We start from the raw sequence: 72,089 nt of genomic DNA, 5'->3' as shown, positions 1-72,089 counted from the left end.
CTGGAAAGACTGTCATTTCTCTATTGTACATTTTGGCCACCTCTATTACAGATTGACAGTTTAAGCACTGGCTTAGATCTCGGCTCTCTATCTTGTTCCACTGATCTACGTATCTAGGTTTATTGAGTACCATACTGTTTTTGATTGGTATGGCTTTGTAGTATATCTTTAACATCCGGCTTAGTGGTGATGACCCTCTCTAATTTTTATCTGTCTGGGGAACTCCCTCTCTCCTTCAACTCTGTATGATAATCTTGCTGTGCAGTATACTTTGTGATAGGTTTTTCCCTTCAGCGCTTTCACATATCATGCCATTGCCTTCTGACTTGCACAGTTTCTTCTGAAAAATTGGCTGACGGTCTTATGGATTTTTTTTTAACCAAGTCCATTTTTTATTTTTTCATTAAAGACAAGTATTGTTTGACTCTGATACTTTTCAAGGAGATTCACAGAAAGGACTCTGACAAGTACAGAGTTATGATGACCTTCCAATCATACCACTACACTGAGTGAGAATTTACAGAACTCTAATAGCGAGACTAATGGCTTTATACAACTACGAACAAAAGAGCAAGATCAGGATGAATTAATTACATGGAACTAAATATATTCATGAGGATAATCATAATTTTTTATAACTTCCTCTTTGAAACATTTGCTGGTTTGTAATGTTTTGTTTTTCCAGATTTAAGGAAACTCTTCCTCTTTTAAGCTGTCTATGACTTAGAGTAATTTGGAAAATTATATCTTTGTGAACAAAAATGAAACAGTTGCCTTCTCCCCTTTCCTAGTTCCTCCAGAACTCAGAAACTCTTAGAGTAGTCATATTTCCATGGCAATGTAGTAATTTGTGTGAGCTCAATAAAAATGTGTTCTGTAGCAGGACACACTTGGAAACTTTGGTTATATTACCAAGGCTTTGACTGGAATGTTCTCTTTGAGAACAATGTGCTTAGAATATTATATGATCAAACAGTTTTAAAGAATTAAGGTGGATGTTATGAAGCCAGTCAATCCCCTTTGGAAAATTGCTCTGGCTCCTTGGTCACTTGGTTCCTGAAATCCTTGCCAGGTGAGTGAGGAAGGTCACTTCCTGGTAGTATCAGTTACCTCAGGATATTTTGGGGACCTTAAGAAGAGAATCATCCCAAATCTATAGATATTTAGCAAAGTCTAGTGGCAAGTCCTTAACTTGGATTTCTAGCTTCGAGAGGCTTTTAAAAGTCTAGGAATGTGTGGGAGGCTCCGTCTGTTAAGCGTCTGCTCAGGTTATGATCCCTGAGTCCTGGATCCAGCCCTGCATGGGGCGCTCTGCTTGGTGGGGGGCCTGCTTCTCCCTCTGCCTCTGCCACTCCCCCTGCTTGTGCATTGCTTGGCTTGCTGTCTCTCTGTCAAACAAATAAATAAAATCTTAAAAAAAAAAAACCAGCAAACTTTTAAAAAGCCTATATGGTTAACCACTATTCTTGCTGCAGTTACCTAAATAATCAGGCCAAGTATAAGGAGACTAGATTAGATTTTGCAAACAAATTAGTCTCAGATTATACCTGTGATAGAAATAGGGTTGACTAGAGAAAGAAAAAAATGGCTTCAATGGGAAAATACAGTGCACCTGCGTGGATATTAGATTTGAGACCTATTGTTATTAAGATTTTCTTATTTACCCACAAGCCCAGAGCCCAAATTCTTCTAGCTTCCTCAAATACCTGGCTACATGTTTCCAAAGCAACATTTCCAGCCCCCCACCCAACCTTCTGATTTGGAATTAATAGGAACAATGATGACTTTTCCCCCCTACAAACTAAAGCTGGACAGCTTTATATGAACTAAAGAGAAATCACCACAGCAGCTCATGTATGGACAATTTTTGTGCCTTTTGCTATGTGAGCCCCTCAGGAGGATCACCAGAGACGTCCAAACTGCAAACCAGGAGAATCTCTCCAGTTGTCACGGCCTCGCCTTACTCCCATCTGAAGATGCTTCCAGCCAACTTCTAGAAATCTTACTGACTGGGTTCCCTCAGGACCGGGGAAGACTTACAGTCTGCTCCAACCATTAAGCATTGTTTCTCTTTTGTTTTCACAGGAATGCCTCTTTTTAAATAACTAATTGCTGGCACCATATTGGCCTAACTGGGAGTCCACTTGCATCACGACATCCTGATGAGACAAAACCCTTTAACTGAACTCCCTATTCTCAGGATGAAGAGACTGGGTTCCGTGGGATATGGAGCATTTGGCCAACTCATCTTCTGAACTGTAAAAATTCTTGAAAGTTTTCAAAGTGAGAATAAAGTATATCAGATTATGCCATTCCAGAATTTGCTTCCAGACCCCTATTCCTTTTCTTAGCTTAGGAGGATAAACCCATGTATTGCAAGTGAAATTGGCAGGGCAAAAACACCTCTTGCTCAGCTCAGGGGTAATCAAATGCAACTTTGGCCAGAGGGCCCAAGGATTTAGTTGGGCAGCTCTTGCTTTTTAGATCGCATTCTGCAATAGGTTTAAGAATCCAAGGGAAGTTCCTAATGATGGCCTCATTTGCACTTACTCCCAGCCAGGGGCGTATGTATCTGCCAAAGGAAGCAGATTTTGAATGTCAAATGCCTCCTGGTAATTTCTGTTTGACTCTGTAGCTTGGGACTAGGAAGTGATAGCCATCAGCGCTAGTAAAACTTCAGGGTCTGTAGACTACACAGATGGTTTTATTCTGGTCGCCCTTGGCTTATGCCCCTCTGTACAGAGCCTTGGTGAAACTTTCTCTGGGTTTGGGATTGTTAACTAGCGACAAAGGAAGGGACCTCCGAGGTTAGGGAACCTAACACAGTAGAGAGAGGGCTGAGTTTGTTCCAGAGAAACTTGGGGGTCGGAGATCGGGGAGTTGTTTGTGACAGGCAGGCCTATAGGATCAGCTGCACGGTGGCAAATCTAACGATATTTGAAGATGCAATTACCTCCCCTTGCAAATGGCCTGAGGTGTGTTAAATGGCATTATTTTTCCAGGCCAGAGCAAGGCCAAAGGTACACAAAAGAATCATAAAGATCTTCGTGGTGTTAGAATTTGGCAAAGGGTGGTCAGAAAGTGAAAGAGAAATGGAAAGAAACATTTTGATCTCGTATCATGAGAGGAGGCGTTCTTCTTCCGTGTCTCTAGCTCATGTAATTTTTGAGGTCTGCATCTGCACAGGACTAGATGCGGGAGAACCCTCCTTCCCCTGTGAAATATGCAGCCGAGGTTTAACACATGGCGATCTGGTAGCGTTGTCGGTGGTCAAGAATACCTGGGAGGGTCCTTTCCATGAATCTCACTTCTGCCAAAACAGCAGACTTAAGCAATAACTACCTGTAAATGACGAGTTTAAGAATGTCTATGGAGAAAGACCTGAGGAGAGTTCGTTATAATGAAATTAACAAGGAAACTTGGTTATTTCTGTGACATTTGAGATAATGACTGGAATTATGGCCAATAACATTATACCAGGACATCTCTGATTTTTAGGAATCTCGTGCAATTTTTACAACTCTTATGTTAATAACATTAATATGCATCCATGCAAATACCACCTGAAGGGTTTACAGTCAACTGTTTGACAGTGCTTCTCATGTAACTGCGCTGACCAAACAAACCTAATGTTTGAATTTCTCTCTTAGAAGGTGAAGTACAAATCCTGGGATTTTCCAGGGATGCTCTGGGAAATCTCCAAGTTACTGTGAGGTCAAAAGGACTGAATTTAGAATTTAACTTTGGGAAGCTGTCAACATGACAAAAGGTTTGCACATTTGACTAACAGAGTCACAGACCAGTGTAAAATAATAATTATCTATTTAATTCAAGTGACAAAAGAATACTTGAAAGGAAAATAAAGAAGGTTACGTATTCATGAACAAAACTTGGTTTTTAATATTGTAAGGACTGGGTTTTCTTCAGTAATAAAAGACCTGATAAAGATAACAGGAAGCATTGTAAATTATTTTGATAAGATATAAAATCATTGCTTCCCAAGTAGATTATCCAAAAGGTTAAAAAGAAAACCTTTTCACAATATGTCATCGAGAGTAGACCAATGGTCCAAGGAAATTTGGTGTTATTAACAGAATAAAATAAATTCTAATTTTGCTGTGTAGTTTTGATATTAAAACTCATTAAAAGGGTACCTGGGTGGCTCACGCAGCTGGTTAAGCATCTGACTCTTGATTTCATCTTGGGTCATGATCTCAGGGTGGTGGAACTGAGCCTCGTGTTGGGCTCTGTGCTCAGCCAGAGTCTGTTTGGAACTCTCTCCCTTTCTTTCTCTCCCTTCCATTGCTTGAGAGCATGCTCTCTCTAAAATAAATAAATAAATATATTTTAAAAACCTCATTTAAAAAAACTTTCAGTCCATTCCAATCTTAGCCAGCTTGACCACACATAACATTCCTTTCCCAAGATTCTTTTTCCACAACACTTACACAATTTTTTTTTTTTCAGATCCATTCTTAATTTGTCTTACTTTTTTTCCTTTTTCTAATTCTGGAACAATTAATAATGTTACTTGCCTTACCTACTTTTCATACACAGTTGTTCCTGTCACTCTTATTATTTCCAAGTAGTTTTTGCTACATCTATTGATTAACATTCTTAACCCTTAGAGTTATAAATTCCTCATGAAAACTGAGAAATAAGCAGCCATAGACGGTCTGTCACACTAGCATTTGGTGGACTGGCAAATTTATGCATTTTATAATTTCTAGAAATATATTTTTCCTCAGAGTAAATTTTTTAATGTGGCACCAAACATGTTTATTAACAGAACTAAATATCTTTAGTTCAGCAAAAGGAAGTCAAAGTGGAAAAATCTATGTTTCAGTATTTTATTATGTTTGGAAATAATCTAGATTGTAATGAATACTTGTCACTTAAATTATCTCCTTATAACTGTAAGCTTTCAAGTTACTAAAAAGATTTGGAAACTATTTTTAAGTAGACATAGCATAAAACAATTGTTGAACAGTTCATCTATAAACGTTTATCTTATTTCTATGGATTTACTTGTTCTTAGCAATTATGTTTACACTACAATAAGTTTCATGAGACATTCAACAGCTAATCATGATGTTATTTTTCTTGCTGATAAATTCTGTTAATAGAGGTAACATGAGCTAAGTTAACCTTAAGTAAACCTAGGTAGAATTTGTATGTCTGCATTGTATTTAATGCTGATAATTACATATCATATCATAAAGATATGACTGTTTTAATTAAACTGACAAATTTAAACTAGCTTTTATCTATTGAAGACTATTCTAGATCACATGACTTGAAAAATATTTGGGTAGTTTCTATATTCCTGAGAGTATATTTAATTTAAACCAATCAAAGTGTTATTCACAAATTAATTTTGGCAGTATCATCCAGATGTTAAAAAAAGTCACACACACATATATATAACATAAATACATACCTATGTATGTAGGTATACATACATATACCTATGTATGTAGGTATACATACATATACCTATGTATGTGTAACAGACATACATAAATGTACAGAAAGATACAAACATAGATCTTACAGCTTTGTTTTAAAATTTTAGCCATGAGACAGGTGTGATAATGTAAAACTCACTAGTTTATTTTTAAAAAGTTGGATCCAAATTATGTTTCTGGCAGGTGGAATAAGTTCAGGTTAATTGCCCCGACAGCTTAAACTTTTCACTATTTGTGTTGAAGATTTTTAAGATTTTTTATTTGCTTCGTTTCCAAAAAGCCTTTCTTTTCATTTTCTTTTTTTCCTTCTGATAAAAATTACTTCTCTGAAGTCTTCATTTCAAAGAGTTGGCCCTCATTTCTGAGAGAAAACAGGGTAGAATATTTATACCTCAAAGGCTCATAAAAAAGAGTGAGAGTTCCTCCAAGAAGGACTTTTGTTTCCTAAGACCAGAATTTTTACAATATCTACACGCCTTTTGAGGTAAATAGGGGAGGTTTGCAGACTGGTAAAAAGGATAGGTAGGCTTTTTCTGTTCTGTAAAGACTCAACTTTTAAGACAAGTTGTACAAGTTGTCCTCAATTTTTAGGACAGTTATTTTTAATTCCTCAAAGAATTGGGTTGCAAACTGAATGATAAGAGGGAAACCAAAAGATTCCTATGTTCTAGATTTAGAACTGTTTGTCTTGGGAATGTTTTAGTAAGTCTTCCCACAAAGGTTTCAGAATAATTTTCTTTCCTTCTGGGGACATAGTTTCATCTTAGCTGGGGGAGAAGGTCTTTTAAAGAGTTCCTCTCAGGTTCTATCAGCTGCCAATGTGACCAAGTTTTGACCACAAAGCTACTTAAGAGAAATCTTTTTGAATATCTTGCCAGGTTTCTGCAAGGATAAACAGTAAATATTCCTGGCAATATTAAACAACTTCATAGACAAAAGACATATCCCCAAAGAGGGTACAAAATATACTACTCTTCTAAGACCAAAAAATAACCAAAAAACAGACAGATAATTCCTCCGAGAGCTGCAACAGTTGGTAGGACCCTAGTAGCAAAAGGAATACAGCCCCCATCTCTGTCCAGCCATATCTAGCTGGAAGTGGGGTGTGACTCACATATCCGTCCAGCCATAGTTATGGGGGCCTCAACCGGATTGTTGGCAGCCAAGTTCTCAGGACACAAAATGAGATAAGCAAGAAGTCAATAGCTTTCTCTGAAAGAGAAAATATATACAATCAGTGGGTACCAAAAAGCAAATTCATAACTCACAACTCAAGATTCTTGATATTTGTACAAATGTTTTCTACCTGTAAATCTGCATTTGGAAAAGAAGATATTACGTGAAATGTTACCTTTTTCTCTCAATCAGGCACCACAGGTAGAGATCTGGGAAAGGTGCTTTTGATAAGAATTACCCTTTGGGGGCACCTCTGTGGCTTGGTTGGTTAGGTATCCGCCTATGGCTCAGGTCATGATCCCAAGGTTCTGGGATTGACCCCCACATTGGCTCCCTGCTCAGTGGGGAATCTGCTGCTCCCTCTCCCTCTGGATCTCCCCCTGTTTCTTCTCTCCCTCTCTCTTTCTCTCTCAAATAAATAAAATCTTAAAAAAAAATTATCCTTTGACAGCTTCTGCCAGTTTTCTCAGGATCCCATCTGCAGGATCTGGAGGGAGTAGGGTGTCCCAGCAGGTCTCAATCTGGTCACCAGAAACTTAGAAGAGGAAAAATAATTTTCTCTCTTACCCTTTATGGTGAGTGCTTCCCTGAGATTTCTCTTTTCCTAGGGTACCTTCTAAATCCCCTTTATGTAAGTTGAAATTTCTCTGCTGTGGCAATTGCAATTTGAAATATTTTTTTGAGAAGGTTGACCTGTTTGTTAATCCTTAAAACCATATTTTATTTACCTAAGGCCTCACACTAGACCTAGTCCAGAGTAAGTTATAAGCTGTCCAGCCCCGACCCAGTTCGGTTTCTAAGTCAGAGCCAGCCCGACTCTGGCCAGATTCCGGAGCCAGTCTGGGGACAGAAATGCTCAAATAAAATCTGAAAGCTTACAACAAAAACCTGAAGAGCCAGGATGAGGAAAGGACTTCCCTATAACCTTCGGAGGCTAGAAGCCATAAGTTCAAGGGGTTTGCCCGGTTGCTCATTTCTCGTGAGGGCTGTCAGGAGTCTCATTCAGTTCCCTCTTCTGATACTAAAACTTTAACTCAGTTAAAGGTAAACTGAGGCTTATTAAATATGTGAATTTATTTGAACAAAAATTAATTTGAATCTGGCAGGAAGAGCTGTAGAACATGAAAAACTTTGATAAACAGAACAGAATGGGAACAGGAAGTTACTACAGAATGGGAACGGGAAGTTACTATACTAGGCAAATTTCAGGAATGGCAAAGGTCGACTAGGCAGATTACCTAAGTGCTGAGAGTATCAATTGAATCATTTAAGATTCCATTTTGGGGAGAGCTGAAACTTTAAGTCTTGGTTTTGTGACATGGGGCCTAGCATAAACGACTCCATTTTGGGTCTGTTGTCTGCTGTCTTTCGTTATTGTTAGGGTTGGTTTTGTTTTTTAGAGAGACAGAGAGGGAGGGAGGGAAAACATGAGGGAGAGAGAGGAGAGAGTAGAGGAGGGAAGAGGGAGAGAATCTCAAGCAGGCTCCACACCCAGCCCAGCACAGAGCCTCACATGGGATTTGATCCCGCAGCCCTGAGAGGAAATCAGCACCTGAGCTGAAATCAAGAGTCGGACACTAGCCAACCTATCCACCCAGGTGCCTTTTTGTTGTTGTTGTTGTTATTTAAAAAGAACCTTATTGCTATGTAATTTTTTCGATTCCCAAATCAATGTCTCACCCAGACTCTACTCCTAAACCTGAGCTCTGCTTATGCACATTTCTTCAGAATCTCTCCACTTAGAAATCCTCACCCTCCCCGGCAGAGGCACATTAGCTCATACTACTGTGGGAGCTTATTGTGCTCATCTTCTCCCAACCCCTTGTGCCATGACATCATCTTGAAAGTGGCCATGATGGGGAGATCTACAGGACAGGAGTCACCAAATGCTGCGAATCGGTTCTTCTCCTACCCCTTACTCCTCAGAGAAGGCTTATCCATACACCACTGGTCACAGAAATCTCAAGTCAACTTGTCCAAACAAACTTGTTCAACTAACCCTTACTTACCTCAGTTAGGAAGTTAAGGAAGTTGACTAGTAAAGAAGACAAGAAGTACCTGGCCATAGTTTGACTAGCACTAGCCCAAACCCCTATGTCTTCACAAATTTACTGTTTGTCTAAAAGATGTCAAAGCTTCCTGTGCTGGTTACTTCTTTGGGTGTTGATTCTCTTGTGAAGCCTCCCATCTTATAGTAAAAATTCAGTGAAATTATATGCTGATCTGTTACTCTGTCTAATTTTCACACCAAACCAGTGACCCAAAGAGGGCTGAGGAAAACTTTTTTCCTCCTTGACACCTAAAAAGCACAATGTGTTTTCCCAGCCTCCATTGTGTTTGGGTGTGGCCATGGGACTGAGTTGTCTGAAGTGGAATGAAGACAAAGGGGGCGTGTCCATCCCCTGGCCTTTCCCGTAAGGCCATGATATGGCTCCTCCATGCTCTCTTTTCTCTTCCTACCTGAGGGAAGCAGCCTGGCTTTGACCATGAGGACGATGACAATATCCTACAGGGGTATTCTTAAAACTTCTATGTAACATGGGCCCCTTTGGTAGTGTAATGAGGCCCTTAGACTTCTTCTGAAGATAACGTTTTTAAATACATAATATGTATAGAATTATAACAAAAATTAATTCTGTTGAAGTACAGTTATAGACATTTTAAACAATCTAATTTATTATATAGTTGTATAGCAAGTCTTTACTAAAACACCAAATGTTTAGTAACCAAATCTAATATTTTATAATCATTTTAAAATGACGTTAAGTGTGAGTGATATTTCCAGATTCTGTAATAACAGAGTTGTGATATGAAAATATCTGTGATTTCAGTTGGTGGGCCATAAGTACTGTTAGTGCTACTATGATTTGTTGTCATTATTTAAAATTAAAGAGATTACCAAATTTCATTCAGAAGCTAGTGAACGTAAAGATATAATTTGTTTTCCTATTAGAGTTTACAGACTTCCTAAATTCTGTCGATAGGACCATTTGGGTACCCATTGGCCTTAGGTTAAGACCACTGGTAATGAATGATAGAGCTTTTGTGATAGCTACCTGGCTCCCAGATGATCTCAAGGAGCAGAACCTGCCTGAACAATTATATGAGAGAGAAACAAACCCCTATCCTGTTTGAGTTATCATATTTTGGGAGGTTTTTTTCCCTCTAGCATTTCAGCCTGCCTACCTCTATTATTATTTTTAATAATAATTTTTAATTTATTTTTATTTATTTTATTTCATTTATTTTAATTTTAATTGAATAATCATTTTTAATAATATAAAATTATTAAATTTTCAATTTACAGTCTTTTTCCCCATCATTACTATTGCTATCTGGTACAGTGATTGCTGAGGTATTGCTTAGGAATCGTAATAGCTATTTTTTGTCACTTTGAGGTATAACTTGTATGTAATATGTTCGTTCATTCTAAGTGAACAGTTTTATGAGCATTAGCAAATGTATACACTGGTATATAAGTCAGAGAAAGACAAATACCATGATTTCACTCATATGTGGAATTTAAGTAACAAAACAGATGAACATAGGGGAAGGGAAGGAAAAAATAAAATAAGATGAAAATAGAGGTAAACCATAAGAGCTGCTGAACTCTAGGAATCCAACGGAGGGTTGCAGAAGGGGAGGTGGATGGGGGATGGGGTAACTGGGTGATGGGCATTCAGGAGGGCACTTGTTGAAATGAGCACTGGGTATTATATGCAACTGATGAATCACTAAATTCTACCTCTAAAACTAATAAAAAAAATGACTCAATATGCAAAATTTTACCATTACCCCCCAAATTCCATTGTGCTATTTCCCAGTCAATTCCATTCCCTCACGGCTCCCACCTACTGTACTTAGCTATTCTTACAGTGGGTTTTTTTTTTTTTTTTTTTCAGTACACATCCAGAACAAAGATAATTCGAAGTGGCCATACTGGACAGCTCTGGCTTATTCCTATTGCTAATTTCAAATTTCTCCATATTTGGTTCAACGTATAATGTTTGATGTATTATCTAGTTGCTGTTTTTAATGCTTTCTATTAGATTAAGGATAATCTCCTCTCTGAAGAAGGAGAAAGGTCACAATTTGCAGATAACAAGATTTTATATACAGAAAACACTAAAGACTCCACCAAAAAACTATAAGAACTAGGTAAAGTTTCAGGTTACAAAACTAAATACAGAAATCTGTTAAATTTTCCTACACTAATAATAAAGTAACCAAAAAAGAAACTGAAACAATCCTATTTACAAATGCATCAAAAAGAATAAAACACTTAAGGATAAATTTAGACAAGGAGGTGAAAGACCTGTATTCTGAAGACCATAAGCCACTCATGAAAGAAATTGAAGATGACACAACCAAAGGGAAGGATATACCATGTTCATAGATTGCAAAGGTTAATATCATTAAAATGTCCATATTACATGAAGCATTTTATAGATTCAGTGCAATTCCTACCAATACCAATAGTACTCTTCACTGAACTAGAATAATCCTAAATTTATCTGGAACCGCAGAAACCCTGAATCGTCAAAGCAATCTTGAGAAAGAAGAACAAAGCTTGAGGTATCATAACCCCAGTTTCAAACACTTCTACAAGGGTATAGTAATCAAAACTGTATGCAACTGACACAAAAACATATGCACAGATCAATGGACCAAAGAGCCCAGAAATGAACCTACTTTTATATGGTCAAGTCATGACAAAGGAGGCAAGAATTTACAATGAGAAAAGGACAGCTCTTCGTAGCTGGACGGAATGACACTGGACCACTTTTTCACAAAAATAAACTCAAAATGGTTTAAAGACTGTCTGGACCCATAAAACACCTCATAGAAAACACAGTCAGTTATCTCTTGGACATTGGCCTTAGCAACACTTTTCTAGATATGTCTCCCAGGCAAGGGAAACAAAAGCAAAAATAAACTATTGGGATTACACCAAAATACAAAACTTTTGAACATTGAAAGAAACCATCAAGAAAACAAAAGTGGAGAAGCTTTTGATCTTGATGAAGTCCCAAAAGTTCATTTTCGCTTTTGTTTCCTTGGCCTTTGGAGACATATCTTTTTTTTTTTTTTTCCATTTTATTTATTTTTTCAGCGTAACAGTATTCATTCTTTTTGCACAACACCCAGTGCTCCATGCAAAACGTGCCCTCCCCATTACCCACCACCTGTTCCCCCAACCTCCCAGCCCTGACCCTTCAAAACCCTCAGGTTGTTTGGCTGATATCGAAGAGGTTACTGCCTACGTTCTCCTCTAGGATTCTGATGGATTCCTGTCTCACGTTGAGGTCTTTTATCCATTTCGAGTTTATCTTTGTGTACGGTGTAAGAGAATGGTCGAGTTTCATTCTTCTACATATCGCTGTCCAGTTTTCCCAGCACCATTTATTGAAGAGACTTTCTTTTTTCCATTATATATTTTTTCCTGTTTTGTCGAAGATTATTTGACCATAGAGTTGAGGGTCCATATCTGGGCTCTCCACTCTGTTCCACTGGTCTATGTGTCTGTTTTTATGCCAGTACCACGCTGTCTTGGTGATCACAGCTTTGTAGTAAAGCTTGAAATCGAGTAACGTGATGCCGCCAGTTTTGTTTTTGTTTTTCAACATTTCCTTAGCAATTCGGGGTCTCTTCTGATTCCATACAAATTTTAGGATTATTTGCTCCAGCTCTTTGAAAAATACCGGTGGAATTTTGATCGGAATGGCATTAAAAGTATAGATTGCTCTAGGCAGTATAGGCATTTTAACAATGTTTATTCTTTCAATCCAAGAGCATGGAACGGTCTTCCATCTTTTTGTGTCTTCTTCAATTTCTTTCATGAGTGTTCTGTAGTTCCTCGAGTACAGGTCCTTTGCCTCTTTGGTTAGGTTTATTCCCAGGTATCTTATGGTTCTTGGTGCTATAGTAAATGGAATCGATTATCTAATTTCCCTTTCTGTATTTTCATTGTTAGTGTATAAGAAAGCCACTGATTTCTGTACATTGACTTTGTATCCTGCCACGTCACTGAATTGCTGTATGAGTTCTAGTAGTTTGGGGGTGGAGTCTTTGGGGTTTTCCATATAAAGAATCATGTCATCTGCGAAGAGAGAGAGTTTGACTTCAACAAAACAAAAAGGCAACCCACGGAATGAGAAAAGATATTTGCAAATGACAGTACAGACAAAAGGTTGATATCCAGGATCTATAAAGAACTTCTCAAACTCAACACACACAAAACAGATAATCATATCAAAAAATGGGCAGAAGATATGAACAGACACTTCTCCAACGAAGACATACAAATGGCTATCAGACACATGAAAAAATGTTCATCATCACTAGCCATCAAGGAGATTCAAATTAAAACCACATTGAGATACCACCTGACCCCAGTTAGAATGGCCAAAATTAGCAAGACAGGAAACAACGTGTGTTGGAGAGGATGTGGAGAAAGGGGAACCCTCTTACACTGTTGGTGGGATTGCAAGTTAGTGCAGCCACTTTGGAGACAGTGTGGAGACTCCTGAAGAAATTAAGAATAGAGCTTCCCTATGACCCTGCAATTGCACTGCTGGGTATTTACCCCAAAGATACAGATGTAGTGAAAAGAAGGGCCATCTGTACCCCAATTTTTATTGCAGCAATGGCCACGGTCGCCAAACTGTGGAAAGAACCAAGATGCCCTTCAACGGACAAATGGATAAGGAAGATGTGGTCCATATACACAATGGAGTATTATGCCTCCCTCAGAAAGGATGAATACCCAACTTTTGTAGCAACATGAACAGGACTGGAAGAGATTATGCTGAGTGAAATAAGCAGAGAGAGTCAAGTATCATATGGTCTCACTCATTTGTGGAGCATAACAAAGAACACGGAGGACATGGGGAGATGGAGAGGAGAGGGAGTTGAGGGAAACTGGAAGGGGAGATGAACCATGAGAGACTATGGACTCTGAAAAACAACCAGAGGGTTATGAAGGGGCGGTGGGAGGGGGTGGGGTGGGGTGGGAGGTTGAGGAACCAGGTGGTGGGTAATAGGGAGGGCACGTACTGCATGGAGCACTGGGTGTGGTGCAAAAACAATGAACACTGTTATGCTGAAAATAAACAAATAAACAAACAAAAAAAAAAGAGAACAAAAGTGGCAGCCTACTGGATATGAGAAAATATTTGCAAATGATAGTATCTAACAAGGAGTTAATGTACAAAACATATAAAGAACTCATACAATACCAAAACACCTCTAATAATCTGATTAAAAATGGACAGAGGATCTGAATAGACTTTTTCTCCAAAGAAGACATACAGATGGCCAACAGACATAAAAAGAGATGCTTGACATCCCTAATTATTAACAAAATGCAAATGAAAGCCACAATGAGATATTGCCTTACACCTGTCAGAATTACCGGCATCAACAAGAAATACCAAGTGTTGGTAAGGACGTAGAGAAAAGGGAAATCTCTTACACTGTTGTAGGGGATGTAAATCGATGCAGTCACTCTACAAAACACTATGATGATTACTCAAAAATTAAAAATAAAAATTACTATATGATTTAATAATTCTGCCTTGAATTGAACTTGAATCGAATGAAGACACTAATTGAAAAAAGTTTAAGCACACTACATTTATTGTAACATCATTTACAATAGCCAAAATATGGAAGCAACCAAGGCATCCATTGAAAGATGAATGGATAAAGAAGATGTGGTGTGTGTGTGCGCACGTGTGCGTGCACATGCATACACACACAGAAATATTATTTGACTATAAAAAAGAATGAGATCTTACCATTCGTGACAATATGGATAGACCTAGAGGGCATTGCCTTAAGTGAAACAAGCCACACAGAAAAAGACAAATACCATGTATTTGCACTTATATATGGAATCTAAAAAACAAAGGAAATGAACAAACAAAAGAAACAAAATTATAAATACAGAGGAGAAACTGGTGGTCACCAGAAGGAAGTAATATATGGGGGGTGTGTGTATGTGTATGTGTGTGTGTGTGTGTGTGTGTGTGTGTGTGTGTGTGAGAAATAGATGAATGGGTTTATGAAGTCCAAACTTCCAGTTATAAAATGAACAGGTCCCAAGGATGTTGAGTAGAGCAGAGGGACTATCAATAATGTAATAACTTTGTACGGTGACAGACGGTTACCTATTCTTATAGTGGGGGCATTGTGTAATGTACATGATTATTGAAGTGCTATGTTGTACATGTGAAACTAATATAACATTATATGTCCTGTATACTTCAATTAAAAAAGGAAGCTATCTTGTAAGAAACAGTTTGCTAAGTGTTCAATGGAAGTTGATTTAGTGGAAATCGAATTGTCACAGGCTTTTTTCCTATTGATGTGGTTATATGATGTCTCTCCTTCACTTTAAATGTTTCTAAAGCGAGGGCATCTTACCTTGCTCACTTAAACCCAACTGGGTCATAATATATACTGCATTTTTATACATAAGTCTGCCGTACGCTTGCTGAGTGTACCGGTGGGTGAGTATAATAAAGGTTGAAAGCAATATGATAGGTTTTTTCTTTCTTTCTGAAATTGTGTATACCTGTGTCCTAGGTCCAAGCAATCCAGTCTGAGTACATCAGAAGACTTTTCCGTCAGGTCCATAAAAAAAAAAAAATCACTTGTAAAATTTTATTTCAGTTTCCTGTATATCTATTTGTGTCACTGTAGGGAATTAGATGGACTATACTGTGCATTGCTATGGAATGGCTAAGACATATGCAGTGGACTGTAATGTGGGCCACTATGCAGAGGTCAGAAGCAACTTAGGACATTCACATACAACATGGAGGGTTGCTTAACACACTAGTAAGTGAAGAAAGAAATAGTATTTATCACAAGATTTTCTATGTAAATTAAAAGCATGCACATAAAACACAGTACAAGCATACTCACATATTCAAAGACAAAAATCAAAAATATCTTCCTGCTTTTTGATGTTATATGACACAGCCTACTTCCCACCGGGGATGCCTTGCCCTGTACCAATCCAAACTTGATAGGCAGTCAGTCCCTGGTTGAGGACCCAGCTCTACAGAAATCTTTCCAGCATAGTTCTAGACCACATTGATCTCTCCCACATTCCAAATTCCTGTGACATATTTATACATTTTCTACCCTGTCAATGCCTTACATGAAACAAGGCAAAAAAATATGATGAGTTGTGAGCAGGTGTTTTTGGCATCTTTCTCCAACTGGATGTTAGGTGGAGTGACTGTCTATATGCTTGTTCCCCATGGAGTCATTGGTTATTAGAAAAATATCTTATTTTCAGGGTGCCTGGGTGGCTCAGTGGGTTAGAGCCTCTGCCTTGGGCTCAGATCATGATCCTGGGGTCTTGGGATTGAGCCCCGCATCGGGCTCTCTGCTCGGTGGGGAGCCTCCTTCCCTCTCTTTCTCTGCCTGTCTCTCTGCCTACTTGTGATCTCTGTCTGCCAAATAAATTTTTTAAAAAATCTTAAAAAAAATCTTATTTTTATGCCATGTCAGGACAACTAACCTGTTCTTGTCACAAAGACAGGCTCTTGCAATCATTTTTGTTTACTACATTTTTCTTCTGAACTTTCCCCTTTTCTCTTCCTTGAAAAAAGATTTTGGCATGGACACAGTCTTTCTAATTCCTTTTGCTTTGCTTTTTCCTTTCCCCTACTCACCACAGGCAAGATTAGAGATAATGAAGTCTTTATAGTTTTGCTTAATCACCTGTTTCAATGACTTCTTCATCTGGACAGGTGGAAAAGCACCTGTGTTCTCAACTGTCTTTTGTAGTTGTACAAAACTTATTTTTTCTTGTCTCTGAAGACGTTTATTTTCATCAATCTGTATCCACTGTCACCTGGTTTATGACTAACCTCGGGCGTAAATTTGAATAGGCAATAGAGACTAGTGCGTTGGATGTTGACAGAAGGCTACCGGCTCTGCTAACTGGGTGGGTCCCAGAGAATCAGCCGGAAAATCTTTGAGATTCCTGTATCTCTTCCTATATTTTACCAGAAATCATTGGGACAGAAATTTCTTAGTTTTAAGACATGGCAGTCCTTGTGGTCATAGTGTAAAAATACCCCAGTGGCTCTACTGTGTGGAGAGCCGTTGCTCTGAAAACGTGGGGTCTGAAGAGAACCCCACTTAGGACACATTGTTGGTGAACACCAGGCGGGGAAATGGTGGGTGGTTGAGATATTTCTACCGGTTTGAAAAAGATATAAAACAGGAAGGACTATCTGCTCTGTACAATAGGGGAAGGGGGTATGAATCCCATCTCTGCTGAAGGGGCTTCAGGCCCTTCTCACCTAACCCCTTCGGTTTTGGTTTGGTTATGTGACTATTCCTCTAGCTCTGAAACAGAACGCCAACTTCATCTGTCTCTTTATGCCTAAACTCTGCGCCAATTCCTAAGATTTGGTTTTGAAGATCCCAACTGACTTCTATTCAGCCAACTTTCAGCTGCAAAGCCTCTCGAACTGCCTGAACTGAAAGACAAGTTATTTACTTATTTCTAAATTGTCATCTACCATGACTTTGGAAAACAAACAATAAAAATCTGCATAATTGTCATGGTAATTGAAACTGTCTAGACTGTTTCAAATGCTTCCTCTCAATTTCTGTATGTATCTTGATGAGGACCAGTAACAGCAGTCAGTGGGCTGGCGTGTGGACTGTATGTATATTTCTGTGGACCGTACTTTGAGAATCGCTGCTGTAAAGGAAAGGCTGTGCAAGAAATGAGGTGGTAGAAATACACCATAGGTCAGGAGGTTACAGTAGAAAAATCTTCACAAGGGAGCATGAGAAGCCAGGACAGAGTTTATCTGAGCATTCTAATACTCTGATATTCTCTTTGCATGTTACAGGTCTTTGGCATCAAGGCAAAGCAACACTTACTATATTTATAATTTGGGCATGTGCATGATAATGAAGAACTAAACCATTAAATATACAATGTACTTGATACATTAATTCACTCATTTGTTCACCCAGCATTTGTTTTATACCCGTAATGTTTTAGGTGCTAGTGATTCAAACATGAATAATAAAACATTATCCTTGATCTTCAGACGTTCATAATCTGGTTGTCCCAAGGTTGTAATCTTTATGGTACTAACAGACTTTTTCCTAGACCATCTCATCCTACCCAGGGGTTTATTTGCCTTCCCAGGCACTGTATTCCTACACCTAAACATTCCCCGAGGACAGCGTATCCTTCTGGTGACTCACCTTTCGGGTGTCAGATCCAGAATGGAGACGTGCCACTCTTGGTTCTTGATCCAGGAATATGGTCTAAGTAGAAGAAGCGGTTATAGAAGAGAAAGATTAATTGGTCATTATGCTCCCCTAAGAGTTGCTTTGTGCTAAAATTGCTATTACACCGTCTCTTTTGTTTGTATTCACTATTTTCCCATTCTTCCGCCTTCCACCTTTTTGTGTCATTATGTTTCAGATGTATCTTTTGAACAGCTTAAAAAGGGATTTAAATTTTTTAAAAGATATTTTATTTATTTATTTGACAGAGAGAGATCACAAGTAGGCAGAGAGAGGGTGGGGAAGCTGGCTCCCTGCTGAGCAGAGAGCCCGATGTGGGACTCCATCCCAAGACCCCGAGATCGTGACCTGAGCCCAAGGCAGAGGCTTAACCCACTGAGCCACCCAGGTGCCCGGGATTTAAATTTTTTAAATTCTAATCTACAAATCACTGATATTTAACATTAAGGAGACTCGATCCCAGGACTCTGGGATTGTGATCTGAGCCAAAGCCAAACGCTTAACCCACTGAGCCACCCAGGTGCCCCACTCATTTCCTTTTTTAAAAAATGTGTTTCCTTTGTTACATTTTTTCCTTTTCTGGTTTAAAATTAGATATTTCTTTATAAGCTGTTCTTAATTAAAAAAAAAAAACCAGTAAGCTTACATTTCTACTTTAACAGGTCATCTAGAATTTACTAGAATGTAAGGTTTTCCTATTGCTACACTGTTATCACTCCAATCAGTATTAGTTTGCTGGAGCTACCATAGCAAAATACTACAGACTGAGTGGTATAAACAACAGAAATATATTTTCTCACAGTTCCGGAGGCTGTAAATCCAAGACCAAAACGTTGGCAAGTGTGGCTTCTTCTCTGGCCCCTCTCCTTGGCTTGCAAATGATCTCCTCCTTGCTGTGTCCTCACATGTTCTCCTGTGTTCATGTGCCTCCCTGGTGTCTCTTCCTTTTCCTATGAGGACGGCAGTTCTATTGGGTTAGGACCCTACACAGAAGGCCTCATCTTAACTTAATAACCTCTTTTTTTTTTTTTTAAGATTTTTATTTATTTACTTGACAGAGAGAGAGAGGGATCACAAGTAGGCAGAGAGGCAGACAGAGAGAGAGGCTGGGAAGCAGGCTCCCCTGCTGAGCAGGGAGCCAGATGTGGGGCTCGATCCCAGGACGCTGAGATCATGACCTGAGCCAAAGGCAGAGGCCTAACCACGGAGCCACCCAGGCGCCCCGGCTTAATAACCTCTTTAAAACCTCATTTCTAAATATGGTTGTATACTGAAGTACTAGGGGTTGGGACTTCCACATAAGGATTCGGGTGGAACACAATTCCTTCTATTACCCACATTAGTATCGTCTGGAATCTCAGTGATTTATAGGTTCACATCCTGGCTCTACCACTTCCTAGCTCTGTGACAAATGGCAAGCTATTCAACTTTTCTGTGCCTCAGCATTATCAGTTTCCAGGTATATAGCTCACAGGGTTGTGAGGAAAATTAAATGAATATATGTATCATATTTAGAACTGTGCTTCTGTGCGTGTGTGTGTGTGTGTATGTGTGTGCAAGTGTGCGTTTTAAGATTTTATTTGAAAAAGATAAAAGAAAAGCAGAGGGAGAGGGAGAAGCAGACTCCCTGCTGAGCAGGATGCCTGATGCAGGACTCAATCCCTGTACCCCAGGACCATGACTTGAGCCAAAGGCAGACGCTTAGCCGACTGGGCCACCCAGGCATCCTAGAACCGTGTTTTGCTTTCAGTGTAATTCCAAGGTCAGCAATTATCAACTACAACCATTACCACCTGTACTACTAATCTTTATGCTTTAGAGTTAAGTTTGACATATTACGTATTAGCTCACATTTAGAGCAATATTGTTGTGTTCCTGGTTTCCTCAACAACATTTCTAAAATCTACTACTATCTTACTAAATTGATTTCTCATCTTGTTGTGAAATCTTTAGTGTTTTCAGAAAGGGCCCGCAGAAAACTGAACAGGTTTTTGTTTTGCCTCCACAAACAGTTAAGTTTATGCGATATAGGATCATAAGATGAAAAATATTTGTCTCACAGCTTTGAAGACACTGTTCTAGTTTCTTCTTGCATCTAATGTGGCCGATGAAATATCAGATATCAATGTTAATATCCTTCTGGAAGTTTTAAAAATATTCTCTTCATCCTTGGTCTTATGAAATTTATGCAAATCTTTTTATCTTGCTTGGCACTTTTAATGGCTCATGACCCTTTAAATCTGAGAACTCATATCTACTAACTTCCACAATTTTGATCTCATTTTTTTCTTTTATTCTATATTCTGGATGAATTCTTGAGTTAATATTTCATCTTACCGGGTGTATTGCTCTCGTTTTGATTTTTAGTGTGTCCTTCAGGTTTTTCCTTTATTTCATCTAACACGCATTTCATTTACCGAACGTCTAACTAACTCTAAGTACGGCTGCTGTATCTTCTCACGTCATTCCAGAAATTAGATTTTAGGTCCTATGTAACTTAATGTTTCCTTGACATGCAAATTTCTTCTCATTGTTGTGCTTGAAGCTTTCTCTTTCTAGTATTCACTTTTTTCAAATGGTAAGTTTTGGCTATGGACTCATCTTTGGATTTGAAATTCACTACTGGCCTACTTATAGAGACTTACCTTACTTTATTGCGCTTTGCAGATACGGCATTTTGTTTTGTTTTACAAATTGATGGCTTGGAGCAACCCTGCATCAAGCAATCTATTGGTGCCATTTTTTTTTCAATAGCATTTGCACCCATCTTGTGTCCCTGTCACATTTTGATAATTCTTGCTGTATTTCAAACTTTTTCGTTATCATATTTGTTACAGTAATCCACGATCAGTGATTATGATTCATGGGAAAATTAGCAATAAATTATTTTTACATTAAAGTATGCACATTAGTTTTTAGACATAATTCTATTGCATACCTAGGAGACTACAATCTTCTCAGGGCTCTCTCCTGATTCTGGCACATGAAACTTTTGTGGCCATCCAGACCTGAATGCATCTTGGACTGGAGTTTTCAAGTTTAATCTCATCCTTTCTAATATCAGTCTTTGGATTTTCTCACATTCTCTGTTTTGTTAAAGGAAATTCTTCTTCCTTTCTGTTATGGTAATGAAGTTTTATAAATCTCCTTTCAGACATTTCTGTGAACTTATAAGTCTATAATGTGTGCTAAGTCCACCATTTTGAATAAAATCCAAAACTTTTCTTATTTACCGTCATTTCCTACTTTCTACTGTTACCATCTTGTTATTCCTTTATACCGCGAGTCACTGGTTTATCTTTTATCACTAGATACTGATAAACAAAAGTTTCCCATAGATTGGCTTTAGAATTGGACAAGTTGTTCCCTGTCTACTCAATAGGCAGAATTTAGTCATCTATAAAGTGGGATATTAACAGTACGAATTTCTTAGGGTTTGTGAGGATTAACTGTAAAAACACATGCAGACACTTGGTAGTGCCTTTAATCTGTTTCTTTTAGTATTTGTTTCAGGAGAAATATGTGAAATAAAACCGTTCAGTCTCCATACAAACTCTTTATGTCTACCTTTACTTATTTCAGGAAGATTCACAGCCAAAGACAGAAGTACTATCATGTAAACCATTGCCCATCACGGTGTCCAGAAAAAAAATTTTTTTGGTATCAATCACAGATTCTAGGACTGTTGAATTCACTAATGTTCTATGGTTTGTAACGACTTTTACAACGGCATCTGCAATCTCTATTCTTTACTCTCCAGAGGCAAGTTGACCTTACAGAAACACATTATCCAGGCCTCTTCCAGTTCTAGTTTCCAACTCATGCTGGGAGTTTCCATGACAGCCGAAGGAACGGGAGAAAGGAAACTGAATGACTCATCTAGGGGGTAAAATAAGGTAAGCCAACTCTCTAAGCCTCCAGGGTCTAATATCCCCTTTCCTTGGATCCACTCTCACACTGATCCTTTGCACACTGTAGTCCCAAGAAGTTTAGGACATACATGGTCTTCAGGGTTCAAGATGTCTCATTGAGAGATCCAGAATTTATAGGTCACAGAAAAAAAAAAAAAAACACCACACAGAACAATCCCAAAAGACTCCACTAGGAGCAACCACTTATGCACGGGGGAGAGTGCGTTCATGGATGAGGAAGACCCAGAGATGGAGAACCACACGGTTGACAGGTCCAGTAGCATGATAAGCATGGTAAGTACGGGTCTCTAGGAAAAGAGGGCCTCTGTTACTGGAAGGGGGAGAATTGGTCAGGGCAGAAACAACAGATGTTTTAATACAGAAGGGAATACAGGGGTGCCTGGGTGGCTCAGTTGGGTTAAAGCCTCTGCCTTCGGCTCAGGTCATGTTCCCAGGGTCCTGGGATCAAGCCCTGCATCGGGCTCTCTGCTCAGCGGGGAGCCTGCTTCCCTGCCTGCTTGTGATCTCTGTCTGTCAAATAAATAAATAAATAAAATCTTAAAAAAAAAAAAAAGAAGAGAATACAGTTGAAGGCAGGTAAGAGAGGGAGTCATATATCCTGTCATGAATCCTTTATCTCTAGGGAAGCTTTATCCGAAAGTTTGCTTTATCCCCATGAGTCATATAAGTTACTTATTTAGTCACTCATTCATGTACTTAGTCCCAGTGCCTGCAGCTGCAGACTTGGAAACAACTGGGAATCCATGGATGGTCTCTCAGCTCTGAAGGTCTGGGATTGTTTATAAGTGATAAAGGCAGGGGCGCCTGGGTGGCTCATATCTGCAAAGCAACTGCTTTCAGCTCAGGTGGTGATCCCAGAGTCCTGGGATTGAGTCCCACATTGGGCTCCCTGCTCGGTGGGGAGTCTCCTTCTCCCTCTGCCCCTTACCCTACTCTCGTGCTTTCTCTCCTGCCTTCACCCTCAAATAAATAAATAAAATCTTAAAAAAAGAAGTGATATTCCTGCCACTGTGAAATATGTAATTTCGTTTCTGTGTTACCTAGGTTGTCAGACACATACAGAATTCTTTTTTCTTTAAAGATTTTATTTATTTATCTTACGGAGAGCGTGAGGGAGCACGAGCGTGAGCGGGATGGAGCAGGCAGAGGCAGAGGGAGAAGCAGACTCCTTGCTGAGCACGGAGCCCAATGTAGGACTCAATCCCAGGACCCTGGGATCATGACTGAGCTGAAGGCAGACGCTTAACCGACTGAGCCACCCGGGCACCCCTAGAATTATTTCTGATACAATTTAACATTACAGCCATGTGAGAATTGTGCCGTCAGTGCTCAGGAGAGGGAGTGGTTGAGTATGGCTTTACAGATCTGGGACTTGGAGGACAGTTCTCTTTAATTAGAGAATGCTAGGAAGAGTTTTCTTCCCATTAAAAAGGAACAGCTTGGACAATAGACTTAAAGCAGGAATATAAAGTCAGTAGATCCTTACCTGGTTCTGGAAGTGGGAAACCCATCAAAGGGACACTTTCACAGCCTAATTTAGTATGAAATATAGACGTTTAGGCTATGCAGGCTGACCCCCTGGTTTCACTTCCAAGTTATTTCTATACAAGTTTCTATACAAGTTATTTCTATACAAGCCCTTTCCAGGAGCCGCTTGGATCAGTATCATTGTTCGTGTTCCAAAAGAGCAAATCTTTCCTGGCAACACGAAGATACAACTATTAACATATGTCCATACTCTCTGTTCTCTTTTAAAGACTCTGTCATCAATAGGTAATAATGAAACTACAGTCTTTGTCCCTAAATTTTTTTATTTCTGAAGTCACAACATGGAAATATTTTGATACACATCTCATGGGCTTTTGCAGACTTGGTGAATGTTGGAGTCTTTCCGTAATCATCATGGATATGTTCTCCTGAGAGAGAACACGTCCTTACTACAGGCCATTGCCATTCTACACATACATAGCTCTGTAATTCCAAATGGGTGACAGTAGCCACTCTTACATCCAGTTTTCTCCCTGGCCAATGTAAGAAGAGTCTCTTGTTCAACACATACAGATTGAACCAATATATTCTGGGCATTTTGTAGATGTTGTGGGCGAAACACCTAGTGGGCAACATGAGACCCTCACAGTTAGGGAGCTTAGACTCCAGCATTAAGTAGAGCAGGTCAAGATCACAGGTAAAACCAACTTAATGAGATCATCTTGGATAGCGACACTTAGTCACGTGAAAAGGGAGCACAATAAAGTAATTAACTAACAGAGAGATGGAGGGACCCACATCTAGATTGTGTGGTCAGGTCTTAGGAGACACTTGCCCTGAGGCTGTAGAATCCATGGACAGATACTATCTAAGGTCGTATTTAGGTCGGTAACATGGAAACTAAATTACATATTTCACAGTGGCAGGGAATATCACTTCTTTTTAAAAGATTTTATTTATTTATTTGAGGGAGAGGGCAGGAGAGAAAGCACGAGAGTAGGTTAAGGGGCAGAGGGAGAAGGAGACTCCCCACTGAGCAGGGAGCCCAATGTGGGACTCGATCCCAGCACTCTGGGACCACTATCTAAGGGTATGACATAATCCGGTTTGCAGTTTCCAAAGATCAGTCTGGCTGCTGTGTAGGGAATGCTTTGCAGACGTTTCAAGATTATAAGCAGAAACACCCATTTGTTTCCTATCTGCAGGAGAGAGGTGCTGCAGCCTGAACCAGGAGGGTAGCAATGGAAGGAGAGAAGAGTCAGGTTGTCCACATACAACAAAATACGGCAGGACTTGGAGAGGAGAGAAACGGATAAATGAAGGATAGCTTCTGGCTACTGTCTGGGTCTTGCTAATGTTTTTTGAATTCGAGAAGACTAGGGACAAATGTGTTTGGAATGAAAATCAAGAATTCTGCTTTCAGCACGGTGAGTTTGAGATACCACCTAGACAGGAAACAGAGAGTTAAGTAGGTGATTGGATATAGATCAGAGTTGGAGACAAATATTTAGAAGTCACTGAAACTATAGGCGGGATTTAAAGCAAAGGGTGGGTATTACTGGGAATGAGACTGTAGCACAAAGCAGGTGAATAGCCTTGAACCTCAAGGTGTTCCAAATGTAGAGGCCAAGTAGCAGAGGTAGAAGGGCCAAAGGAGAGGGGGAAGAAGTCTCTAGGCAGGCAAGAGGAGAACACTGAAAGAGTCATGTCACACAAAGCAAAGTGAGGGTCTGGAAAAAGAAGGCATATTCCACTTAAATGCCACCAAGAGGCTGACTTGGATGAACACAGACAAGTGGCCATTATATCTGACAGCGCATAGGTGACCTGAACAGGAGCAGCAGAGAACGTAAGTCAACACGCAGTGTATTGAAACAGTAGGAGGCAGTGAGGACAGAGAATACAGAATCCCATTGTCCAGGTTTTGTTCTGGGGGAGAAGACGTGTGACAGTAACTGACGAGAAATGTAGTATCAGGGATCTACAGAGTTTTTAATATATATGTTTAAAAATTTGTGTTCACTTTTTGGGAGCGCCTGGGTGGCTCAGTGGGTTAAAGCCTCTGCCTTCAGCTCAGGTCATGATCCCAGAGTCCTGGGATCGAGCCCCGCATCGGGCTCTCTGCTCTGTGGAGAGCCTGCTTCCTCCTCTCTGCCTACTTGTAATCTCTGTCTGTCAAATAAATAAATAAAATCTTTAAAAAAATAATTTGTGTTCACTTTTTAAAAGATGTAAAGTGTTATTAGAGCACGGTCTTGTTTCCTGAGGAAACAACCCAGTAGAAAAGAGTAGGCTGATGACTCAAACAGTTACCAGCTTCCTTTCTCTCATCTACAAACTCCCCTCAGTATCTTCTCTGCAATAAGGGACCCGATTCTCTCAAGCGTCTCTCCTGCACATCGTCAGACTTTCTCAGTAGAGGGAGCTGGAGGGACATTACAGGAGGAAAGGCTTAGGCTTATTTCCAGCGGCTCTGCGGTGGGTTGGTGTTGTGGGTATGGGGCTATCTGGTGGAGCTCCCCCATCTTGTTCCCAGAACCTGTCCATCATTTGGTGACCTTGCAGCCCCCTTTCGGACTAGTAATGATCTTCCCTGGCCTTTGCAACAAGGAAAACAAAGCTTCCTGCCTATGAAGGCCTCCTGTTTGCGTGGGCATCCATTCCCTTGGCAGGTCTCCTGCAGAGTTTGCCAGGGTCCAGGTCCCCGCCTGTGCCCCAGCATGCCAATCACCTGTCCCCTGCACACACCACAGGGGGTGATTTTTGCTTGCCCAGCAACTGCGCACCAGCTGTGGCCTGGGCCAACCTTCACCCTCTGCTACTTTCACCCACAAGGTCTGACCCTCTGAACCATCAACATGGAGGGTCCCTTCCATATTGCCCTTTCCCTGGATTCCCTCCCTCTACCCTAAGGATACCATATGGTTTCCTCATACATTACAATCACTCCTTCATCAAGGGTTTCATAATTCTATGAGACATCCTTGGTTTTGTTCACGGTGTGATGCCTACCTTCTAACTGGGTCCGGAGTAATACAATGGCAAGAGATTATAACTGTAATAATTCAGCAGTAAATAGTACTTATATATACCAGCTTTTGAACATTCTCCTTGGCAAGATCCTCATATGTGCAATTAAAAAACACTTACCTTCTGCCGTGAATTGTTAAGACTGATGAATCACAGACCTGTACCCCCTGAACAAATAATACATTATATGTTAATCTAAAGCAAAACAAAACAAAACAAAACAAAAAAACAAAACCACTCACCTTTTCAGTTTCTTCTCAGTAATATTTCTTAACATCCTTGCTTCTTGGTAATAGTTTTCTTTGGAAATATTTATTTCTTTGTTTCTTTTTAGGAATATTTATCCATCTGTAAGAATCCATCCTTCCCAAAAGGTTGGGTGCCGGGCATTTTCACCTTTTTCTCCTGTTAGAAGACCAGCTTGCTTCTGCTGTGCGCACACTTGGCAATCATCTCAGACGGGAAAGGACCACCTTAAATGTAAAGGAGACATAGAGAGAGTTACCTCTGCGTTTCTGATGATTCCGTTTTTGGAAGACCCAGAAGTGCTAACTTCTGAGAGCTATTCTGAATGTTTTATCTGAGCCTACACTTTCTCTTAGGATTTATACATTACAAACCTATTTCTTTTTCTTTTCTTAAAAACTCTAGGTCATATTCTAAGTTTTGGTCTCTGTTCTAAAATTATAGCCCTCTGTGCATCTTTTTCAAAAATCTGCCCCTTTTCACAAGACCTTCCCCGATCTGCGGGGGAAGAGTGTGGTCATGGAACGTCACTTCCTAACAGAACAACACACGCTCTGCCAGTTTCCGTGGTTTCACAGCTTTCGTTCATTCTGACCTTAGCAACTACAAGAGTCTACAGCGACGCCCAGGTTCAGGTAACCAGTCCCTCTCCCCCTTGCCTTTTCTTCTTATTCTCCCGCTTCTTCTATTTTCTCCTTCCTCGACTGCCTTCTCATTGTAATTAGGATAAAATTCAAACTCCTCGCCATAGGCTACAAAGGCCATACAGAACCTGGCCCCTGCCTTCCCTTCTATCTTCTCCCTGCATGTTTCCTGGTTTGACAATACTCCAGACATCATGATCTCCTGTTCCTTAAATGAACCCGGCTCTGTCATATCTCAGGGGTTTTGCAATTGTCATTTTTTCAGTCTCTACTTCCTCTCATGGATGCCTCCTTTCCAGGAGTTCGATCTCCCTTGAAATGCCTTCCTCTCTGAGATGCCTTCTCTACTAGTCACCTGCATCCCCAGCACGCCATCACTGTCCATTAGTTATGTCACATACTTTGTTGATACGACTTTAGCAGGTTGGAATTTATTAATATCTTTATCTTTTTTCTTCATTATAGTGTAAATTCCTTGATGGCAGAGAATTCATGTGCCTTTTTGATGCTTTATCTCTTAAGGACTAGATCAGTTCCAGGCACATGCTAGATAATATTTTTTGACCATCCAAATATTTACTGGACACTAAACCGTGAACCGTGGTTCATGGGCAAATAAGTAGAAAATTTATTATCCCTTACCCGAAGGAAACTGGATAAATGGATTATGTTTCTATTATAATTGTTCTCTCCTAGAAGCGGCAAGAGTAGGTCAGAGGCCCCGTGGTATCTGGGGCATGGCTTAGAGTGAAAAATTAAGGAAGAATAAGATGCCAAATTGTTTTATAGTAATTATACTGTACCTTTCAACTGAAATTCCATCAGTCATTCTTGTTTGGTCAAGTTTTGGGAAGGTCTGTTACAATCCAAGAGAAAGAGATTAAAATCTACATGTGTAGATTACAGGAACCAACGTTGTTGATCATCTACATTGTGGTTTTCCAACATATTTTAAGCAGTGGAGCTTTCTTCAAATCAAAAGCCCTCCGACAAGTCCAACACACTTATAGGTTAGCCTGGCTGACAGCCTGGCTGACGTGGTGTGGCAGAACTTGTACCCTGCCTGCCAGGCACCTGTTCTAAGTCCTGCCCCTCTACGCAGTACCTCAGGTACCACCTACAGCGCACAGATCTGCACAGAGCAAGGTCTGAAGAAATCGCAAGCCTTAGACTGACTCCCTAATTTGGGAAATAGGCCCAGAGAGCTGATGTGATTTATCCCAAGTTGTGACCAGCTTCTTGAATCCTAGAGAACTGTGCCTTTATGTGTATTGTTCTGTATTCCTGGAGGATAAATTCTATCAAATCTTATTAGCTCCCACCAGTGGGAGTTCTTATAGGGAGAGAAAGTCAGAGGTTTTCAGTATCCAGGAGGCCCTGCCTAGAATTCGGTTGCTCCTTTAGGACAGCAGCCATGGAGAATTGCCTTACGGAACTTCTCTTGCCACTTGGAAACCATCCTGAGCTTGTCTTTTAGCAGCAGAGACAAGAAAATGGGACTGCTTTCTCCAAATATTTTCAAATAACTATTGCACCGGATTTCTATGAATCGGAGATAGCTTATAACCATTAGGTGTCTTGACTTCCCTTTTGTGAAGAGTAGCAGGACTCTGGTCAAGAAGTGTAGCTCCTTTTCATGGGCATTTCTAATTTTTATTCTTAAGTGGATGCCCAATTAGAAATAATTTGGTTGAATCAGTGGTTTATGGATTAGCCATGGTGCAGATTATCTCATGCTAATTGGGAGTTCAGAGCCAAACACAGGAACTGGCATGATAGCAAACACTTTATAAATGTTTTTAATTAACTGAATGGATTTCAGAGGGGTTATCTGGCAAATATAGTTTAACAATATACTAACTTGATTTCTCACTACAGATTGCGGTGGGTGGACATTATCTGTGCCACGTGCAATTGTTGTATCCCAGGCATCGACGATGCCCACATTGAGATCTTGAAAGATATCCTTAATGGCAAGATACTGGACATAACCATGAAAGTCACTGAATCTTTCCACATCACCGTGCATCTCCCTGATGTTTTCTGCCTTGATAATAACCATAGTGTCTGGGCTTCTCAGAAGAAGACGTTGAACAGCCTTGTGGATATTGAGGGTCCTTTGGATAAAAATATCGATGGGGAAGGGTCTGAAATGCTGGCCCAGGGAAATAGCCATGACAGTGCTCTTTCCTCCTCCAGTTCTGTCAATGACTCGAGCTCTATATTCAGTTTCTTTCACTGACTAGATCAATGGTCCATTCAGAGGGTAGCCATGTTTTTGCCACTGGATGTGGATATTCTTGTCCAAGTCCACAGCAAGTTGGTGTTGAAGTCTTCCAGATTCATGCAGATCCATGGACTTCAGTGCTGATGACCAATAGGCAATCCCAAGATGAAACAAGTGAAAAGTTACAAAGATGATAAAGACAGGAGAAAAGGTTTGGTGTTTATAACACGGGAATCATGACTGATTACAGGCTTAAATGAAGGAATAGTTTTTACTTGAACAATCCGAAGTATTATTCCACGGATAAGAAGTTATATAAGAAGTTCCCTTGTAGAATGATGTAGAAGCAAATTGACTGGGGATGGTAAGCACTGACGTAAGTTTTATATATATATAGTATATATGTAAGTATATAAAAATATATATTACATATATATATATAGTATATATGTAAGTATATAAAATTCCAGTCTTAGGGAAACAGAGTATTTGGAGAAATAGGTTTACTTGTGTGTGTCTTTTTTTTTTAAATGCAAAGATATCAACTAGTCCTTTCTCTATCCTCAAGCTTAATCTACAGCTCACAAGATGTACAAAATAATACCAAAAAATTAACTAAAAAGTTAACTACATCATGCTCCAATGAAGTTACGTCAGTGCTTCCCATCCCAGTCAGTTTGCTTCTATGTGATTCTACGAGAGAACATATGTAACTTCTTATCCATAGAACACACACAATTGTCATGTTGTCATGTTGTAGAAGACCAAGAGATGGACCTGTTCAGGGCTACACAGCTTGCGACAGACGCTGCACCTCGGTTTGAAATGCCTCCCAATTCTTGTGCAAACTGTCCACCCAATCTTAGAACCCATGAAAATAGGAGCCTAAGACGAATAGAATAAAATGAAGTCCTTCCATTTTCCATCCTCTAAATTGGGCCTTTATCAGACGACTGGGGCCAGCTGCTTTGTAGTTAGAACTTCTGAGGAAAATATGTAGAAAAGGATTATTAATGCTTTGGAACAAGTGCCGTCTTTGAAGTAAAGGGCTATATTTAAAGTTCTCACCCACGGCGTTTGGAAATAAAGACACCCGAGCATTGGTTGAAGGAAAATGGCAGTATCATTGTCTTCGTTCTGTTTCTAATTTACTTCAATTTCCTTTTCCAAAGCCTGCTGTGAAATTTAACTTTTAACAAAAGGTGCAACAGATATTTTGCTGCAATTTAAAAGTTAGACAAAGAGGGGGTAATGTCATTAAATTCTGTGCTCTTCATAACCTAAGAGATCCACTGTTATGGAATGTGATGCTGAAGATTACCCCCAGATCCTGAGTTTTACAGACGAGGAAACTGAGACCTGCAGGAGTTCAGAGGTCACAGTTCACAACTCCCTCCCTTTTGTTGCGAATTCTACCTATTGCTTGGAGACAAGTTCCCTACTGCTTTCCCCTTTTTATTGGGAGGATCAGCTGACCTTCTAAGTTGGAGATCCCAAGAAGGGCAGCACGTCAGGCCATAACAGAGCCACAGAAGGTGCACTGTCCCCAGGGAAGACAGACAGGACCCAGGACCCAGTAGGCAGGAAGTCACAGTTTGCCAGGCACGAGTGCTCAGACCTCCCGGTGAATTCTGAATTATTACTGGTGCGTCCTTTGTTTAGTAGGTGGAGCAACTGGTCTAGGATTTTAGCCACTGGATTCCAACCCCAACTTGGATATGGGATACAGCTACAGTAGCTCTTGTTTACTGACCCCTATGTGTCTATGGGCCTTGCTTGTTAAGTGTTTATAACCATTATCTCATTTAGTCTTCATAACAACCACCAGATAATATCATTGTGTAGCTAGATGAGGAAAATGAGGCACAGAAAATAAGTAACACGTCAAAGGCCATAGCTTCTAAGTGGCACAGTCTATGTATGTTAGATAACACAGCCCATGCTTGTAAGTATTATTTCTAACTGACGCCAAGTCATCGCCTTACTCCTGGAATCTCTCTTTTCATGCAATGACAATAGGGACGGCAGCTTACACCAAAGAGGGCTTACCTATGTAACAAACAATTCTAGCAACATTGTGCATATTACTTCATTTTACCAGGTGGGTACTATTTTAACCCCCGTCTTACAGATGAAGAAACTTAGAGGGAAAACAGTTGTATAACTTGCCCAAGATTACCCAGACAGGACCTGCAGCAGCCAGATTTTGCCCCCGGGGCATCGGGATCTAGAATCCACACCTTTAAGCTTTATGCCAACTGTAGAAAATGGAAAATATAAAATCTTACATTATTTTCAGCTCTGTCAATGACTTTCTGGGCATGCTGGCTACATTCTGAGGCAGGCATTGGGATAGGGATGGAATAAACCTTCTCTGCACATCCTCCATTCCAGTTAGATGAACATATTCTTTTAAAGGAAAGACAATTATGTCTTGAAAAGTTTCGGTGTGTTGTGGTTAAGAAATACGAAGAAGGCATATCCGACTGCTTCCTTGGAACAAAAATTAAAATTTCTGAAAGGGATGTATATAATAGCTTAGACTGAGGCATACTGTTGATACTGTTTTTGAAATATTCCAACCACTGGCGGATCATGGAATCTGCCATTATATATATGAATTTTCCTCTTTCATTTTCATTGGAGCCAAACTACAGGAGACCGGATTCCATGTCTCTTTCCAAACATGTCCCCCAGGGACTGTGGCTGTCATTCCAAACTTGCATTTCTTTTTCATTGGAACTGTTTTTCCTGGCAAAAATAACAGCAAGAGAAGATCTAAAATATCACATATTCATCAGTAATTATTAAGAACCTACTATCATTTCTAAGTATCTTCTTAATATGTCACGAGGGAGGTGAAAAACCCTATTGAAGCATCATCCTCTTAAAAAATAGTTATTTTTTTTAATATTTTATTTATTTATTTGACAGAGAGAGATCACAAGTAAATAGGCAGGCAGAGAGAGAGAGAAGGAAGCAGGCTCCCTGCCGAGCAGAGAGCCCGATGCGGGGCTCGATCCCAGGACCCTGAGATCATGACCTGAGCCGAAGGCAGCGGCTTAACCCACTGAGCCACCCAGGCGCCCCAAAAATAGTTATTTTTAGTAAAATTTTTCTCTGATATGAATTTTTTAAATAGTGTTCATTAAAGTTTATTGTAGAGACCATGTTTTCTCCCCCTCTTCCCCCAGAAAGAACCCTCTGGGTAAAATTTAAATATTTGTTTGGCTTCCTCTGAAAGTAAAGTTATCAATTCTTGCTTAGTAATAAAAACTCAATTATTTTATCATTTTACCCTCAGGTTTGTCACCCTTTGTCATAGTGTTATAAATGACATCATCAAACTGGAAGTTCTCTGACAAGAGGGTCCAGGACGGCAGCGTAGGCAGACCCTGAAGTCACCCCCTTCCATGGATACACCAAGTCTACCCCCACATACACAGCAATTCCTCCTGAAGAACCGAGGGCTGGTTGAACAGCTACTTCACAATGAATGATAGAGGGACCACAGAGAGGAGAATAAAAAGATGATGGTAACCATAGGAGCCCTACCTCCAATGCAGCAACTTGATTAGGGAGGGATATCAGACTTGCTTGTTCTGGGGCATTTAAAAGGCAACTAGTGTTTAAGTAAAGGAAATGCACTCACTCACACTGAATCATCTGCCAAAAAAGTAGTGGCACTACTGAAACTCTTTTTGGGGTTGGAGATGGACAAGGAGTGAGTGTGTGCGTGTGTGTGCACGCACGCGCATGCCCTCCCCCTCCACTGTAATAGCCTGGATGGGAGCAGGGTCCAGGTGCTCTAGTCAGTTTATTAGGACTGCCCTAGGAAGTCCAGGTCCTCAAGTTCACATCAGCTCCCGCTGCCCCCAAAGACATCACCCCATCCCCAGCTCCATCTGTCCTGCCAACGGGCCCCAGAGTGGCAGGCCACAGGATTTCCCCAGGCCATGCCTGACCCAGCCATCCTGCCACAGTGGCTCAGGCAGCCCTGGCATGGTGGACACCAGGAACCTGCTGGCATGTACCCACTCTAGACTCAGCCATCTCACAAGGATGGACACAGCAGGATCCCCTGGCCCATGCCCACTCCAGGCCCAGCTATCTCAGGAGGGTGGCCCACCCCCCAAGACCCTGGAGACCCCAGCCCCATGCCTGCTCCAGCCCCAGTCATCCAGGTTTTGGCATCCTGGTGCTAAAACCTCCAGGCATGCAGTTTACACAGAGAATGCTCCTACACAAGGCCACTCTTTTAAGACAGAGAGAGGTAACTATTCTGCTTAATTCATTAAAAACAAAATAAAACAAAACCCACAAAAAGTCAAGCAAAACGAGGAATAAAGAATTACGTTCCAAATGAAAAAATAAAAAAATAAAAAAATAAAACTCCAGAAAAACCCAAATGAAACAGAGATAAGTAATTGACCCGAGAAAGTGTTCAAAGTAATGGTTATAAAGACACTGACCAAAATGGGCAAATGGAGAACTTCAGTAAAGAGTTAGAAAATGTAAAAATGGGGGCGCCTGGGTGGCTCAGTGGATTAAGCCGCTGCCTTCGGCTCAGGTCATGATCTTAGGGTCCTGGGATCGAGCCCCGCATTGGGCTCTCTGCTCCGCAGGTGAGCCTGCTTCCTCCTCTCTCTCTGCCTGCCTCTCTGCCTACTTGTATCTCTCTCTGTGTCAAATAAATAAATAAAATCTTTAAAAAAAAAAAAAAAGAGAAAAAGAAAATGTAAAAATGAGCCAGAGCTGAAGAACACAAACTGAAATGCAAAGTAAACTAGAGTAAACCAACAATGGATTAGATGAAACAGAAGAACAGAATCTGGAAGACAGAATAGTGGGAATCACCCAAGCTGAATGGCACGAAAGCTAGTTTTTTTTTGGAGGAGTAGGGTTCAGGGGTAGAATTTAGTGATTCACTACTGACATAAATCCCCCAGTACTCACACCCTCCTTAATGCCCATCACCCATTTAGTCCATAACCCCCTCCCCCTACACACCTCCCCTCTAGCAACCCTCAGTTTTTCTCTATAGTTAAGAGTCTCTTATGGTTTGTCCTCTCTCTCTGTTTTCATTGAATTTTCCTTCCTTTCCCCTATGTTCATCCGTTTTGTTTCTTAAATTCTACATATGAGTGAAAGACTATAACATTTGTCTTTCTTGGACTGAATTATTTTGTTTAGCATAATACCCTCTAGTTCAATCCATATTGTTGCAAATGGCAAGATGTCATTTTTTTTTGATCACTAATATTCCACTGTGTGTGTGTATACACATGTGTGTGTATACCACACATATGTGTATGTGTGAAGATGTATACCACCTCTTCTTTATCCATTCATCAATTGATGGACATTTGGACCCTTTACATAATTTGACTATTGTGGATAGTGCTGCTATAATCATTGGCTGTGTGTGCCCCTTTGAATTAGCATTTTTTACCCTTAGGATAAATACCTAGTGATGCAATTGCTGGGTCATAGGATAGTTCTATTTTTAACTTTTTTGAGCAACCTCCATGATGTTTTCCAGTGTTGCTGCACCAGCTTGCATTCCCACCAGCAGTTAGGAGCATCCCCTTTCTTTGCATCCTCACCAACATCTGTTATTTCCTGACTTGTCAATTTTAGCCATTCTGACAGGTGTGGGTGGTGTCTCATTGTTATTTTGATTGGAATTTCCCTGATGATGAGTGATGTTGAGCATCTTTTCCTGTATCTGTTAGACATCTGGATGTCTTCTTTGGAAAAGTATTCATGTCTTTGACCCATTTCTTAACTGGATTATTTTTTTTTTTTTTTTGGATGTTGAGTTTGATAAGATCCTTTCAATAGATAAAGAAAAAAAACATTTGACAAAATACAGTATCCTTACTTGAGAAAAATCATCAGGAAAGTAGGGATAGATGAAAGATACCTCAACACTGTAAAATAAATGTTAAAAATAAAAAATGGTAAGGTAGCCACGTAATAACATCAAACATACTTACATTTGCATTATAGAGATCCCAGAAGAAGAAAAAGTGATAAGTGGGCAGAAAACTTATTTGAATAAATAATGGCTGAAAACTTATCTAACCTGGAGAAGGAAATAGACAGCCAGGTCTAGGAAGCAGAGAGAGTCCCAAACTGGTTGAGTCCAAAGAGATCTATACCAAGACATGATATACCATCTAAAATGGCAAAAGTCAAAAGTTAAAGATAGAGAATATTAAAATCAGCAAGAGAAAACAATCACATACATAGGAAACTCCATAAGACTATCAGCTGATGTTTAGCAGAAACTTTGCAGGCCAGAAGGGAGTGGAGGAATATATTTAGAGTGCTGAAAGGAAAAACTTATAAAGAATACTCTACCTAGCAAGGTTATCATTCAGAATTAATAGAAATATAGAGTTTCCTGGAGTAGCAAAAACTAAAGGAATTAATCACCACTAAACTGCACTTACAAGAAATGATAAAGGGTTTTCTTTAAACAGAAAATAGGTTATAATGAGAAATACATACATACATTTATATATAAATATATAGAATATATATAAAAGAAAAATTCATTGATAAAAGCAACTATCAGTAAAGGCAGTAAATCAGCCACTTAAAGAACTAGTATGAAAGTTAAATACAAAAATAGGTAAAACTATGACTATAAAAACAGTTAAAGGTTACACAAAATAAAAAGATGTAAAATAAGACATCAAAAAAATGGGCAGTGGGGGGAATAAAATTGTACTGTTTTACAATGCATTTAAACTTAATTGACTATCAGCTTAATACATAAATGTGAATATATGAACCTTATGGGATCCATGAACAAAAATCTGTAATAGATGAACAAATGAGGAAGGAACCCAAATATAATTGTCAAGAAAATAAATTAAAAGGGAAAACAAGAACAAAAGAACCATTAAAAGAACCAGAAAACAATGAAAAATATAGCAATAAGTACATACCTATCTATAATTAATTTAAATGGACTACATGCTCTAATCAAAAGGAAAGAAGGAGAAAAGAATGCACAAATTACCAATATTAGAAATGAGAGGGGCGCCTGGGTGGCTCAGTGGTTTAAGCCTCTGCCTTCGGCTCAGGTCATGATCTCAGGGTCCTGGGATCGAGCCCCGCATCGGGCTCTCTGCTCAGTGAGAAGCCTGTTTCTCCCTCTCTCTCTGCCTGCCTCTCTGCCTACTTGTGACCTCTCTCTCTGTCAACTAAATAAATAAAATATTAAAAAAAAAAAAGAAATGAGAAAGGATCTCTAAAGATTCTGTAGATATTAAAAGGTAACAAAGCAATACTACAATAAAAATGAATGCCAACAAATTTCAAAGTTTAAATGAGATGGATAAATTCTTTGAAAAATACAACTTACAAAATTGATACAAGTTGAAACAGAACATCTGAATAGGCATATTCATGTGAAATAAATTAAATTTATAATTAAAACTTCTCAGAAAGAAAAAAGAGACATAAGGTGGCAAAACAGATAAAAAAACTAAGACCATCTGTATGCTGCCGACAAGAGACTCATTTCAGATCTAAAGACACACAAGCTGACAGTGAAGGAAAGTAAGATATTCCACATAAATGAAAATTAAAAAAGAAAGCTGGTATACAATATTTGTGTAGGACAAAATAGACTTTAAAACAGAAAAAGGCATCACATAATGATAAAGGGCTAAATCCAAGCAGGGGATATAATGTTTGTAGTATTTATGCAACCCAAAATAGGAGCACCTAAATACACAAAACAAATATTCACAGACACAAGAGGAAATTGACAGTAGCACAATAATAGTAGAAGACTTAAATACTCCACGCTTTCATCACTGGTTACATCATCCAGATCCTTTCAATAAGGAAACACTGGCCTTAAATGACACATTAGATCAAATAGACTTAACAGAGATCTATAGAAAATTTCATTCAAAACCTTCAGAACGCACATTTTTTAAAGTGCATAGGGAACATTCTCCAGGATAGATCACATGTTAGGCCACAAAACGAGTCTCATTGTATTAAAAAAGACTGAAATCTTATCAAACACCTTTTCCAAACACAATGGTATGAAATGAGGAATCAATTACAAGAAGAACTGGAAAAACCATGAACAGATGGAGACTAAACAGCAAGTTACTAAACAACTAATGGGTTAAAAAAAAATCAAAGGAAGTGAAAAAACACCTTGAGGCAAATGAAAACAGAACCACAACTCCCCCAAATCTATGGGACATGGTAAAAACAGTTCTAAGAGAAAGCTTGTAGCACTATAGCAAAAACTAAACCAAAAAAGTCCAAATAAACAGTCCAATTTTATACCTAAAGAAACTAGAGAAAAAGAACAAAGCCTAAAGTTAGTAGGAGAAAAGACTTACTAAAGATCAGAGTCGAAATATATGGAACAGAGCCTGAAAAAAATTAGAAAAGATCAATGAACTAAAAGCTGGTTCTTTGAAAAGGTAAATGGAATCAATTAACCACTATCCAGATTCATCAATGAAAACAAGAGAACACAAATAAAACCAGAAATGAAAAAGGAGGGATGCGTGGGTGGCTCAGTCAGTTAAGCATTGGACTTAGGCTCAGGTCATGATCTCAGGGTCCTGAGAGCAAGCTCTACATCTGGCTCCCTGCTCAACAGGGAGCCTTGCTTCTCCCTCTCATCTGCCCATTCATTAGATCTCTCCTTCTCTCAAATAAATCTTAAAAAGAAGTGAAAACAGAATTTACAAATGATACTACATATATAAAGTATCATAAGAGATTATATGAACAATTACAGGCCAAAAATTTGGAAATCCTAGAAGAAATGAACAGCTTTCCAACTCTGAATTACAAAGAAATAGAAAATCTGAATAGACCAATTACAAGGACTGAAAATGAATCAGTAACTCGAAACTTTTCAAAAAACAAAAGTCCAGAACCAGACAGCGTCACAGGTGAATTCTAATAAATACCCAAAGAAAAGTTAGTACCTAGTTTTCTCAAATCATTCCAAAAAATTATAAAGAAAGAATGCTTCCAAACTCATTTTGAAAGGTCAGCACTACCTTCATACCAAAACTAGGCAAATACATCATACAGACAAAATTATAGGTCAATATCCATGATGAACTTAGATGAAAAAAAACCTTAACAAAATATTAACAAACCAAATTCAACAATACATTAAAAACATATACCCCACTTGAGTGAGATTTATTCCAGGAATGCAAGGATGGTTCAGTACCTGCAAATCAATGTGATACATGTATTACCAAATTAGGATACAAATCACATGAGCACCTTAATAGATGCAGAGAATGAATATATAACAACATTCAATATACATTTATAAGAACTCTTAACAAATTGAGTATTAAAAAAAACATATCTCAACATAAGAGACTCTTAGATGGCAGGTTGGAAACGTCTAGATGGTGATTTTTGGGCTTATAGTGATGTGGGAAGGAGATGATGGTGCTGATGTGGGGAGGGAAACACCTAGGTGTAAATAGAGAGTTTTGACAGTTGAAGGTTATCATGTTGAACGAGCGGGTAATCTGTTGCCTGATAAGTAGATTAATGATGAATTACAGTTACGTAAACAGGTTTATGATACCCTAGTGATTCCAATCATTATTCACTTGGGTAACTGATATCTTGGCTCACCACGGAGAAGACTGATGTGCAGAGTACCAACAGGGCAGATAACAATGAACAAGTCCACCAGAAGAAAGAAACCCTTTGAATGAGTTTATGGCTAAGCACCACCCATCATCCCAGGGAGAACTTACTGTTGTATTTGGAGACATTAATGGCATTGTTTTCCATAATCTCAACATTCACATTTGACCTTAAAGAGACAGATACAAAAATTAATCTGCAGGTGACCCCAAAGATCAGGGAACACTAGCAGCCACATTACTTATTGCTTCAGAGATTTCTTAGTGCTAATAATTGACTACCATACTCACAGTTTCAGGCCATTGATTAAATTTCCCTTCCTTTGCTTATTACAAAGTCCAGGGGTGCAGATACCTAGTAGGGGTGAAAGGTAATTTATTGAGGTGCACTAAGAATATATTTGAACACACACTTACATGTATGTTTCTCATTCCATTTCAATTTTTATTTTGTTTACATATATTTTTATTTCACTTATAGGGGTTAAATATCAAAAAAGACTGGTGACTCTACAACAGGCCCCTCACCCAGAAGATCAACAAAATATCCAACCAGGATGAAGTTTATCTATCAAGGAAAGCAGGTTCAATACCAAGGACAGCAGCGGAATTCCAGGGGAGGAGAAAGCAAAGCACGGAACTCATGGCTTTCTCCCCATGATTCTTTAGTCTTGCGGTTAATTCAATTTTTTTTCTTTTTTTTTTTCTACTAAATTTTTTAAAACTTTTACCCTTTTTAACGTTTTTTGACTAGTTTATCTAAAATATATATTTTTTCTTTCTTTTTTATATTTTTTATTTCTTTTTTTAATTTTTTCTTTTTTTTTCTTTTCCCTGAACCTCTTTTTATCCCCTTTCTCCCCCTCCCCCACAATTTGGGGTCTCTTCTGATTTGGTTACAGTGCATTTTTCTGGGGTCTTTGCCACCCTTTTACTATTTTATTTGATCCTTCATATCCTCTTATCTGGACAAAATGACAAGGCGGAAAAAATCACCACAAACAAAAGAACAAGAGGCAGTACCGAAGGTTGGGGACCTAATCAACACGGACATTGGTAGTATGTCAGATCTAGAGTTCAGAATGACGATTCTGAAGGTTCTAGCTGGGCTCGAAAAAGGCATGGAAGATATTAGAGAAACCCTCTCTGGAGATATAAAAGCCCTTTCTGGAGAAATTAAAGAACTAAAATCTAACCAAGTTGAAATTAAAAAAGCTATTAATGAGGTGCAATAAAAAATGGAGGCTCTCACTGCTAGGATCAATGAGGCAGAAGAAAGAATTAGTGATATAGAAGACCAAATGACAGAGAATAAAGAAGCTGAGCAAAAGAGGGACAAACAGCTACTGGACCACGAGGGGAGAATTCGAGAGGTAAGTGACACCATAAGACGAAACAACATTAGAATAATTGGGATTCCAGAAGAAGAAGAAACAGAGAGGGGAGCAGAAGGTCTATTGGAGAGAGTTATTGGAGAGAATTTCCCTAATATGGCAAAGGGAACAAGCATCAAAATCCAGGAGTTGCAGAGAACCCCCCCTCAAAATCAACAAGAATAAGCCCATACCCTGTCACCTAATAGTAAAATTTACAAGTCTTAGTGACAAAGAGAAAATCCTGAAAGCAGCCTGGAAAAAGAAGTCTGTAATATACAATGGTAAAAATATTAGATTGGCACCAGACTTATCCACAGAGACCTGGCAGGCCAGATAGAGCTGGCATGACATATTCAGAGCACTAAATGAGAAAAACATGCAGCCAAGAATACTATATCCAGCTAGGCTATCATTGAAAATAGAAAGAGATAAAAGCCTTCCAGGACAAACAAAAACTGAAAGAATTTGCAAACACCAAACCAGCTCTCCAGGAAATATTGAAAGGGGTCCTCTAAGCAAAGAGAGAGCCTAAAAGTAGTAGATCAGAAAGGTACAGAGACAATATACAGTAACAGTCACCTTACAGGCCATACAATGGTACTAAATTCATATCTCTCAATAGTTATCCTGAATGTTAATGGGCTAAATGCCCCAATCAAAAGACACAGGGTATCAGAATGGATAAAAAAACAAAACCCATCAGTATGTTGCCTACAAGAAACTCATTTTAGACGCGAAGACACCTCCAGATTTAAAGTGAGGGGGTGGAAAACAATTTACCATGCTAATGGGCATCAGAAGAAAGCTGGAGTGGCAATCCTTATATCAGATCAATTAGATTTTAAGCCAAAGACTATAATAAGAGATGAGGAAGGACACTATATCCTACTCAAAGGGTCTGTCCAACAAGAAGATCTAACAATTTTAAATATCTATGCCCCTAAAGTGGGAGCAGCCAACTATATAAACCAATTAATAACAAAATCAAAGAAACACATCAACAATAATACAATAATAGTAGGGGACTTTAACACTCCCCTCACTGAAATGGACAGATCATCCAAGCAAAAGATCAACAAGGAAATAAAGGCCTTAAATGACACACTGGACCTGACGGACATCACAGATATATTCAGAACATTTCATCCCAAAGCAACAGAATACACATTCTTCTCTAGTGCACATGGAACATTCTCCAGAATAGATCACATCCTGGGTCACAAATCAGCTCTCAACCGGTATCAAAAGATTGGGATCATTCCCTGCATATTTTCAGACCACAATGCTGTGAAGCTAGAAATCAATCACAAGAGGAAAGCTGGAAAGAACCCAAATACATGGAGACTAAACAGCATCCTTCTAAAGAATGAATGGGTCAACCAGGAAATTAAAGAAGAATTGAAAAAATTCATGGAAACAAATGATAATGAAAACACAACGGCTCAAAATCTGTGGGACACAGCAAAGGCAGTCCTGAGAGGAAAATATATAGCGGTACAAGCCTTTCTCAAGAAACAAGAAAGGTCTCAAGTACACAACCTAACCCTACACCAAAAGGAGCTAGAGAAAGAACAAGAAAGAAACCCTAAACCCAGCAGGAGAAGAGAAATCATAAAGATCAGAGCAGAAATCAATGAAATAGAAACCAAAAAAAAAAAAAAAAAAAGAAAATCAATGAAACTAGGAGCTGGTTCTTTGAAAGAATCAATAAGATTGATAAACCCCTGGCCAGACTCATCAAAAAGAAAAGAGAAAGGACCCAAATAAATCAAATCATGAATGAAAGAGGAGAGATCACAACTAACACCAAAGAAATACAGACAATTATAAGAACATACTATGAGCATCTCTACGCCAACAAATTGGACAATCTGGAAGAAATGGATGCATTCCTAGAGACATATAAACTACCACAACTGAACCAGGAAGAAATAGAAAACCTGAACAGGCCCATAACCAGTAAGGAGATTGAAACAGTCATCAAAAATCTCCAAACAAACAAAAGCCCAGGGCCAGACGGCTTCCCAGGGGAATTCTACCAAACATTTAAAGAAGAACTCGTTCCTATTCTCCTGAAACTGTTCCAAAAAATAGAAATGGAAGGAAAACTTCCAAACTCATTCTATGAGGCCAGCATCACCTTGATCCCAAAACCAGACAAGGATCCCACCAAAAAAGAGAACTACAGACCAATATCCTTGATGAACACAGATGCAAAAATTCTCACCAAAATACTAGCCAATAGGATTCAACAGTACATTAAAAGGATTATTCACCACGATCAAGTGGGATTTATTCCAGGGCTGCAGGGTTGGTTCAACATCCGCAAATCAATCAATGTGATAGAACACATTAATAAAAGAAAGAACAAGAACCATATGATACTCCCAATAGATGCTGAAAAAGCATTTGACAAAGTACAGCATCCCTTCCTGATCAAAACTCTTCAAAGTGTAGGGATAGAGGGCACATACCTCAATATTATCAAAGCCATCTATGAAAAACCCATTGCAAATGTCATTCTCAATGGAGAAAAACTGAAAGCTTTTCCGTTAAGGTCAGGAACACGGCAGGGATGTCCATTAGCGCCACTGCTATTCAACATAGTACTAGAAGTCCTAGCCTCAGCAATCAGACAACAAAAGGAAATTAAAGGCATCCAAATTGGCAAAGAAGAAGTCAAACTATCACTCTTTGCAGATGATATGATACTATATGTGGAAAACCCAAAAGACTCCACTCCAAAACTACTAGAACTTGTACAGGAATTCAGTAAAGTGTCAGGATGTAAAATCAATGCACAGAAATCAGTTGCATTTCTGTACACCAACAACAAGACAGAAGAAAGAGAAATTAAGGAGTCAATCCCATTTACAATTGCACCTAAAACTATAAGATACCTAGGAATAAACCTAACCAAAGAGGCTAAGAATCTATATGCAGAAAATTATAAATTACTCATGAAAGAAATTGAGGAAGACACAAAGAAATGGAAAAATGTTCCATGCTTCTGGATTGGAAGAATAAATATTGTGAAAATGTCCATGCTACCTAAAGCAATCTACACATTTAATGCAATCCCTATCAAAATACCATCCATTTTTTTCAAAGAAATGGAACAAGTAATCCTAAAATTTATATGGAACCAGAAAAGACCTCGAATAGCCAAAGGAATATTGAAAAAGAAAGCCAAAGTTGGTGGCATCACAATTCCAGACTTCAAGCTCTATTACAAAGCTGTCATCATCAAGACAGTATGGTACTGGCACAAAAACAGACACATAGAACAATGGAACAGAATAGAGAGTCCAGAAATCGACCCTCAACTCTATGGTCAACTCATCTTCGACAAAGCAGGAAAGAATGTCCAATGGAAAAAAGACAGCTTCTTCAATAAATGGTGCTGGGAAAATTGGACAGCCACATGCAGAAAAATGAAATTGGACCACTTCCTTACACCACACACAAAAATAGACTCAAAATTGATGAAGGACCTCAATGTGAGAAAGGAATCCATCAAAATCCTTGAGGAGACTGGGCGCCTGGGTGGCTCAGTGGGTTAAGCTGCTGCCTACGGCTCAGGTCATGATCTCAGGGTCCTGGGATCGAGTCCCGCATCGGGCTCTCTGCTCGGCAGGGAGCCTGCTTTCCCCTCTCTCTCTGCCTGCCTCTCTGTCTACTTGTGATCTCTCTCTGTCAAATAAATAAATAAAATATTAAAAAAAAAAATCCTTGAGGAGAACACAGGCAGGAACCTCTTCGACCTCAGCCACAGCAACATCTTCCTAGGAACATCGGCAAAGGCAAGGGAAGCAAGGGCAAAAATGACCTATTGGGATTTCATCAAGATCAAAAGCTTTTGCATAGCAAAGGAAACAGTTAACAAAACCAAAAGACAACTGACAGAATGGGAGAAGATATTTGCAAACGACATATCAGATAAAGGGTTAGTATCCAAAATCTATAAGGAACTTAGCAAACTCAACACCCAAAGAACAAACAATCCAATCAAGAAATGGGCAGAGGACATGAACAGACATTTTGGCAAAGAAGACATCCAGATGGCCAACAGACACATGAAAAAGTGCTCCACGTCACTCGGCATCAGGGAAATACAAATCAAAACCACAATGAGATATCACCTCACACCAGTCAGAATGGCTAAAATTAACAAGTCAGGAAATGACAGATGCTGGCGAGGATGTGGAGAAAGGGGAACCCTCCTACACTCTTGGTGGGAATGCAAGCTGGTGCAACCACTCTGGAAAACAGCATGGAGGTTCCTCAAAATGTTGAAAATAGAACTACCTTATGACCCAGCAATTGCACTACTGGGTATTTACCCTAGAGATACAAACGTAGTGATCTGAAGGGGCACGTGCACCTGAATGTTTATAGCAGCAATGTCTACAATAGCCAAACTATGGAAAGAACCTAGATGTCCATCAACAGATGAATGGATAAAGAAGAAGTGGTATATATACACAGTGGAATACTATGCAGCCATCAAAAGAAATGAAATCTTGCCATTTGTGACGACGTGGATGGAACTAGAGCGTATCATGCTTAGTGAAATAAGGCAATCGGAGAAAGACAACTATCATATGATCTCCCTGATATGAGGATATGGAGATGCAACATGGGGGCTTAAGGCGATAGGAGAAGAATAAATGAAACAAGATGGGATTGGGAGGGAGACAAACCATAATTGACTCTTAATCACACAAAACAAACTGGGGGTTGCTGGGGGGAGGTGGGGTTGGGAGAGGGGGAGGGGGTTATGGACATTGGGGCTATGGTGAGTGCTGTGAAGTGTGTAAACTTGGCGATTCACAGACCTGTACCCCTGGGGATAAAAATACATTATATGTTTATAAAAAATAAGAAATAAAAACAGATCTGAAAAAAAAAAAAAGACTGGTGACTACTGGAACATAAGGCACTGTTCCCAAATGAAAATGAATTCACAGATTTTTTTTTTCTAAAATGGTTCTTCATAGAGTCCCAAAATTGATATATTCAGAGCGCTTTCCTTTGGATCAATATGGAGGCTAAAACATTACCACATTTTCCCAGGTAGTCTCCAGAAATAATTATTTACATTTTGAAGAGGCTCCCTTCTTGTCTGATAAGATAAGAAACCTCTGTGTTTTTGGAATGCATGTGAGTGAGTGCAACACAGGGCACGTGCTGAGGTCTCACGCTGTAGAAGCTTCTTGGTCTTGAGCATGCAAGTACTCACAGAGCTCAGTGCTGGAGCTTAAAACCAGGGCACAATCAGTATCAGTGCAGGAGGTGCCACTGACAACTTGGCCCGTGAAGATCACCCTATCATAGCCATGGTTCCTTGCCCTCCAGGGAGCCGACACCCCTTCACTGGGGTGGATGAGTAGGACAGACAGACAGACCCAGCCCTCCTGGAAGAGGGTGAAACTGACAAGGTAAGTGCCATTGTTGAAATCTGTCACCTTTCCAGAAGCACCTGCCTTCAAGGCTGGGGAGGACATCCTGGCCCTCCGGAAGTGACCGCCATATTCCTTCCTGTGACCCAAGTGGTCCCTCACCTCCAGCAGGATGTCTAGTGGATCCTCCCTGCAGTAGGCATCTCGAGGGTGAACTATGGAGGCTGTGCCCTGAGCAGCACTGGTGGGGGTGCTCCTGTGGGTGAAAGGTCTGGGTGGGATCAACTGGTCTAGTTTCTCCATGATTCTCTTTACTCTTAGCTCAGTCTCTGCTGATGAAACTACTGGATGCGGTTGTAATTCAGGACTCGAGGACTTCATGATAAAGTTCCAGTGATGGAGGGAGAGGGGCAGCTTAAATGCAGTCCATATCTGAAATGATAATGAATACAATAAAAAATATAGAGAATTTTTTTAGGTAATATAATTTTTGGTAGGCTAGCCAACTTGGATCTTTTATAGAATAATGGGACATAAAAAATAAAATGATACTGAGATTTTATCATCGTGTATGTTTCATGGGCAAAATAATTTTCCTTAAATTTGGTGGTGGAACTCATTTCTTACTGGCTAATATATTTTGGGTTCTAGGATCTTCTTCCCTAAAGTGATGATGGTAAACTAGATATTTGCAGGGCAGTTGTGAAGATGTGGAAAATGTTTTTTAACTGCATAGTGCACAACAAATGTTTATTGTTCTATTATTTCTTAATCTTAAAGCTAGAATTCAGTCATTAAAAAAATCCCTAAGAAAATGTTAAAGATGCATGGGGGTTTTATGTAAAATATTATTTTTTCCATTTGATATTTTATATATTGCTTAAATATTCTATGATATGTATCAGTAGTTTTCAGATTGCTTTAGTTAACTTAGGAGATAATAAACGTAGGTTGATAAAAATATTTTCTAATAAAAATAACAGATTATTAAAAATGAGACAATGACAAACTATATAGGCCAACCATTGATATGTCACCGTTAATATTTTGGTGCTTTTTCTTTCATTCTCTACATGCCATTTCACATGATTGTGAACAAACCGAATATTACCAATGAATTTTGATATTTTAAAAATCAGTTGTTAGAAACCCCACCTTATGGGACGCCTGGGTGGCTCAGTTGGTTAAACTGCTGCCTTTGGCTCAGGTCATGATCCCAGGGTCCTGGGATCGAGTCTCGCATCAGGCTCCTTGCTTGGCAGGGAGCCTGCTTCTCCCTCTGCCTCTGCCTGCCACTCTGCCTGCTTGTGTGCTTGCTCTCGCGCTCTCTCTCTCTCTCTGACAAACAAATAAAATCTTAAAAAAAAAGAAACCCCATCTTATGTCACTGGCTCACATAGTATTCTAGCCCATGGATACAGCTTAATATTTTACATATTTCCAACTTTTTGGACATTTATTGCATTCAACTTTTCTCTTACTTATACTTCAGTATAAACCTTTGTTACAAATCTTTGCAATCCAGGTTATTGGCTAAGAACTCAGAAATAGAATTACTGGTCCAATGTGGTGAACACTGTTAAAGGTCTTTTTTTTTTTTTTTTTTTTTTTGTAAGAGAGAGGAAAAGTGCGCATGCACATGTGAGCACAAGCAGGGGGAGTGACAGGGAGAGGGAGAAGCAAGTTCCCGTGCCCAGGAAGGAGCCGGATGCAGGACTCCATCCCAGGACGCTAGGATCATGACCTGAGCTGAAGGCAGATGCTTAGCCATCTGAGCCACCTAGGTGTCCCAACACTGTTAAAGGTCTTAACATACACTATGAAATTGTTTTCCAGAACAATTCTCCTGCTGATAACAATGATAAACTCTAAACCATAAAGAAAGAAAATCTCTGCAAGTGCTGGAAAGTGGCTACAACAAGCAGATGGACACTGGACAGAAGCTGAAACTTGGAGTAAAGAACAGCACCAGATTGTATTATAAGGGGTGCTATCTACCGTTCTTCAAGCGAAAGGGAGATTATACCAATAGAAACACAGATCTTCAGGAGAGAACGAACACCAGAAATGGTAACTATATGGATAAATACAAAATACTATGGACATTGGGGAGGGCATGTGCTATGGTGAGTGCTGTGAATTGTGTAAGACTGATGATTCACAGACCTGTACCCCGAAGCAAATAATACACTATGTGTCAATAAAAAAATAAATACCATATGTTTGTGTCCTAAATTCAAAATAAGAACTGTAATTTTGTAATAATATGACAATGATGGCATCAAGAATGGCTTGGCAAATAGAAGTAAATGTTCGGAAGGTTATTACAGATCACATGAAGTAGCATGATATTAACTATTAAAGAATATGCATTATAATCTCTAGAGGAACTACTTAATAAAAACTTATAGCTATAAAAAGAATAAAGAAACTAACAGGAAATTCTAAAAAAAAAAAAACACCAAAATCTCAATTAATCCAAAAAGAGGAACAGAGAGGCCAAAGAGAAAATGAACAGCAAATGTGTAGACCTATATCCATTCAAGAATTTCATTAACAGTAAGTTGACTGGACATTCTAAGACAGATAAAAAAGCAAGACCCAACTATTTGCTGTTTATCAAGAATGTAGCTTAAGTATAAAGTTTTCTATACATTGAAAGTAAAGATGGAAAACAACATGCCCGTAAGCATGAAAAAGCTAATATTAATGTTAAAATAGACAAGAAAAAGTGTGTCACCAGACATAGACATGGGCATTTCAAAGAGTGGTAAGAATCAATTTGTCAGAAAACATAGCATCATAAATGTGTATTGTGCCTACACGTACATATATTTTATGTGAAACAAAATTTGACAGAATAAAAGGGATAGAGAAATCCATAATAATAATTAGAAACTTAAAATCTGTCTCAGTAGTTGCTATAGGAACTTAAAACTTAAAACTATCTCAGTAGGTGCTATTTAGATTTAAAAAATGAGTAATGACCTAGAGATTATGAACGTTATCATAGTAATTAATGTCTTAACCATCACAATGCATTATAAAGTATTTTTTTAATTGCTACAACTTCACATGAAAAATTTAAGTGATTTTTAGTATGAAAGAGTATTACTCTGTGCAAAAAGTGTTTTGGTAAAAAATAAGCAGGAAATCCTGATTCAAGATGAAGGCCAAAAGACATATTATAGCCTCAATTTCCCACTAGAAAACCTAATGAAAAAGAAAAAAAGATTAAAAATTTCTAACTATTCTGAGAAATAGGATGAGATACGTTAATTAGACCAGAATTTGTAAGAAATTTGAAAAACAATGGTGCCTTCCTCTCTCAGTTGGTAGAGCATAAGACTCTTATTTTTTTTTTTAAGATTTTATTTATTTACTTGACAGAGATCACAAGTAGGCAGAGAGGCAGGCAGAGAGAGAAGGGGAAGCAGGCTCCCTGTTGAGCAGAGAGCCCAACACAGGGCTGGATCTCAGGACCCTGAGACCATGACCTGAGTCGAAGGCAGAGGCTTTAACCAACTGAGCCACCCAGGTGCCCCAAGCATAAGACTCTTGATCTCAGGGTTATGAGTTTGAGCCCCACATTGGGCAGAATGATTACTTGAAAGAAAGAAAGAAAGAAAGAAAGAAAGAAAGAAAGAAAGAAAGAAATCTGAAAAACAAAAGGCAGAGGAGCTTAGATCAAGGAAGAAAATCATGGCTCCAAATGCAGGTCAATGAGAATTCTGCAGAAGGTGGAAGCCATTCCAAGGATACTCCAGACTTGGAAGAAGTTGATAATTGTAGTAAGAGAGGATAAAGATGTAGCCCACAAGAGGACATGTTGGATTGGTTACTACTTCCCTATTTTTCTGCCTGTGCCTGCTAGGCACAGTGCCTGTGCCTGTGCCAGGCAGCTAGAAAGGGGGACTTCTGTACGTTACTGTGCATAAAAGCTACAGGTATTTAAGTTGGAGGGTGCAGGATAGGACCCTATGTGCCTGGCAACACCTCAAACAAATGGGGAGCATTTATTGCCTTGAGTACTTTTTGCAGCTCTGCTATGAACATGCTGGAGAAAACAGGTGACAGGACTCAGACTGGTCACCACACAGCCTTAAGTATAAGAATGGACACACAACCAAGAATCAGCAAAAATTTTTAACTCATCTACTTTGCTATCATTGTGTGCTCACTCATAGGGCTCCCTTGTACACCGGCTTGCCCAACCCCCTCACCTTAGCAGGTACCCCTCAGTTGAGTTGAGCGTCAGCCTTCCTCACTAGCAATTGAAGGTAAGCCACAACAGGAGAATGCATGCAGTCCACAAGGAGCACCTGGTTCTGGTTACAAAGGGGGACTGGCTATAGGACAACACAGGACCTCGTCTACCAAGACAACTACTTTCAAGACCAGGAGACATAGGTGACCTACTGAATACATAGAAACAAATACAGAGACTTAGACAAAATGAGGAGACAAAGGAATGTGCCCGGGATGAAAGGACAAGACAAAAATCACCAAAAAAGGGCTAAATGAAATAAAGATAAGCAATACGCTTGATAAAGAGTTCAAAGTAATGGTCCTTGAGGTACTCACTGGGTGTGACAAAATAGTGGATGAGTCAAGTAAGAACTTCAACAAAGGGGGGAAAAAGTTAAAGCTGAGGAACATAATGACTAAAATGAAAAAAAAAATGCTGGAGGAAAGCAACAGCAGATGAGAGGGGGCAGAAGAACAGATCAGCAATCTGGAACACAGTGTAATAGAAAGCAATCAAGCTGGACAGCAAAAAGAAAAATGAAGGAGGATAAATTGATGGACCTCTGTGACATCATCATGTGTACTAACATTCACATTATAGGAATCCCAGAAGAAAAAGAGAGAGCAGAATAGAAAATTCATTTGATGAGGTAAGAGCTGAAGACTTTCTTAATCTGGGGGAAAGAAATAGACATCTAGGTCCAAAACAGATGAACCTCCAGCAAGATGAACCCAAGGAGGTCCACACCAAAACACATAATAATTAAGATGGCAAAAAGTAGTGATAAGAGAGAATTTTCAAAGCAGCAAGAAGAGAGCAATTATACACAGGGAACCCCCATTAACCTATCTGCTGATTTTTCATAAGAAGTTCTATAGGCCAGAAAACAGTGGCATGATATATTCCAAGTGCTGAGAGAAAAAGAACCCTAAAACCAAGAATACCTGTCAACCAAGAATACCATTTGGAATGGAAGGAGATGTAAAGAATTTCCCAGACAGGGGTGCCCAGCTGGCTTAGTCAGTAGAGCACATGACTTTGGTCTCAAGGTGTAAGTTCAAGTCCCACTTGGGGTGTAGAGTTTACTTAAAATAAAAAATATTAAATTAAAAAAAAAGATATTCCCAGGGGCGCCTGGGTGGCTCAGCGGGTTAAAGCCTCTGCCTTCAGCTCAGGTCATGATCCCGGGGTGCTGGGATCGAGCCCCGCATCGGGCTCTCTGCTTAGCTGGGAGCCTGCTTCCTCCTCTCTCTCTGCCTGCCTCTCTGCCTACTTGTAATCTCTATCTGTCAAATAAATAAATCTTTGAAAAAAAAAAAAAAAGATATTCCCAGACAAAAAAAGTTAAAACAGTTCATTACCACCAAACATGCCTAATAAGAAAATTAGAAGGATTGCTTCAAATGGAAGGAAAAGGCCACAACTAGAAGTAAGGAAATTATGATAGAAAAAAATTTCATAGGTAAAAGCAAACATATAGTAAAGAAAGTAGATTAGTCACTAATGAAGCCAGTAGAGAGGTTAAAAGAAAAAAGTAGTGAAATCAATTATATCTATAAAAATTAGTCAAAGGATACATGAAAAAGATGTAAAATATGGTATAATGTACATAAAACAAGGAGAGGGGAGTAAAAATACAATGTTTTCATAAGTTATTTGAACTTAAAGGATCGTTAATTTAACAAAGACTGCTAAACACATAGGATGTTAATATGAACGCCATGGTAACCACAAAGCAAAAACCTGTACTAGTGACACAAAAAAACAAAGTGAAAGAAATTCAAGCACTAACTTTAAAGAAAACCCCTTCCATAGGGGAAGATGGCGAGAGAGGAAGAATGAAACAGAGGAGAACAACAAAAATAAGCAGAAAACAATTAGCAAAATGTCAACAAGTTCATATCTAAAAATAATTAAATGTAAATAAATGCTCCAATCAAAAGTCGTAGGATGACTGAATAGATTAAAAAAACAAAAATAAACATAAACAAAAAAATGCCCCCCCCAAACCCTCAAAAAACAAAAACATGACCCATCTATAAGCTGCTACAAGAGACTCACTTCAGACCTAAAGACATATACAAAGTGAAAGTGAAGGGATGGACAAGATAATTCATGCAAATCAAAGTAGAAAAAAAAGCCAGGGTAGCCATACTTATATCAGATAATATAGACTGTAAACAAAGACTATAACAAGAGAGAGGGAAGGGCCTTATATAATGATTTAATAAAGGAATCACTCCAACAAGAGGATAAAACAATTGTAAATACCAATGCACCTAACATTGGAGCACCTATCTACATAGAGCAAATATTAACAGACCTAAAGAAAGACATTGACGGTAATGCGATAATGGTAGGGAACTTTAACACCCCACTTACATAATGGATAGGTCATCCAGACAGAAAATCAGTAAGAATACAATGGCTTTGAATGGCCAATTAGACCAGATGGGCTTACCAGATATATACAGAACATTTTCATCCAAAAATAGCAGAATACACATTCTTTGCAAGTGCACATGGAACATCTCCCAGGAAAGATCACATATTAGATAAAAAAATGAATCCCATTAAATTTAGGAAGATTAAAATTGCATCAAGCAATTTTTTTCTGGCAATATAAAACTAGAATGTAATTACAAAAAAACTGGAAACAAGCAAACAAATAAACATGGAGGCAAACAATGTTACTAAACAACTGATGGGTCAAAAAAGAAAAAAGAAAATTTAAAAAACAAAGACGAGTGGAAATGTAACAGTTCAAAATCTTTGAAATGCCACAGCAGCAGTTCTAAGAGGGAAGTTGATAGTAATACAGACCTCTTTCCAGAAAAATCTGAAGTAACCAAATCTTACATCTTCAGGAACTAGAAAAAGCAGAGCAAACAAAACCCAAAGTTAGTAGAATGAAGAAAATTATAAATCAAAGCAGAAGTAAATGAAATAGAGACAAAAAAAAATTAGAAAATACCAATAACACCAAGAGCTGGTTCTTTGAAAAGATAAACACAATTGATAAACATTTAGCCAGATTTATCAAGGGAAAAAAAAGGTATATGACACAAATATGAAATGAAAGAAGAGAACACTGAACACCACATAAATAGAAAGGATTATAAGAATACTATGAAAGATTATATACCAACAAACTGGAAACCTAGGGATATGGATGAATTTCTAGAAATGTAGTCTTTCGAGACTGATTCAAGAAGAAATAGAAAATCTGAACTAATAGATTTCTAGTAACAAAATTGAATCAAATCTGAAAATGAATTTCTATCCAAAATATATAAAGAACTTATGTAGCATAACACCAAAAAATAAAATAAAACAATGGGCAAAGGACCTAAACAGGCATTTTTCCATGGAAGATATACAGATGGCCAACAGGAACAAGAAAAGATGCTCAACATTACTAATCGTCAGAGAAATACAAATGAAAATACAATGAAATATCACCTCACAACAGTTAAACTGGTTTTATAAAAAAGACAAGGAATAACAAATGTTAGAGAGGATGTGGAGAAAAGGGAACACTTACGCACTGTTAGTGGGAAGGCAAATTGGTGTAATGTCTATGGAAAAGGGTATGGAGGTTCCTCAAAAAATTAATAGAAACTCTATTTGATCCAGTAATCCCACTGTTGGATATTTACCTCTGAAAACACTAATTCAAAAAGACATAGGGACCCTTATGTTTATGACACATTATTTATGATCACCAGGATATGGAAGCAACCAAAGTGTCCATTGATAGATCAATGGATAAAGAACATGAGATGTGTGTACACACACACCACACACACATACACACAGGAATATTACTCAGCCATAAAAAGAAATGAGTTCTTGCCATTTGCATCAATATGGATGAACACAGAGTGTACTACATTAAGTGAAATAAGTCAGAAAGACAAATGTGATTTCACTTCCATGTGGAGTCTAAGAACCAAACCAAACCAACTAACAAACCCTCAAAGAGGAAAAGACTCAAACTCTGGGAACAAGTTGTGGTTGCCAAAGTGGAAGGGTAGGGGGAGACAGGAAAAACAGGTAAAGGAGATTAAGAAGCACACACTTAAAGATGTGTAGTATGTAAGTCAGATGAAAAGTACAGTGTAGGGAATATAGTCAATAATGTAATAATGTCGTATGGTGACTCCGACTCCACTATTATGGTGGGTACTGAGTAATGTACAGAATTGTTGAATCACTGTTGTACATCTGAAAACAATATGACGGTCTATGTCAACCTCAATTTCAAAATAGTGTAAAACTGAGTTTGGAAGAGATTAAAGAGATAATGGCTAAATTCTATGTGGGATCACGGCTTGGGTTCTGGAACAGAACAAAGGACATTAGTGGAAAAAATGGTGACATTCAAAAAAAGTCTGTAGTGTAAGTAACAGTCACTAAGGCACCAATGTTAATTTCTTGATTCTGTACACTGTCCAACAATCATATAAGACATTATTATGTGAAGTTGGCTGAAGCCTATATAAGAACACTCTATACTGTTTTTGAAAACCTTTCTATACTTAAAAATTATTTCAGATTTAAAAATTTAGGGTGGCTCCGTCAGTTAAGCATATGCCTTTGGCTCAGGTCATGATTCCAGGGTCGTGGAAGTGAGCCTGTGTTGGGCTCTCTGTTCAGCAGGGGGTCTGCTTCTGCCTCTGCCCCTCGCCCCACCCCCCACCCCCACTCCTGGGTGGTCCGTCTTTCTCTCTCAAATAAAATCTTTATAATTTTTTTACAACTTTCTCAAATGGTGAAAATAATGTATTTCTCCATGAAATGTTTCATTGTTCCTATACTGTCTACCAAATAATTCAGCAAATGATTTATCATGTCTACACAGTAGACGTGCTATGACTTCCATTGTTTCATGTTGCCATCTACACATGGTAGAGTTCTAGGCTCTTCATCTCGCTTGGTATGCTTTTCATCTATGAATGTTGCACTGTTTTTTTTAAAGATTTAGTTTTTGAGAGAGAGGGAGAAAGAACATAGGAAGGATGGGAGAAGGGAAGGAGAGAGACAATCTCACATGGACTTCATGCTGAGCATGGAACCTGATGTGGGGCTTGATCCCACCACCTCCAGATCATGACCTGAGCCAAAAATCAAGAGTCAGAGCCACCCAGTTGCCCCGGCTTTTTTTTTTTTTTTAAACATGTCTTTGTAGATCTTATTTCCTGGGGGGTAAATCTATTTTTGATGCTCCAAATTTTCAAAATTAGCTAAAATTAGCTACCCATTGTACATTTCTGTTCCCATGTTGTTAAGAATCCCTGCTCCTAGAGTGAGGTTCCAAGATGGGATACTAACAGGATGCTGGTTCCTTCATTTGATTCAACACCAGGTGTGCCACAGAAGGGAGAAGCTGGTATATTCAGATCTTAGTAAAAGCTGTAAGAAATCCTGAGGAAGGCCAAGATAATTGGATTCTGATGTCCCTGTTGGAGGTTAGGGTTTAGGAGGAGGAAGCCAAGCCAGGGCAGGAGAAAGCTGATAGTCAGGAACAGGGAAAAGATGGGGGCAAGCATTCTGGGTCCTTTTAATTTCCTTGCAGTGCCCTGGTTAGAACACTGATTGCTACCTGGTGACTGTAGGGGAGAGAAGGGGCAGCACCATCTTTAAAGACCTACCTGGAGACAGGGTAGCAGCATCCGACCCGCTAGAGAAACTGAGGGCAGGGAGGAGAAATCCACACGTGCAAATGAGCGAATTAGTCCTCAGCTTTAACTCCTCCCCTCTTGCTACCCATGGGGAGGCTACTGTCATTTTTTTCCAGACAGTATTTTATTGTGTGGGATTTCTCCATGCCTATAGCATGAGACCCCTTGCCCCAAATGCTTTAGCAACAGTGTTATCACAGCAGCCCCGAGTTCCCTGCATACATTTCCCAACACCATTTTCGGTTGAGAAGCTGTGGTTTAGAGGATCATGCCCCAAGAGGATGATGACAGCTCTTGGAACAAGCTGTACTTTGGGGGAGGCACAGAAAAGTCACTTGAGATCAGTGTCACAGTGTGTGTGCGTGTGACAAACTGGCAATTGTTGAGGAAAAATCAAAATGGGCTCTTAGCCCTAAAAAGCCCCTCCAAGAATCTCTGTACATTCACTACACCGAGGGCATGAGCTAGGGCTTGGAGTTTGGCCGGTTCTCGTAGGGAGACAGGACTGTTGACAGTCACGGATAATCCCAGGGAAATGTGGCATCGCAGGAAAAATAATGAGACAGCCGAAGGTACACCCACCATGTAAGAAAGGGAAAAAGTAATGGACCACACTGAAAAAGAATTAGAGTTATTACAGTATTAGAGAGCAAGTGGAGATGTTGATTGTCTGATTGGAAAGCAGGAAACAAGCAGTCATTAAAAAAGAACCAGTTGAGGGGCGCCTGGGTGGCTCAGTGGGTAAAGCCCCTGCCTTCAGCTCAGGTCATGATCCCGGAGTCCTGAGATCGAGTCCCACATCTGGCTCTCTGCTCAGCGGGGAACCTGCTTTCCCCTCTCTCTCTGCCTGCTGCTCTGCCTACTTGTGATCTCTCTGTCAAATAAATAAATAAAATCTTAAAATAAAAAAGAACCAGTTGAAGCTTCTCAGTCTGAAATAAATAATACCTAGAATAAATGATAGTCTGGTGCAAGAGGAGAACGCATACAGAAGGCCAGTTAGGAAACTGAAAGATCAGGTTGAGGATCTCTCCCAGAAATCAGAGAGTAAAGAGTTGAAAGAATATGAAAGACAAAAGATACGGAGCAAAGGAATAAGTAGGTCAACATCCATAAGAATCCAAGAAAGGCAGGGTAAAATCCAAGTAAACAAACGGACACTATTATTTTCAAGTACATGTGAAAATAAAAAAATAGACCATGTATGGGGTCACAAGGAAAAACCTCAACAGCTGCTAAATTCATTATTTAAATGTAAATCACAATGAAATCACAACAAAATGTGGACAGTGAATAATAACGAAATTCCCTCCATCAAATGTAGAATGCCACCAAGTTATACTGAGAGGGAAATTAATAACGTAAATACAGCCATTAGATAGCAGGAAGAATGAAGACCAAATGAGTTGGATGCCCATGTCTGGAATACCAAAGGAAGAGCATAGTAAACTTGAAGTAGTAAAGAAATGCCAAGTAAAAGAGCAGATGTTGACAGGAGCTAAAACAAAGAAGTAATAACCAACAGAACAAAAGTTTAACTCTTAGAACAAAACTAAAAAGTGTGCACCTTTCCAATAAATTTGATCAATACAAAGGGAAAATATACAAATAATTCATTGGGGGAAAAATGGGTTTACTACAGCTGACACAAAGACTTTTGAAATCATAAGAGAATACTAAAATAACTATATCCCTACATTTACAAAGCTTGACACAGGAACTATTTTAAAAATAAATGACAATAAAATTGATGGGAGAAGAAATAAACCCAGGAAAGGTAATTATTCTATGCATAGTACCTTCCTTCGAAAGAATATGGCTTAAGGGTGGGGCGGGGAGAATGACTCCGACAGGAGAGAAACCTGGTGAATATCCTCAGCCAGATGACCAAGGTCAACATCAAGAGTGACAAATCACATTGGTAAGATGTATTCTTGATACACAGTGATAAAAAAGACACTTCACCTCTGCAGTCTTCTCCAAACGCGAAACTTCAACCTAACCATGAGCAATACCAGATACATCCCAATTACTGAACATTTTATGTAAAATACCTAGTCAGTACTCCTCAAAAACAAGTGAAGTTGGAAAAACTATTATAGCCAGAAGGAATTTAAAAAGACATGCCAGCTAAATGTAACATGGGATCTTGGAACAGAAAAAGGACATTATATTAAAAACTAAAGAAATCTGAATATAGTTTTTAGTTAATGACTATGTACTGGCCCATTAATTATAACCATATACCATAGAATATGTGTTATCATAGTAACATGCACAACATATATATGTTTAATCATAATATAAATGTATGATGACAGTATTTTAATAATACAAGAATGAAAAAATATTTGGGAACTCTAATATCTTCCCCATTTTTCTTTAAATATAAAACTGTGCTAAAAAATTAAATTTATTAGGGGCACCTGTGTGGTTCAGTTCATTAAACATCTGCCTTCAGCTCAGGTCATGATCTCAGGGTCTTGGGATCGAGCCCCACATCAAGCTCCCTGCTCCAGGGAGAGCCTGCTTCTCCTTCTCCTTCTGCCCCTCCCCTTGCTCATGTTCTCTTTCTCTTCCTCTCTCCCCAATAAATAAAATTTTTTAAAAATTAAATTTATTAAAAAATCTATGATCTCCCTGATATGAGGAAGTTGAGAGCCAATGTGGGGGGCTTTGGGGGTTGGAAAGGGATAAATGAAACAAGATGGGATCGGGAGGGAGAAAAAGCATAAGAGACTCTTAATCTCATAAAACAAACTCAGCGTTGCCAGGGGGAGGGGGTAGGGAGAGGGTGGTTGGGTTATGGACATTGAGGAAGGCATGTGTAAACCTGGCAATTCACAGACCTGTACCCGTGGGGCTAATAATCCATTATATGTTAATTAAAAAATTTAAAAAATTTTAAAATTAAATTTATTTAAAAATCTAAAGTGTAATTATTAAAGAATATAAATTCATAATAAAAACCTCTCCAACCTATACCCAAAGCACAAGTTTTACCTGATTTCTATCCTTTTACCTATGTTATATAAACTATTTAGAAATAGAAAGAAGGCTGAAAATTTCCCACACTATTTTGTGAGGAAAGTACAGAAGGGAAAAATTAATTTACCAAAGGCCAGAGCTGAATAATGCTAAGTAGGTGACTACCCAATTGAATTCTGTAATATATGGGGGAAGAAAGCCATCATGGCTTCATTTTGTCCCAGAAAGACAGCAATGGACGTCCACTGTATTTTGCCATGAGGGATCCTAGTCAAAACCCCAGGGTTCATACAGAGCTTATTTTAAGCTGAAGACTTTTGAGATTCAATAGATGTAGAAAGAACCTTTCATGGAGCATCCTTTATTTGAGGAAGAGCAGCAACTTCTGGGAAAAAAAGCTTTCATAAATGCCCCTCTGGGGAGTTTCATTGCCGTGAAAATGACCAGTGGCCCCTGCATAAACCAACGTTATCACAAACTTCCTTATAGCCTATTTGTTCTTCTAAGAAACAGGTTGTCTTTTCTAAAAAAACTTGTTTGTTCTTCCCCAAGAGCCTTTTCTCCCTCCTCCCTTTTCCCTAGTAAATTAGATGGATAAGCCTCCAACCTTAAACATTTAATAAGACAGCTACTTTTTTGTTGGCTCCCATATGCACATATCTGAACATTTTTTTCTTCATGCTACTTTGTCTTTTGTCAGTGTAATTCACAGGACTCCCTTTACTAAGCAGGAGGGAATAGAGGAACAGTTTTTCCTTCCTGACAACCACATTAACATTTAGATGAAGGAAATGTGATCCTTTCACTTGATGCTAAAAAAAAGTCAACAAAATGCACCACTCATTTATAATTAAAAAATAAAACAATGTAAAAACAACATCTCAGCAAACTAGAAATAGAAACCTGATTAGTATAATAAAGGATATTTATTAAAACCTTACATCTAATACATTACACTTACCTTAAAGTTTTAGAAGAATTTATACTAGTTAGGAAGAAATTAAAATTGTTTGCCGCCACAACTTTTACTCAATGTTTTCCTGGAGTTGCAGTAAAAGTAGGAAGACCTAAAAGGAGGGGGTGGGGGGAAGGCAAGAGGAAACAAAATAAGGAAATTGTCTGTTTCATGATAACATAAAAATCCACATAGATAATCCACAAATTATGAGAAGTAATAAGAAAGTTTGGTTAAATTGTTTGATATAAGATAATGAGTTGAATTCTGTCTCCCCAAAATTGATACCCACCTGGAATCTCAGATGGGGACATTATTTGACCAGCTTCAGCTGTCCCCCGAGGAGGCCCCAGAAGACAGGCCCAGCATTACATGCCCCAGGACACCCCTGAACAGTGCTACCACAGCTCCAGCCATTTCACCAAGACGACAGAGGTGCAGAGCATTTTGGAAGTTCCTAGACCATCTGTTCCATGCTGACATGAGCTCCAGCCATTCCGTCAGGCTCCCCCTGAGTGAAGTATACTTGTGCCACCCATTCCATACTTGCTTTGGCTCCAGCTGCCCTGCCCAGATGCCCCTTACATAGAGTATCCCAGGACCTACCCAGCCCCTGCCTGCTTCATTTCAGCTGTCTCACCAGAGTGCTTCTGTGCAGAGTGCCCTGGACCTTCCAGGCCATGCCCATGTTAGCTCCAGCCATCCCACCATGGCTGCCCCAGTGTAGAGGGTCCCAAGTCTCCCAACCTACGCTGGCTGCAATCACAGCCAGCTGGCCAAGCCACCAGGTATATGCAGTCTATGTAGGGGTATTCTTGCACAAAGCCATTTGTCCAACGCATGAGGGGATGAAAACTCACAAGAATGTAAACAAAGGCAACAGAGGAATATGTTCCAAATGAAAGAACAAGACAAAAACTCAGAAGAAGAACTAAACAAAATGGAGATAAGCCACCTACCAGAAAAACAATCCAAAGTAAAGGTTATAAAGACAAGAGTGGAAGAAGTCAGCAGGAACTTCAACAAAGAGAGAAAATATAAAAACCAATCAAAGTTGAAGAAATAACTGAAATGAAAAATATGGTAGAGGGAATCATTAGCAGATTAGAGGATGCAGAAGAGGAGATCAGTGGTCCAGACAAAGTAGCAGAGAACACCCAAGCTGAACAGCAAAAAGAAAAAGGGATAAAAAATTTGATGACAGGTTAAGGGATCTCTGAAGCAACATCAGCTGTACTAACATTTGCATTTTAAGGTGCCACAAGAAGAAGAGACCAAGAAGACATACTTGAAAAAATAATAGTGGACAACTTCCCTAACCTGGCAAAGAAACAGACATCCAGGTCCAGGAAGCAGGGAGCTCCAAAGAAGATGAACCCCAACACACATAACATTTAAAATTTCAAAGGTTAATGACAAAGAGAGAATCTTGACAACAGGAGAGAAATAATTATTTACGAGGGTAAGTCCATAAGGCTAAGAGCTAATTTGGCAACAGAAATTTTGTATGCCAGGGTGCATGGATAGCTCAGTTGGTGAGCATCTGTCTTCAGCTCGGTTTATGATCTCAGGGTCCTGGGATTGAGTCCCACATCAGGCTCTCTGCTCAGCGGGAAGTCTGCTTCTCCCGGTCCTTCTTCTGCTTCCCCTGCTTGTGCTCTCTCTCTCTCGCTCTCTCTCTCAAATGAATAAATAAAACCTTAAAAAAAATTTTTTTTGTATGCCAGAAGAAGGTAACATGATCTATTCAAACTGCTGAAGAAGAAAAAAACAAAACAAAACCTACAATCAAGAATACTCTAACTGGCAAGATTATTGTTCAGAATGGAAGGGAGATATAAAGCATCTGCCAGACAAAAAAAAAGTTAAAGAGGCTCATCATCAGTAAACTAGCCTTAAAAATATAAAAGGACTTCTTTAAGTGGAAAAGAAAAGGGTAGATCTGGAATTAAGAAAATTATGAAAAAAAACTTTCATGAGCTAAAGTAAACATACAATAAAGGTAGTAGGTCAATCACTCATAAAGCAGATTAAAAGGCCAAAGTAGCAAAATAAATCTAAAAAATTAAGGCACTCACAACATAAGATAGAAAATGCAACATCAGGGGAGGAGTCAAGATGGCGGAGAAGTAGCAGGCTGAGACTACATCAGGTAGCAGGAGATCAGCTCGATAGCTTATCTAAACATTGCAAACACCTACAAATCCAACGGGAGAGCGAAGAGAAGAAGAACAGCAACTCTAGAAACAGAAAATCAACCACTTTCTGAAAGGTAGGACTGGCGGAGAAGTGAATCTAAAACGACGGGAAGATAGACCGTGGGGGGAGGGGCCGGCTCCCAGCAAGCGGCGGAGCAACGGAGCACAAAATCAGGACTTTTAAAAGTCTGTTCCACTGAGGGACATTGCTCCAGAGGCTAAACCAAGGTGAAGCCCACGCGGGGTCAGCGTGGCCCCAGGCCCCGCAGGGTCACAGAAGGATCGGGGGTGTCAGAGTGTCGGAGAGCTCGCAGGTATTAGAACGGAGAAGCCAGCTGCAGAGACAGAGCCGAGGACTGAACTCTCAGCTCGGGGTTACCTTGAACTGGTCGCGGGCTGGGTGAGCTCGGAGCGCGGCTAGCGGCTGGGGATACGGGAGTGATTGGGTGCTGTCCTCTGGGGGCGCACTGAGGAGTGGGGCCCTGGGCTCTCGGCTCCTCCGGGCCGGAGACTAGGAGGCCGCCATTTTCATTCCCGTCCTCCGGAACTCTACGGAAAGCATTCAGGGAACAGAAGCTCCCAAAAGCGAACCCGAGCCGATTACTTAGTCTGGCCGCCGGTAAGGGCGGTGCAATCCCGCCTCGGGCAAAGACACTTGAGAGTCACGACAACAGGCCCCTCCCCCAGAAGATCAACAAAATATCCAGGCAGGACAAAGTTCTTCTATCAAGGAGAAAGCAGGTTCAATTCCTAAGACAGCAGAGCAATTACAGAGGAGGAGAAAGCAAAGCACGGAACTCATGGCTTTCTCCCAATGATTCTTTAGTCTTGCGGCTACTTCAATTTTTTTTTTCCTTTTTTCAATTTTTTTTCTTTTTTCTTCTTCTGCTAAATTTTTTAAAACTTTTACCCTTTTCTTTTTTAACGTTTTTTGACTAGTTCATCTAAATATATATATTTTTTCTTTCTTTTTAATATTTTTTTATTTGTTTTATTTTTTAAATTGTTTTCTTTTTTTTTTCCTTTTTTTTTCTTTTTTCTTTTTTTTTTCAGAACCTGTTTTTATCCCCTTTCTCCCCCCCACAATTTGGGGTCTCTTCTCATTTGGTTACAGCGCATTTTTCTGGGGTCTTAGCCACCCTTTTAGTAGTTTATTTGCTCCTTCATATCCTCTTATCTGGACAAAATGACAAGGCGGAAAAAATCACCACAAACAAAAGAACAAGAGACAGTACCGAAGGCTAGGGACCTAATCAACACAGACATTGGTAATATGTCAGATCAAGAGTTCAGAATGATGATTCTGAACATTCTAGCCGGGCTTGAAAAAGGCATGGAAGATATTAGAGAAACCCTCTCTGGAGATATTAAAGCCCTTTCTGGAGAAATTAAAGAACTAAAATCTAACCAAGTTGAAATAAAAAAAGCTATTAATGAGGTGCAATCAAAAATGGAGGCTCTCACTGCTAGGATAAATGAGGCAGAAGAAAGAATTAGTGATATAGAAGACCAAATGACAGAGAATAAGGAAGCCGAGCAAAAGAGGGACAAACAGCTACTGGACCATGAGGGGAGAATTCGAGAGATAAGTGACACCATAAGACGAAACAACATTAGAATAATTGGGATTCCAGAAGAAGAAGAAACAGAGAGGGGAGCAGAAGGTCTATTGGAGAGAATCATTGGAGAGAATTTCCCTAATATGGCAAAGGGAACAAGCATCAAAATCCAGGAGATGCAGAGAACCCCCCTCAAAGTCAACAAGAATAGGTCCACACCCCGTCACCTAATAGTAAAATTTACAAGTCTTAGTGACAAAGAGAAAATCCTGAAAGCACCCCGAGAAAAGAAATCTGTAACATACAATGGTAAAAATATAAGATTGGCGGCAGACTTATCCACAGAGACCTGGCAGGCCAGAAAGAGCATGCATGATATATTCAGAGCACTAAACGAGGAAAACATGCAGCCAAGAATACTCTATCCAGCTAGGCTATCATTGAAAATAGAAGGAGAGATAAAAAGCTTCCAGGACAAACAAAAACTGAAAGAATTTGCAAACACCAAACCAGCTCTACAGGAAATATTGAAAGGGGTCCTCTAAGCAAAGAGAGAGCCTAAAAGTAGTAGATCAGAAAGGTACAGAGACAATATACAGTAACAGTCACCTTACAGACTAATAATGGCACTAAATTCATATCTCTCAATAGTTATCCTGAATGTTAATGGGCTAAATGCCCCAATCAAAAGACACAGGGTATCAGAATGGATAAAAAAACAAAACCCATCAGTATGTTGCCTACAAGAAACTCATTTTAGATGCGAAGACACCTCCAGATTTAAAGTGAGGGGGTGGAAAACAATTTACCATGCTAATGGGCATCAGAAGAAAGCTGGGGTGGCAATCCTTATATCAGATCAATTAGATTTCAAGCCAAAGACTATAATAAGAGATGAGGAAGGATACTATATCCTACTCAAAGGGTCTGTCCAACAAGAAGATCTAACAATTTTAAATATCTATGCTCCTAACGTGGGAGCAGCCAACTATATCAACCAATTAATAACAAAATCAAAGAAACACATCAACAATAATACAATAATAGTAGGGGACTTTAACACTCCCCTCACTGAAATGGACAGATCATCCAAGCCAAAGATCAACAAGGAAATAAAGGCCTTAAATGACACACTGGACCAGATGGACATCACAGATATATTCAGAACATTTCATCCCAAAGCAACAGAATACACATTCTTCTCTAGTGCACATGGAACCTTCTCCAGAATAGATCACATCCTGGGTCACAAATCAGGTCTCAACCGGTATCAAAAGATTAGGATTATTCCCTGCATATTTTCAGACCACAATGCTCTGAAGCTAGAAATCAATCACAAGAGGAAAGCTGGAAAGAACCCAAATACATGGAGACTAAACAGCATCCTTCTAAAGAATGAATGGGTCAACCAGGAAATTAAAGAAGAATTGAAAAAATTCATGGAAACAAATGATAATGAAAACACAACAGTTCAAAATCTATGGGACACAGCAAAGGCAGTCCTGAGAGGAAAATATATAGCGGTACAAGCCTTTCTCAAGAAACAAGAAAGGTCTCAAGTACACAACCTAACCCTACACGTAAAGGAGCTGGAGAAAGAACAAGAAAGAAACCCTAAACCCAGCAGGAGAAGAGAAATCATAAAGATCAGAGCAGAAATCAATGAAATAGAAACCAAAAAAAACAATAGAAAAAATCAATGAAACTAGGAGCTGGTTCTTTGAAAGAATCAATAAGATTGATAAACCCCTGGCCAGACTCATCAAAAAGAAAAGAGAAAGGACCCAAATAAATCAAATCATGAATGAAAGAGGAGAGATCACAACTAACACCAAAGAAATAAAGACAATTATAAGAACATACTATGAGCAACTCTACGCCAACAAATTGGACAATCTGGAAGAAATGGATGCATTCCTAGAGACATATAAACTACCACAACTGAACCAGGAAGAAATAGAAAACCTGAACAGGCCCATAACCAGTAAGGAGATTGAAACAGTCATCAAAAATCTCCAAACAAACAAAAGCCCAGGGCCAGACGGCTTCCCAGGGGAATTCTACCAAACATTTAAAGAAGAACTCGTTCCTATTCTCCTGAAACTGTTCCAAAAAATAGAAATGGAAGGAAAACTTCCAAACTCATTCTATGAGGCCAGCATCACCTTGATCCCAAAACCAGACAAGGATCCCACCAAAAAAGAGAACTACAGACCAATATCCTTGATGAACACAGACACAAAAATTCTCGCCAAAATACTAGCCAATAGGATTCAACAGTACATTAAAAGGATTATTCACCACGATCAAGTGGGATTTATTGCAGGGCTGCAGGGTTGGTTCAACATCCGCAAATCAATCAATGTGATAGAACACATTAATAAAAGAAAGAACAAGAACCATATGATACTCTCAATAGATGCTGAAAAAGCATTTGACAAAGTACAGCATCCCTTCCTGATCAAAACTCTTCAAAGTGTGGGGATAGAGGGCACATACCTCAATATTATCAAAGCCATCTATGAAAAACCCATTGCAAATGTCATTCTCAATGGAGAAAAACTGAAAGCTTTTCTGTTAAGGTCAGGAACACGGCAGGGATGTCCATTATCACCACTGCTATTCAACATAGTACTAGAAGTCCTAGCCTCAGCAATCAGACAACAAAAAGAAATTAAAGGCATCCAAATTGGTAAAGAAGAAGTCAAACTATCACTCTTCGCAGATGATATGATACTATATGTGGAAAACCCAAAAGACTCCACTCCAAAACTGCTAGAACTTGTACAGGAATTCAGTAAAGTGTCAGGATATAAAATCAATGCACAGAAATCAGTTGCATTTCTGTACACCAACAACAAGACTGAAGAAAGAGAAATTAAGGAGTCAATCCCATTTACAATTGTACCCAAAACTATAAGATACCTAGGAATAAACCTAACCAAAGAGACTAAGAATCTATACACAGAAAATTATAAAGTACTCATGAAAGAAATTGAGGAAGACACAAAGAAATGGAAAAATGTTCCATGCTCCTGGATTGGAAGAATAAATATTGTGAAAATGTCTATGCTACCTAAAGCAATCTACACATTTAATGCAATCCCTATCAAAATACCATCCATTTTTTTCAAAGAAATGGAACAAGTAATCCTAAAATTTATATGGAACCAGAAAAGACCTCGAATAGCCAAAGGAATATTGAAAAAGAAAGCCAAAGTTGGTGGCATCACAATTCCAGACTTCAAGCTCTATTACAAAGCTGTCATCATCAAGACAGCATGGTACTGGCACAAAAACAGACACATAGATCAGTGGAACAGAATAGAGAGCCCAGAAATCGACCCTCAACTCTATGGTCAACTCATCTTCGACAAAGCAGGAAAGAATGTCCAATGAAAAAAAGACAGCCTCTTCAATAAATGGTGCTGGGAAAATTGGACAGCCACATGCAGAAAAATGAAATTGGACCACTTCCTTACACCACACACGAAAATAGACTCCAAATGGATGAAGGACCTCAGTGTGAGAAAGGAATCCATCAAAATCCTTGAGGAGAATGCAGGTAGCAACCTCTTCGACCTCAGCCGTAGCAACATCTTCCTAGGAACAACGGCAAAGGCAAGGGAAGCAAGGGCAAAAATGAACTATTGGGATTTCATCAAGATCAAAAGCTTTTGCACAGCAAAGGAAACAGTTAACAAAACCAAAAGACAACTGACAGAATGGGAGAAGATATTTGCAAACAACATATCAGATAAAGGGCTAGTATCCAAAATCTATAAGAAACTTAGCAAACTCAACACCCAAAGAACAAACAATCCAATCAAGAAATGGGCAGAGGACATGAACAGACATTTCGGCAAAGAAGACATCCAGATGGCCAACAGACACATGAAAAAGTGCTCCACGTCACTCGGCATCAGGGAAATACAAATCAAAACCACAATGAGATATCACCTCACACCAGTCAGAATGGCTAAAATTAACAAGTCAGGAAATGACAGATGCTGGCGAGGATGTGGAGAAAGGGGAACCCTCCTCCACTGTTGGTGGGAATGCAAGCTGGTGCAACCACTCTGGAAAACAGCATGGAGGGTCCTCAAAATGTTGAAAATAGAACTACCCTATGACCCAGCAATTGCACTACTGGGTATTTACCCTAAAGATACAAACATAGTGATCCGAAGGGGCACGTGTACCCGAATGTTTATAGCAGCAATGTCTACAATAGCCAAACTATGGAAAGAAGCTAGATGTCCATCAACAGATGAATGGATAAAGAAGATGTGGTATATATACACAATGGAATACTATGCAGCCATCAAAAGAAATGAAATCATGCCATTTGCGACGACGTGGATGGAACTAGAGCGTATCATGCTTAGTGAAATAAGTCAAACAGAGAAAGACAACTATCATATGATCTCCCTGATATGAGGACATGGAGAAGCAACATGGGGGGGTAGGGGGATAGGAGAAGAATAAATGAAACAAGATGGGATTGGGAGGGAGACAAACCATAAATGACTCTTAATCTCACAAAACAAACTGGGGGTGGCTGGGGGGAGGTGGGACTGGGAGAGGGGGAGGGGGCTATGGACATTGGGGAGGGTAAGTGCTATCGTGAGTGCTGTGAAGTGTGTAAACCTGGCGATTCACAGACCTGTACCCCTGGGGATAAAAATACATTATATGTTTATTAAAAAAGAAAATTTGGAAGGGGAGGCGAACCATAAGAGACTATGGACTCTGAAAAACAACCTGAGGGTTTTGAAGGGTCAGGGGTGGGAGGTTGGGGGAACAGGTGGTGGGTAATGGGGAGGGCACATTTTGCATGGAGCACTGGGTGTTGTGCAAAAAGAATGAATCTGTTACGCTGAAAAAATAAATAAAATGGAAAAAAAAAAAGAAAATGCAACAACATATACATAAAACATGGAAAATGAAAGTGTAGTTTTTATAATGTGTACAAACTAATCAACCATGAATTTAATATACACTGTTATATGTTTAGGATATTATACATCAACTCATGGTAACCACGAGCCAGAACTCTATAATAGATACATGATAAAGAGAAGGGAATCCAAGTATAGCACTGAAGAGAGCCATCAAGCCATGAAGGAAGAGAACAAGAAAGGAGAAAAACTACATAAACAACCAGAAAACAATTAAGAAAATAAAAGTCATACACTACTTATCAGTAATTACTTTAAATATAAATGGTTTAAATGCTCCAACCTAAAGAAATAAGGTAATCGAATGGATAAAAAAACAAGACCCATCTATATGCTGCCTACAAGAGACTCACTTCACACCTCAAGACCCAGACAAACTGAAACTGAAGGGAACAGAAAAACGCATCCCATGTAAATACAATTGGGGAAAAAAAGCTGGAATTGGCATACTTAAATCAGACAAAATAAACTTTAAAACAAAGGCTATAACAAAATCAAAGGGCATTACATAATTATAAAGGGCTCAGTCCAACAAGAAGATATAACAATTGTAAATACCACTGAACCCAACACAGACGCACCTAAATACATAAAAGAAATATTAGCAGACATAAAGGAGAAACTGATGGTGATACAATACGAGTAAGTAAGCATGTAATGCTGGGGCTGCCTTCTGGGTCTTCCCTGGGGGATGGCTGAGGCTGGTGGGGGCTAGGGTCTTAAGGCTGGCTGAGATGGCTAGCCTGGGTGTCCAGACCCTGCTTCCCTCTGTGCTATCAAGGTGAGGAGAAAGAGAAGCAATGGCACTTGTCTGCCCCTCTGACCCTGAAGAGGATTCCAGCAGCTCCTCTGCAGCAGAATTAGAGGCTGGTTCCTTTATATTCTAGTTGCTGTTTAACTGTGTCTTTTTTTTTTTTTTTTTCCCTCCTGTGTCCCAGGGCATCTGGACCTGGTGTGGATGAAAGGTCTGGGACTCACTGAAGGGTCAGGCCAGCTAGAGGCAAACCTGTTCCTATCTGTGTTATCAAAGTGAAGGCAGAATGTAAACAGTGGTGCTTACTAGTACTTCCTACCCTTCCACCACTGGGTGGAGATTTTATTCCTTTATATTCTACTTGCACATTTAAACCACAAGTTTTTTTTTCTGTGCTCCTGGCAGAGGAATCTGCTCTGAGTCCCTCAGTACTACCCCTCTTCACCGCAGCTTAGAGCATCAGGCAGTGGGGTTCCATTTAACAATGGAACAATGTCTTCCTCTCTCCTGCTTGTTCTGTATGTGGTCCTCTGTCCTTTGTTGTGCAGCAGCTGTTGGGTCAGCCCTCACTTCTCCAGAAATAACTGCTCTATGTGCAAGTGTAGATTAAGTGTGTTCATGGAGGAGGTTAATTCAGGGTCTTGCGATGTTGCCATCTTGGACCCTATTAAAATTTTTTATTTTAATGCAACAAAAGGCAATCTAAAACAAAGTAAAAATGCAAGGCATAAACTATATATCCAATCAGTAAAGTAAAAAAAATTCTTTCCCGAAGCTCATAATGCTTTTTTTTTTTTAAAGATTTTATTTATTTATTTGACAGAGAGAAATCACAAGAGAGGCAGGCAGAGAGAGAGGAAGGGAAGCAGGCTCTCCGCCGAGCAGAGAGCCCGATGTGGGACTCGATCCCAGGATCCTGAGATGACCTGAGCCGAAGGCAGCAGCTTAACCCACTTAGCCACCCAGGCGCCCTCATAATGCTTTTCAAAGCAAAGAAGTGACAATCAAACAGAGAAACAGGAAAAAGACAGGAATAGTCAATTTCTATAAGATGATACTTGAATGGTTGATATATGTGAAAAGATGCTCAACATTGTTAGCTACCAAGTAAGTGAAAACTGAAATCACAGTGACAGAGCTATCACACTCATCACATACATTAAATTTAGAATTATAAAAATTATAATTTGGGGGCAAATATTTGACTTCAAGGAACATTTACATATTGCTGATATAAGCGACAAATTTAGGAGAACAATTTGGGAACTTCTGGTAAAATTTCATATGTGCAGATCCTTTGACCCAGTGTTTAGATCTATGGGTCAGTATTTCAGAACAAAATCTCTCAGTTTGCTAGGTTAAAGAAGAAATCCTATGATCTGCAAATAATGACAGTTTGTGTCTTTTCAAGCTCTTATATTTGGAAATTCCTCTCATCTTTATGTTCTGGCCTGGGATAACAGTGGTCATCCTTATCATTTCCATATCTTGAAAGAACTATTTCTAAATTTTCACTCTTAAGTAAAATGACTGCCACAGAATTTTGGCAGATAGTTGTTTTTTTTTTTTTAAAGATGAATCATTTTTTTCCATTTCTAGTTTTTTGAAAGTTTTTATCATAAATAGCTATTATAAAAATAAATAACCTTATCAAATACTTTTATGCACCTATGAGAATAAGCATTACTTTTTCTTGAATTCCTTAATGGGAGTCTAGTGAATTTCTACTGAGAGGTTTTTTTTTTTTCCTTGTTTTTTGAAGATCTTTAGACAAACCACATATGGTCCCATGATCAAGATTACTTCACCTTATGTGGGGAATTTATCTTTTTTTTTTTTAACCCGAATTATGAAAGTGAATTCTCATTAAGTAATAGTTACTATTAATTTCAATAAGATACTCTAAATATTTTCAGCATCAAAATAACACCTATTTTTACTATAATGACACTAGATACCATTAAAATGACACAATTCCTTCAATAGTTAAAATTCATTTTGGGAATACAATCTGCCAAGGCTTTTTCTCTATGTTAATTGTATAATAGTTTTCATCTTCTCTTTTAAAGGAATTTTCTTTTTAAATTATTACACATCTTACCCTTAGGAATATCCTTACAAAAAGGTGTTATACATGATTTTCAATGTTTGTGCAATTCAACCTTTAAAGGGAAAAAAGAAAATACAAGAAGAAAAGCTAGAGCAAAAGAACTTGGTGGAAACAACAAGGCAAATTATACCACACTTGCTGCACACATTGACAAATAAGGGACTTTGGATCTGAGACTATGAGTTCTGTAAACCAGCACATGAACCCTGAGAGGAAAGGCACCGAGATAGCACCCCTGGAAAGGTGACTGCATAGAGTCTAATCCCATAGAGCCTACCTGCTGGCAAAGTGCCCTACACTGAAATTAACCCTTGTAAAACCAACATGAGGCCATATATGGGGTTTTATTTAATATCCCTAGTTAAGCTGGATTCTGATACCCTGAATGGTTCCTTATCACTGGTATGGGTTTATACTGATAGATTTAGCTAATGTTTTACTTAGGATTTCCATATGAATGTTCCTAAGTTAAATAAGCCCATAATTTTCTTTTTCTGTACTGTCTTTATCAACTTTGGTATAAGGTGTCATAGGATAAATTGCAGGCTTTTTCTTTGTTTTCTGAAACAGCTTGTTTCAGATAGGATAATCTCTTACATAAAAGTCTAATAACTCGTACTTGCAAAACCATCTAAATCTAGTGCTTGCTTAGAATAAAGTCTTTAATTATTTTTAT

The 72,089-nt window shown here is 39.1% G+C and overlaps 1 protein-coding gene across 1 annotated transcript; it reads right to left on the bottom strand.

Annotated features, from left to right (window-relative positions):
• Window positions 1-29,005: 29,005 nt before the first annotated feature.
• LOC123949410 (NXPE family member 4-like) lies at window positions 29,006-46,075 on the bottom strand. The gene is given in 6 exon segments (XM_046016840.1): window positions 29,006-29,646; window positions 32,061-32,138; window positions 32,141-32,257; window positions 39,289-39,347; window positions 45,655-45,766; window positions 45,769-46,075. Coding segments are annotated over 6 exon segments (1,299 nt in total). The 5' UTR covers window positions 46,061-46,075.
• Between the last annotated feature and the right edge of the window lie 26,014 nt (window positions 46,076-72,089).

The sequence above is a fragment of the Meles meles genome, chromosome 8, assembly GCF_922984935.1.
Source record: "Meles meles chromosome 8, mMelMel3.1 paternal haplotype, whole genome shotgun sequence".
NCBI lineage: Eukaryota > Metazoa > Chordata > Mammalia > Carnivora > Mustelidae > Meles > Meles meles.
This window is presented reverse-complemented; position numbering and strand designations above follow the sequence as displayed.